This window comes from Corvus hawaiiensis, chromosome 3 (genome assembly GCF_020740725.1).
Source record: "Corvus hawaiiensis isolate bCorHaw1 chromosome 3, bCorHaw1.pri.cur, whole genome shotgun sequence".
Lineage (NCBI taxonomy): Eukaryota > Metazoa > Chordata > Aves > Passeriformes > Corvidae > Corvus > Corvus hawaiiensis.
Window position 1 is genome coordinate 24939233 of NC_063215.1, and position 72089 is coordinate 25011321.

The 72089-nt window shown below is 43.1% G+C and overlaps 1 protein-coding gene across 2 annotated transcripts; it reads right to left on the bottom strand.

Moving 5' to 3' along the window:
- Positions 1-6979: 6979 nt before the first annotated feature.
- On the bottom strand, positions 6980-47710 carry ELOVL5 (ELOVL fatty acid elongase 5). 2 transcript variants are annotated; one of them, XM_048297384.1, is made up of 8 exons: positions 47643-47710; positions 23681-23749; positions 21638-21825; positions 14722-14799; positions 13913-14084; positions 12257-12381; positions 10348-10482; positions 6980-8878 (listed from the first exon to the last, which is right to left on the bottom strand). In XM_048297384.1, the coding sequence occupies exons 2-8, from the start codon at positions 23736-23738 to the stop codon at positions 8747-8749; spliced, it is 888 nt and encodes a 295-aa protein (XP_048153341.1). In that variant the 5' UTR covers positions 23739-23749; positions 47643-47710; the 3' UTR covers positions 6980-8746. The 2 variants fall into 2 exon arrangements, with proteins under 2 accessions (XP_048153341.1, XP_048153342.1); XM_048297385.1 differs by lacking the exon at positions 47643-47710 and adding an exon at positions 25558-25614.
- Positions 47711-72089: the final 24379 nt, after the last annotated feature.

Here is a 72089-nt window from a genome sequence, read left to right on the forward strand (position 1 = left end):
CTTCAAAGAATGTACTACAGTGCAATTGCAAGGAAAAAGTCTCTGGCTGTGAAACCTGTATCACTGTAAATACTGATCTGCCATCCTTGCCCGTACTAAATGCTGGCATATTTGTCACTGGTGTCAACTGCATCTTTCTATGAAATCCTCTTGGTTCCGGGGTGCAGGAGCAGCAGCGTGTCCCCAGCTGTCCCCTCACAGGTGTCGCCAGGAGAGGGCATCGGCTCCCAGCGCATCGCCTCGGGTGCGCAGCCCCCGGGCATCCCCCGCACCCCGCTTCTGGCCCTGGGTGCTCCCCTGCTTACCGGGAGTAACTCCACTGCCCCCTCTCAGCCAGCCGGGCTGACACCAGCCTTGGGTTTAACCAGACCTGACTATTGGAGGACTTGGGTTAAAATCCCCGTGCTTGCTTACACCATTCTTAAACCTCCTTAAAACCATCTTCATAAGAGGTAAAACACCTCTGCAGATGCTGCTTAGATCTGCTTTCTCAAATTTTGAGGCCAGAGGACAAAACTGAGCATAGCTCTGTTTGGGCTTTTTGTTTGTTGGTTTAGTTTTAGTATTATTCTGGCAAGGTGAGGTGGATGGGGTTTGTTTGTGAGAGGCTGCGGGTGGGTATTTGTCCAGTTCATTCTGGGACTTCTACTTACATTCTGGGACTTTTTACTTCTACTTCAAAAAGCAAAATCTCACCTTGACTATAATTTTTTTCTAAGTGTTCTGGACAGTGGAGCCAGGTAGTTGGCCCCATAGTTCTGGAGGTTTCTGAAACCTTGTATGTTGCTCCTTTCGACCAAGAGAGAGTTAGTTAATTATTCCCATTTTCCTATGTTGCAAGGAAACTTTTGGCAAATACTGCATATTGCAAAAATGCCAAGAAACCAAGCAGAGCATCCACCACCAAATAGCCTGGTCTGGTTTCAGGAGTTCCCACTCATTCAAAAATCTGCTTTATAACAGTGGAACTGGGCAGCAATTCTTCACATCTACTTAGTATGGAAACCAGAGTCAGATGTAAAGACTACTTCTTAGCTTATTATTTAAACTTCTGAGGACAGAAGGGTCTTTTCCATGATGATTTGTAAAAATCTGTGCAATTTTAAATGGAAACACAGCTGATAATAGTTAGTTGATAATAGTTATGCTATCGATATGCATGGGACGTATTTCCTGGTCTTTTTGGCAAACTCATCACTATTCTACTGAGCAAAAGTGCATTTGCATCAAAGATGTCTCAAGTCCTTAACAGCACAGCACACCAAGAGCTGCTCTCACACTCCCTTCCAAACCCCAAGTGCTGTGGGAAACAAAGCAACTTGATAAATTAACAGAAGATCTTTCAGAGAGGCAATCCTTTCTAAATATACAGAAAGGTGTTAGACTTAGAAAGGCCCTGAAGCTTTGAGATGCCATTGATTTTAAAGGAAGAAAGGCACTTAGATATCTACAAGGCTACAGATTTCTTTTTTTTCTTTTCTTTTCTTTTCTTTTCTTTTTTCTTTTCTTTTCTTTTTTCTTTTCTTTTTTCTTTTCTTTTCTTTTTTCTTTTCTTTTTTCTTTTCTTTTCTTTTCTTTTTTTTTCTTTTTGATTTTTAAATTTTTATTTTTAATTTTATTTTCATAAAGCTCTTATTTCTGGTAGGTGAGCTGAAATTCTGATTTCCTACAACAGCTGGTAAAATTGAATTAGTAGCATTTAGTAAACATTTGGCTTCCAGTGGCAGACAGAACAGCTGATAAAGACATGCTTCCTGCTTGCTAAATGGGATGAGACACCGTATGTCTAATCAATCACACAACTACCACAATACCTCGTCAGTATGTGTGGAAAAATTTTCACTTCCTTTCAGTGTAAATACTTTTACCAAGTAGTTTACCACCACATAAAATTACCTCTGGTGCTGGCTAATCCTAGTGGAAACACTGTGAATATCCACTTAGACAAGTCTCAGGCAGTGAAAGTGCAGTTATGCCACAGGGGTTGCACATTCTGCATTACACCAGTGCAGGAGCAGCAAGTGCACAGGCGTAAACAACCCTATGGGACTGCATTTTTATGTCAACAGATTCAGTTCACTTGAAGTTTCACCTGCTCCCAAATGAAATGTGACAATGAGTACAATTTTACATTTCTTTTAGTCACATGGCTGGACCATCCCTGTTTGAGTGGAGTTCCAGGTGCCTCTGAAGGGCGTGAGGCAATTCCTTTCATGAGGAAATTCAGGACCTTTCTTCTGAACACAAGCTTCCTTCACATGTCGTGCCACTGCAGTACCTTCCATCAGCAAACAGGAGGTTCCTCCACTGCCTTTAAAAACTTTCCAAGAATTATGGGCCAGATTCCTGGAAAAGGTGTTTCTTTAACATGTATTAGATCTGGAAAAAACAATACAAACCAGAAAACGAAACAAACAAAAAAAAAAAAAAAAGCAAAGCAATTGCTTCACTCCAGGGAGCATGTTTTCCCAGACTACATGACTTCCAGCTGTACCACAATGGCCTTCAGGCTTTCTGGTGCCTGGTACCTCGTGGCCTTTGGCAGATCTTCCCTATGATCAAGGAAGCTGCCTTCTGCCTGACCTGCTGATTTGTAAGAGGACAAAGCACCCATGTGGCGTAGGGTGACCTTGGCCGCCTGCCAGACACCCACCCAGATGCTCTCTCCCCCTCCTCAACAGGATTAGGGGTGGAAATAAGATGAAAAGCTTGAGGTTTGAGATAAATACAGGAAGGCCACTCAGCAATAATCATCATGGCCAAAATGGATTCTGGGAAAAATACTTTATTTCCAATTAAAATAGAGTTGAATGGTGAGACACAAAGAAAAAACTAAAACACCTACTCCTTACCCCCTTCTTCCAAGGCTGTTTCACTCCTTCATTCCCACCCCCTCTACCTCCTCCATGCTCCAAGTGGCATGGGGGTGGTTGTAGTCAGTCCATAGTAACTCCTCTCTCCTTCCTACTCATGTTCCAGTGTGGGTTGTTCCCATGGGTTGAAGTCCCTCAGGATAAACTTGCAGCATGGGCTCTCCACAGGCTGCAGTTCCTTCAGGGCATGTCCACCTGCTCCACCACGTGGTCCCCCATGGGCTGCAGTGTGGATATCTGCTTTGCCACGGGCTTCTCCACAGGCTGCAGAGGAATCTGCTCCAGCATCACCTCCTCCCCCTCCTTCCTCTCCCACCCTGGTGTCTGCAGGGCTGTTTCTCACACTTTTGTCATCACTCCTGTCTCTGCTGGGCAGTGTTTTGACCTTTCTTAGGTATACTTTCACAGAGGCACCAACAGCTGCTTTTAGCCAGAATGCAGAGCAGCACGCTGGGGAGTCCCATGCCCTGCTCTTACCAGCTTTAAAGTGGCCAGTGCCCCATCTTCAAGCAATCCCCCAGCCCTTCACGCTACTTCTATGGGAAAAATGCTCCAGAGCCAGATTCCACTAACAAAGGCACTCTCCCTATTTCCAGCCTAGGAAGACTCTCGGGTAGCTTGTACCCATTTGATTTGCGTCACGCACTTAAAATAACTCACTGTCCTTCATGAAAATTTGAATCTACTGTTGTGATGTCTGTTTGGCTGTGGTCACATTCATTCTCAACACTAGTCTTGTTATACATCTGTTTTGCAGGACTTACTCCATTTCTCTGACCATCCCAGTAACTCTTCTGTACAGCAGATCTTTTAAAATCAGTTTTCTTGAGAGCTGCTGTATTCATCAAAAGGAAGTCCCATCAGAGCCTCATCCTCCCACACTAGCACATTCCTCCTACTAAAAAGGGACCAATTAGAAAAAAGCTTTTTCCCCCAATTTTTTCATAGTAGCAGCTCTAAGTTGTTGAAGAGATGATATGCAATGTATCTTTCCTTCTCTCCTCTTCAGTCATGTCCAACTAGAACTCCCATGGAAACAGCTGAAATTCTGTTGTTGGTGCTTAAGGGGGATTTACAGTAATCCCATTTCTTACTCAAGCCATCAAGGCAGTTGCTGTAGGGGATGTAATCTTCCCTGGCACTGACAGTACTTTCTAATGTTGTCATCTCCAAACATTGCTGCAAATTGCTCCTGTTTTTTACACCAGCGTCTCTCCTAAAACATTATTAATGGGCTCTGTTCCAGCTGAAAGCATTGACACAAACCATCTGCTCATCAGTGTGACCTTGCTTATCCATGGATCCTGTTGCTGGTCACCACACCCTCTAGTTTACATAATAATTTCCAAGATTAAAAACACTACCTGTTCCAGAGGGATGGAAGATGTATTTCCTTTGTCTACACAGTATTTTTTTATTAAAAACCAATATGGGTCGATCAGATTTAATTACTTCCAGAAAAGCTGCGTTACATTTTCTCCCATTTTCTTTTTACTTCCTTGTACACGTTCTTCCCATTTATTCTGAAACCTGTCATCATACTGAAATCAGACTATGAAATCCACCACCTACCAGAGACTTTTTAAATTCCTCCTACCGAAAATATAGTATCTGTTATATATCATTGAAATACAAGACACGTCTCTTTCCTCTTTCTCCACATCCCAGTTTGACTGATTTAAACATAATACACTTAAACCTAATACTTTTTTTTTTTTAAACTGGACCTTTGTTGCTCTTTTCCCTCCTTTCTGTTGAAGATTATTTTAATACCTTTGACTTAAAAACTAATGCCTCTGCTACTGTCATGTCATGGGAGGCCCTGGGGACTCCAGCTTTCCCTGCTCATACTGAATGTGCTCTACTGAAATTGAGAAACACATGGACCTTGTCTTCTATATCCATCTATTTAAAGTAAATGGATTAGAAGTTGAAAATCAAATCAAAGTTTGCTTTATAAATCAGTTTGTGAAACATTCTGATGATTACAACTAATCACTTTTGTTGCTGCAGTAATTCTTGGCAAGAGGATGACAGTGACAATGTAAGTTAATCCTCTATACCAGTACAACTCGGAGCAGCATTTCTCTAACAGATCTCTATCTGTATTTCATCATTTCTCTGCACTGCCTCAAAGGGATTCCCTGCAGAACCCACACAGTTCAAGTAATTTGGCCTCCAATTTTATTTTACTTCTCTTCAGCACCCATCTTACTTTTACATTTCTTTTTTTTGAATAATGCATATGTTTTAACAACATACATTCCAGTCTCATACAAGAAACACACATTTTATCAACTTAAACTCAAGACAGCTACCAAATATCAAAGGCAGAGGCAACCCCCAGAACTGCTCTATATGAGGTTTGGGGCTTTTGTTACCCCAGTTTTGGGGATGTAAGTCCTATCATAAGCTCCACCACTTACTTAGGATCTCTCTTGCATCAAGTAAAATACACAATGAACCACATAGATTTCCAGAATTCTTCTCTGCTTTTCTTCTCCCTGCCAGCTTAGGAACCCCAGCTCCTGAGTGATCCCAGTCCCAGGGGTGGCTTGCACACCCAGGACCCAGCACTCAGGGTCTTTGTACCAGGACCACCCTAAAAAAGCTGCTTTCTGGCATTTGAGTTTATATATCCAATTCACAGCTGAAGAACAGCTTAACATTTCTCTCCATCACTTGGGCTGTAGAGCCTGAGTGCAGGGAGGAATTTGGTCAGCTCATGAGCTGCACAAGATCTTAACCTAACAGTTTGTAGCTTGGTCATTCTCTCTGCAAAAAGGCACTGAACTCATTCTCCTCAGCCACCTTTACATGAAATCTCCCCATCCTCTTGGCAGCTGTTGATCTTTTTTCACCTCTCCTGCCTTTACAACAGAGTCCTTTCTGAGGACTCTCTCATAGTCCCAAACACCAATCACAGCTACCAGGAAAACGACATGTGATCAGGGAATTGAGGCAATCCAAAGGCTGTTACTGTCCAGGTCAAGTGACACACTGGAAGCCGAGCCAGGTGGGCAGACCCAAGGCTCATGTCTTGGTCCATCAGTTACAGCAAGATGATGTCTGATCTAACCCATGCAAGCTCTCAAGACACTTTTCAGTTGCTGCTGAGACTGTAAAAGAGAACCCAGGAGCCAGAGTTTTTGTCACGCAGGTGTGGACACTACTGATGTTCCCAAGATCACATCTGCTGCCACTTTCGGACAAAGTCACTGGGTTTTGTCACCAAGTGCCATTAACCTTGAAGGCGAGGTTTGCAGTGCAGCAGCCCCATCTCTGCTGGCTCACGCAGGGAAGCCAGGTTGGTGCTGTGGCTTCTGCCTTCTAGGTCCTTCCTGTAGATCGGGCTTAACATCCAAAGAACTGCACCTTACTGACCCTTGCTTAGAAACACACTCAATTTCATAGTTGAATAGGCATGTGAAGGAGAGGAAATTGTCTCAGCAACCACCTCAGGCATTCAGAGCACCCTCCCAGAGGAGACCAACATAGCATGAAACCTCTGAGCCTTTCACACGAAGTGTAAAGCCATTTCCCTGGTCTAGGTTTTTTGTGTTAAGAGCCTGCAAGTGAGAAGACAGACAGCTACACAAATAGCTCTGTTTTATCAAGTCCATCACCAGCCTATCTGGGGTGTTGCAATGTACTGATTGAACACTCAAATCAGAGGGTTCCGAAACAATCACCTAAGGGCAAGGGGAGCTATAAGGAAATTGCAAAAGCGCTCCCAGTTCTGGAGAGAGGTATTATCCCCATTTTATAGACAGGACAGCTAAGGCAGAAAGTCCCTCTCAGTCACGTCAAGCTTTGCTCCTGGCACTCATCATCTCGAGATATTGGGGCTGCTCTGCATTCAGTGAGCCAGTAATCCCAGCAGGAGTTAAATCCATCACACGGACCAGTACTTCTACAGCCAGGCAAGGGAACAGTGTTTAGGAACAGCCTAAGCTTTCTGTAAAGAACTTTTTGCCAAGTCTCTGGTACGCTACATGTCTCTGAACATCTGCAGCTGTTCTTCCATCATGGTGGCTCCTCCTTGGCCTGACACAGGATGGGGCAATGCATTAAATCTGTACAAACCCACAGAATTCAGACAGAGATCATCAAAAGTGTTTTAATGATTAAACCATGTCAAACATTAACAATGAAGTATATTCAGATGAGCGAAGGTTTATTTCTAGCACATTTAGACAGCCTATTTTGAACATTATAGCTGCTGTACTGAGCTATGTAAAGACTCTGCAAACCAGTACCTAGAAATGAAGACACACGCACAAGCTTTGATAATGTAAACAAAACAGACACTGCCTCCTTCAAAACAAGGAATGAAAACCCACAAGGCTAGTAAGAGAACTTATTAACTCCTCAAGAGATGTGCAAAAATTTTAAAAAAGATTTAAAAACAATTAAACGTGTTAAAACTGGCATTTATATAAATATCAAAAAAACAAATAGTTAAACTTGAGCAATGACCAGCAGAATGTCTTGCACAATTTAATTTTTCAGATCTTATTGGATTCCACCGTGGCAGATACCAGAATACCAGCAACAGATACTGGCTTTGCAACTGACTCCTCATATGTGCAAGACAGGATTTTACAAGAAGGAGTAACTTTAACCAGCACTCAAACCAAATCCTTAGATAACAAGCCAAAACATTACCAGTGATATACACAACTCACATTACAGAAACAGACATTTCCAGCACATTTCAGCAACATTTAAAAAACATTAGCTATGACTTAAACTGTATAACTTGCTTGTTTGGAAAAAAAAAAAACCATCTTTGTGTTAGGCACATTTTGAAAGTGAATGTATGCTACATGAAGAACAGTTCAGATACCAACTTAAATACAGACAATTCCATCAGAAAAGCATCTTTCTGCCTCCACCTTTAAATATGCTTTTGGATATGTCACACACTTAAACGGTAGCTCCTAAAATGTGGATATGGCTATGGTAATAACACTTGAAACTGCCAGTTTCATATTGGAAACCACTCTTCATTTAGCATTTAAGAATTCTCAGAAATAAGAAAGAAAAAACAGAAAAAAAGTAAAAAGAATAGATGGGTCCACCCTGTATATGCTCTAAACTTTAGAGACAATATTTAAATCTTACTTGACTGTGTAAGCGCCAATTACTTTTACGTTAGTGACGTACTTCAAATAAAAAAATAAGATCTATTAAAAAGGTAAAATAACTTTTCCATCTGTTTTGTGACTGTTGAGTCAACTAAAGCCAAATATACAAAACTAAATGCGCCATTTTCAATTTCACTGTATCAAGTAAGAGATACGTAGCATTGTGTATCACATACAGAACAGTAAAATGATCAATGGATTCTTCTAAATGACTTTTTAATAAAAAGTCAATCAACTGAAAAGCTGAAACATACCCTAATTTTTAAACCAGTAATAAGCTTTGGGCCCTGCTTTTTAATTTAAGGCATGTGTGTTTATCTACTGAAACCAGCATCATACAAATTACCTCTACAATCACATGCATGATCTATCGTTTAAAAAATGGAGGTTTAGATTACAGTGTTTTCAAATTGTGAATCATAATTCAGCACCTATCATATTGACTAGTAAGGCAACAGCAGTGTCGGATAATACGATAATACTCCCTTCCACAGTCTATAGCAGGGTCAGTGACAGCCCAGAATTATTTTTAAACTTTAACCTACTTTTTGTTCTGTATACAGTTTCTAGGGTGTTTGCACTGGTTAAGTCCTACATAAATCACACTATTCTAGGCAGGAATAGTTACAGTAGCCATTAGAATATTAGTGCACAACTCTCATTGTGCTTACAATCAGATGATTTTGTTGTTGGGGTTATCAAAATGGTTTTTCAGTTTGGTCTTCAATCCTTCCTTTGTTTCCTTTGTTTCACATTGTTCTCAAGGGAAGAAAAGCTGTTTGTGTACCCATTTGCAATGGCCGTGGAGCCATTCTGATACTCTTTCCTCCTCGAGGATGCCTTCTTGTTGTAAGTCTAGAATACACGGAAAGACACGTGGTTTTGTTCAATTAGATATAAATAACCACTTCCTCACAGTAACTCTAGAAACACAGAAGTAAACTTGCATTCATCATTTTTAAAGACCTTGTGCCAGTGGTTAGAGTCTAACAAGCTCTATCACTTTTTGTGTGTGAGACTGTACTACGCCTTTCATTCATCGCAGCGAGAGGAGTAGTTCACTTGAAAAGAAAAAGGCTTGGCAGTATGATGGTAGTGTTATGTTAATAGGAAATTAGCAACAAGGGAAGCGATTTTATGAGCAGACTATGGCATAAGAATATACCCAAAATGACATTGAGGAAGGAGGTTTGAGGCACCGCAAGTGACAGTACCTTGAACAAAGCCAGAACAAGAGGTAGGCAAACAATAACAGTGAGGGAAGTTCAGAGATAGAAATGTGAAGGGAATTTTCATTGGCTAACACGAGAATCAAAAACTAACAGGATCAGGGAGACTATCTAAAAAAATTAGAGACAGTGAAAAAATATACATTAATTTTTTTTTTCAAAGGGGCCCAGCTGCCTGACAAAAGCATGTTTCCCCAAATTTCTGCGTCAAAGGAATTTAAAATGGTTAAAAGTTCAAATATGAGCAAAACTGACAAAGAAAATCAAGTAATATCTGGAATATACTATCATGTTTAACTAGCATGTTCATATGCAGCAAGTGATAGAAATCATGGGACTGATTATAAGAAGTACCAGAAGAACAGCCAGGGAAGCCTGCTGTTTTTCCCCCATGAATCATTCTCACCAAAACCAAAACGCCCAAATCTCTCAAATGACATCTGAAACATACAACAGAGTTAGCTTGTTTGGGGACAGCAGGCTGTGTTGGTTTGATTTTCTGCAGACAGTAGAACATCTTTGTACAGAGCCCAGTTATGAACTGCTCGGAACAACACATACCAAGTCTGAATCTTCTCAAACATTAAAACAGCTTTGTAGAAACACAACTAAACACACTAATTTCCCATATGAAAATAAAAACAAATGCCTGTAAAAGTGAACCAAATCCAGATGTCTTCATGTTGTGAGGTTAGGAAGTTTCGCTGGACATAAAACAAACATTTGCCCTTGTAAAAGCAGAAATGAACAATTCCTTCAGGTGCTTCACAGGTTCACATGCTGCTGGTTTATTTCAGACTAGAAATCTGTTCCTTATATAAAGCTCTTCCTCTCCCTTACCTGCAGTTAAAATTGCAATAGTAAGCCTTTTTTTTTTTAATCACTCTGGCTTACTAAAATTACGAAGCATTCTGAATTATGGGGACAAAACATCAGAAGATTTGAAAGCAGAGGGTAGATAAAGTGCAGTACTTCAGGAACACATGCATGTTAGTGAAGGACAGCAAAAGGACATTTCAAGCATTTTCTGTAACAGTTTTCCAGTGAGATACAGCCAGCAGAATGCTAGAAAGAGTTGATGAATGTTACTTTTACCTGAATATAGAAATTTGTGAAGAGGATAATCAAAGAAATCATATAAGAAATCTGAAAATACAGCCACCCCTGAGGAAATGCACATGGCCAAACAACACCACAGCTGGTCTGGAAGATTGTCAAGACGAACTGAATCTGGGGAGAGAAAACAAAAAATAAGAGAAATGAAGCACATTAATGGAAGGAGGAAAAAATCCATTAGTGACCAAAATCTCAACAGTTATTTCCAAAACAAGTAAAAAAAAAATTTAATGTTGTGTGTTTGACAAGTATTTTTTCCATAAACTTGACTTAGCAGACATTCAGATTGTGGTATCCTGTTAAGCGTGTTTATTTGTATTTTTCCATTTTAGAACATTAGAGTAACCCATGCAGAATTGATATATAAATGTCCCAAGGAGGAAAGACCACCTTCTTCCTAGTGAGAGTTCATTGGGATTTGACTCCACCATCCTAATGGAGATCTGCATCTCGCTGCTTCAGCTGCAGAAGATCTGGGGTCACTTGGTCTACATGGGGACCCCTGCAATCCCTTCCCACAGACAAGAACTGTCTGACATATGGCTCCAGTGGAAGAATTTTTGCGGTGAAGGCTGTAGGGAAGCTGGGGAGTCAGGGAGGAGGATCAGGGTCCAATTATCTTTAATTATCTCTTTTGGGAAAACAGAGTTTGGGCTTATGTGCTGCAGAGGGCCTTAGGCAAAATTCATCCTCACATGAAGGCTACCAGATTAGGGAATGTTTATTTTAAAAGGGAAAGACTGTTTGTTCTGCTCAGCTATTTTGCTGCTTTAACAGCTATGCATGCAGAGCAGGCAAGGAAGCGAAAGCAGCTATGACAATAGCCAGGAGAGCAACCGAAGCACTGAGACGCTGCACACTGTAGCACTTGAACAACCAGGATGAAGAACAGAGCCTAAATCTGGAAGGAAAAACAGAAACAAACCTCAAACCAAAGCAACCCCCCCATGCCTTCCATGAAAATAATGAGCCCACAGCTACAATACTTAGCGCTCCTTCAGAAAGGAAAGTGCTAAAAAAACTATTCACAGCTCTGAGAGGGTACTGGTGGGGGGGGGGGGGGGGGGGAGGAGGGGAAGAACATAACAAAATAATTTATGTCTAGGTTTCGGTTTCCCCACCAACAAAATGAGGAAGACAGAACACTGATACACATTTCCTGGAGCTGTTCTAACATGCTGTACACATTGAAACCTGGTTCTTGTGCAGTATCACTACAGCATGTGCTGTATTACTTAATTTCACTGCTCTTACCACCTCCAGCACACGGTGGTCAGGCTTCATTACCACGCACACTAGAAACAATGCAAGCGGACACAAGGAGTCCAACACAGAATTACAAGAGAAAAAATCTGCCCATTTAAAGTGCAGAAAGAGAGCAGAAATATTGAATAGTTTTTAATAAACCATTTGCAACTGCATGCAAAAGTAGGACAGAAAAGGTATTGTCTCAAAGGAGTAGAATGGCCCTTGTTAGCTGTGGACAGCATTGCACTCCGTTTCTGGTCTGTCCCAGCCTGACCAGGCAAGCACAGGGAAGAGCAGGCTAGTTCAAGCAGGCTTGGAAGAAAAGCCTCCTCCCTGGCTACTGAGTCCCAGAAATCCCAGCACTGCAACTCCCAAATACATCTAGCCACACAATATGGTGACCTCAGCACTGATTCATAGACCCCACCAGTCCCCAGCTGCCCACTGTCCTGATAACAGAGCAAATGGACAGGCAGAGGCTGGATTTCTAAGGTGATGTAGGTACTACAGGATGTAGAAGGTACCACCTCTCATTCTCCCTTCTGCTATCCCCTGCCAAAATTTCCTAACTTGGTAAAGACAAGAGGACCTCCTCACAAATACAAAAGCCTGCTGAAGCACTGAAGAGCAAATCACTCACCAGCTGCCCCTGAGTGATGTACTTCTTCCACCACAGATAAGGACGCATTGCTGGAACAGCAGACAATCCGTAGTAGGAGTACATGAGGACATGGATAAAGCTGTTCAGTGTGGCACCAAAGTAAGCTAAAAAAAGGGCAAGGGAAAAAGAAAGTACGCTGCATTACAAGGAGAGAACATGCTGTTTCATGGAAGCTACAAAAATAACAAGTTCAAAATGTTTCTATTTAAAATATGATTTCTCTTAGAAGAAAAGCAAGAGGGTTTTTTTTTAACCCTGTTTTTCATTCTGCTCACCCAATGGAGTAGCTGAGCTGCTTTGCAGCCTCGTGCTTTACACCAGCCTTCTGGTTTTGCTTCCTCAGGTTACTCTTTATCACATCTGCATTGTAGTTTCTCAGAGGAACTGAGGAAGCTGATTGAAAGGAGGAATGCTCACATACCAATCAATCAATAGCTTTGCCCATCTACTTTTAGGTTGATTTCAGTTCCTTCCAGGTAGGTGCCAATTTTGCCATTTATAACCAAAAGCTTCAGATACCTTCAGAAACTGCATGTTAGCTACTTATTTGTCCTTGTTTACAGCAGCTTTAGTCCTTAAAAAAACTTTTATCTTAACACTGAACTGCATAGAACTGTGACGACACAACAGAACATAAAGCTTGGAAGAAGAAAAACACATGACTAGAAATAGCACCAAAGTGTTTTCAAGACCACAGGAACACAAGATAGATTCTAAGCATATACAGTTTTGACTGCTGTATGAACAGGGATTGACTTCCTTGGAGGAGAATGCATTTCCAGATGCAGACTTTTTAGAAGTTCAGTATTACTCACTGTTGTGCTGACAAGACAAAACAAATACGAGTTTCTATGTTGTTTGGCTCAGAGAGCAGACTCCTGAGGAACGCAGCCTCTTGGTCTGCACTGACAGTAGGTCACATCCATTGGGTTTGAAAAGGTTTCTCTTGAATAGCGTTCAACAAAGCCACTATCTATAAGCTGCACATCTAAACCACAACTAAGCCATGCTAATGCAGTTCGGAAGCTAGATGTCAGCTAAATGCAATGAAAGTAAAGAATCAAAGCCAGATTGCCAAAGGTTAGCAGGATTTAGACAAGAGAGAATGGAAATCTTCCACTTAAGATTCATTTGTTCATGTTCATTAGTGCTCAGGGGACAAGATTTTAATTGAAATCATTTGTTATGGCTAGTGGTATAATGAGATTAAATTAAGAAAGTCATATCTCAAGTGAACTTTACAGATACAAGGACAAGAATCCCTCTTAGCCGTCTTTCAGCTGAAACAAGCTTCTGGCTTGACTTGGAAGAGAGTATTGTTTCATCAGAGGGTCTGTAACTACAGCAGAAATAGAGAAAGCAAGGTTGATGGGTATCTGACCTGGGCTACTGCACATGATAAATGTCACACTGTCACACAAATTCTTCAAACTACATAGACACTTCTTTCCTAGAGGCTGTGCTGGCAGCTTAATTCCTGCGACTATCTACAACAGTTACAATTCAGCAAAGCAGCTTAACATGGTACAGAACAAATCCTGCAGCTGAAGGTACCGAAGATGTTTGGTTTGATCAAAAGACCACCAAAGTGAAGCCCCTGTTGCAGATGTTCCCCCACCATAATGAAGTACTTACAGTGACCACAAGGCACCCAGTTCATAACAAACCACCAGATGTTCAGCATTGTTGCATGGTGGTAGACATGCAGAACAGTGATCTGATGATTATTTTTCCTCAAAATGAAAAAGAAGGTATCCATGAACTCAATGAGTTTGGAGAAATAGTACCACCAGAGGACACGTATGATCTGGAAAGAAGGAAGCAAGTTTTAGAAGCATTGCACATTGAGGGGGCTTTCAACTCTTATGCTATCTAAGTAATTAAAATCCAGATTCTGTGCTGCACTACTTGGATTGAAGACATTACTGGGGTCTTCTGTAATACTTCTGCCTCAGGTTTCTCCATAGGAGATCGAGGTACAAACCTATAGCTACTGCTGAAAACAGGATGACAAAGACTGTTTTATGAGGCTACTGCTGTGCACCTGGGTTGTCCAGGGAGAAACAAGAAAATACTTAACCAGAGCTGGTGCTGCAGTGCTCTCTGTAAAGGAGAAATCAGAAGTGGGACCAGAAGAAATCATCACCACATCTCAGAAAGAGAAGGGTAGTCACAACACAGAGTGGTTGGATACAGTCTGAAGACCAGGTCCTCACTTTTTGATCTGAGAACACTCGAAAATTTGCACATAATTACTCACAAAAATACCAACTGTGAATATATCATAGATTAACTATTATGTTTGACAGTGCATTGTCCATTGTATCACAAAAGGAGGAAGAAAGCTTAGAGTTTAAGCAAAATGTGCTTAATCAATACTGTTCTGCTCTCCACTTAAGTGGACAATTTGAAACATTACCAGCTCTAAGTCTCGATTACAGTACCTTCATATCAGCCTCTCCTCCACTGTGTGTATCCTGACAGAAGAAATTGTATCCTCCTTCCAATACTCCCGTCACCAGCTGAGCAAATAAAAAAAATGAAGTGTTATTTGGGGAGAAGGCTGAACTCCATGGCACCTCCGCAGTGGCTCTGCCCAGACATCTGGTGTCAAGAGATTCCTGGGCACCTGAGAGTGGCATGAGGTTGAATTCAAGTTCCAAGCAGTGATCAAATCATAGTGAAGGGTGAATTAGTAAGTTCTCCCAACTGGGGTATACCAGAATAAAAATAGGAGGTATCATTTTATCCCCACTTATCCCACACAGTGTATTTTCAGAGTCATATTCCAGACAGATTCTCATGAAATCTCCTTCTTTGCTGATGATCTCATTGTTGAAGAAAGTAAATAACCAAAGTTCAGTAAATACATTTTTCTTCTGATTACTTTTGGAAATTGTTACATCTTTAAGAAATTTTATACTCAAGATGTGACTACAATTTTTTCAACCATGTGACAGAGCGTATTTTCAGCTTTGCCACTCTTAACAGCTCACAACAGATTGTTTCACTGCATTGCCATTCTTCAAGATCTCTTCAAGCAATTCACTCATCCCAAGCACGTTACATCCTTCCCAATGTAAGTGACTTCCTCTGCAGGATATGCTGTTGCCTGCCTGACTTCCTGGCAAAACAAATAATACCTCAAACATAATGAAATCACTATTAAGAGTAATGTCCAATGATTAGTCATGAAAGATGACAGGGTGCCCGCTGTGGTGGGGCTGGCTGAAATCTCTAGAGAAACAAGATCCATGCTGGATGTTCACACCTCACCCTTTCACAGGCTGGAGATGGTAGGACAGGTTGAGGGTGGAATGGGAGGAGGGAGCATGTGCAAGGACATGAACAAGATCCCCATTAATATCTCAACAGAAGGGATCACTGGACATTGTCTAAAAAGATGTTTTTCCTCTTGGGACTAGCATGAGGAGAGGAGTAAAAACTTTAGGTGACTCCCAAGTGAAAAAAAATAGAATTGTTAGGTATCTCAAAAAACATCTGAAAGGCAGAAGCAAGTTGTACAATTTTGGCCTTATCTACCTGCAGAATAAAAAACAGCTTTGCAAAGCCACATGGAAACTCCTTGTACTGTAAGTAATTTTAAACTATCATTTGATTAAAGGACTACAATAACTGGTATGACTAAATGCTGCTCAGAACTGTGAACAGGAAGCTAATTTTAAAAGGTTCAATAAAGATTATCACTTAAATTATCTACTGTTTCCCAATGTTATTTCTTTCATGCCTCATTTTCCCTCTAAATTAGCTTTTAAAATACTCAGTCAGCCTAGGTCATTATTTTTGACCTTCTAAGATAGAACTATTGCTGCAATTTAGGGGAAAAAATGTACATCTAGTTATATCATAATATATAAACCTGGAAGTATCTCATGTATTAGAGATAAATAAAACAATAGCACCCTGCCACAGCAAGGGCAGGGCAGCCATGCACATCAGCAGCAGACCCAGGCACTTTCCCTACCCAAGCAACAAAGGCAAGGCAGCCATGGAAGGACTCCTGTCCTGGCCGCAGGGCTGCGCAGAGGACACCAGTTTAAAAGTGGTACCTTGCTAAAGGACCAGCTATGCCCCAGAGCAAGCTTTGCACCAAGCCACTTTCAGGCCACTGAGGGAGACTGTGTGGCCTTGCAAGTGCCCACCAGTCCCTCAGACAGAAGACCACATCGTGCTGTGACCACGTTAAGAGCTTACAGATGTTTTCATACAGTTCTTACAGTTCTAGGACTAGAAGCATAATCACATTGTTTATACTGTAATTAATCCAAACAACATCCATCATTAATGCTGCACTCCATAAACTCCCCAGTAAAGGCTGGCATAGTGAATCCACAGAGCTTTCCCTGCAAGTGGTACAGGTTCACCACCTAAAGCGTAATGAAGCCAAAGGTGTCTCCATGGATCCCACCTCTCTAAAGGACAATGGCATCAGTGTAGCTATGAGCAGTGGCTTCAGCTCAACCTGAGTACTCCCTTGTTCACAAAAGAACATATTGTATGCTAGGAACTGTAATACTCTCACAGCCACAAATGATATAAGCAAAGCAACATTTGTAGGAAATGTTAGCGTATCTTATCATATAAATAGTTAGTATAGCTACAAAAATAATTTAATTGTCCACTTCCCAGAAGGAACTAATTGGTAAAAACCTGCTGTTGCTGCCCACAAACTGCTGTTGCTGCCCACAAACCTTACTCGGTGCAACATACAACATGTAAATAATCTTTTTCCCCATTTAGCCAGCTGCTCCTTTGCCTGGCATCACTATTTTTTGCACCTACAATGCTTTCATCACATGCTGGACGGCTTCAGAAAACAAAACCAATAGATCACTCAGTAACATGACCATGAATGGCTCCCAAATGGCTCCATTATGCATGGGTGTACAGCCCCAGGAAGCTGCTTCCCTGCCACCACAAAAGCGATAAGGAGGGCTCAGAAATTGCCAGCAGTGCATTTAAGTCCTTGCTGTTGCAGTCTGCTCCCTGGATGGCCAGCGTTTCCAAGCCCTCCTTACATCACTGTACAGTAGGTCTGAAACTTGCCCAGGAACAGAGTGGTGGCTCCTCAACCAACACAGCCTTGAGACAACACTTCGTTGCCCGCTGTCTCTAGGAAGTCCTTCATCTTCAGGCTGGCAGCAGTCCAGGTCTGCTGATGGCACTGCTGATGAACAACCACAGGCAAATCTTCTCTTGAGAAATTAACGTGTCTAGAAAAGGCCAATTATAACCATTTTCACTTGAGCAAACCACTTCATGTGGTTTCTAAACTGCACAAAAAGGCAGTTTCTTCATAAGCCAATTAAAATGGTACTCAAACTTAACGCTAAGTCCTTCAGCTCAGGGGGAAAACCTGCAGCTCAAGGTTGTATTTGTGCTGAAACAACTCACACTTTCTTCCCCTGCAATGAAGTTTTCTTTTTTCATATTACTTTCATTTTGTTATTCTCTTGCTGAATTCTTTAAAATGTTGTGGCACATGCTTTTTTATCAACTCTGCTACCAAAATAAGCCAGGACACTAACACCAGTCTGACTGGGCTGGAGGAGAGGTGTTACTGGAGAGGATTTTGTTTTTTCTCATGATAAAACTGAAGTCTGAGACTCACTGGAGAGGGGCAGATAAGGCACCTAGCACTGCATCACGCTGTCAAGGCATGATGGGTTTACAAGGTTCAAAACAGAGCTAGATTAGAGTGAAGAGAAACAGAAGTTGATGTCTGATCAAAGAAAGCAAATGCCTGCAGAGATACAGAACTTTATCTTTACATGAATGCAGGCACCCCAGGGCAGAGATAAGGGCTTCAGGGTGGTGGAGAAAGAAAGGGGAGAGGAAAGAGCAGCCTAGCTGCCATCCATGGCTCATGTGACACAGCACCTCTGCACAGAGTCCCCTACTTCCTAAAACTTTTCCTACAGCATATGCAACACCTCCCTCACCAGGAAAATCTATCACTTTTCTCAAGCAGATTCAGTAGGGAATTAATTTTTCAGATGAAGAAAAAAGACACTAAAGAAATCACTTAACAAAGTGAGCCTTCAACGCTGACCAGTTTTTCTAACGTAAGCCCAGGTGATACAGAGCACTTGGCTAGTTTTGCTAACAAACACCCCCAAAATATCATAGGCCTGTGCACTGTGTAACTGGGTACCTGGCGCTCTCCCTTCTTTGCTATATTACCCAGCTGAGACTCAAGCAGAGAGGCAAGGGCCCTGCTCATCACTTGTGATCCCAGTGCAGAGCAGCAACACAGGTGGAAGCAGTGCTTGCCTCTGCTGTTCCAGCTGCTCCTGCAGCTCCTTCAGACACGGCTGTACCAGTCAGCAGGTGATCAGCCCTGCTCTATAACCCCTATAACCCCTCTACCAGCCCCGCTACACACCTCCTCCACCATGCAGCAAGCCACCCCTTGCTGCCCCTGCCCAAGACACAGGACTGTTATTTCTCCCTGAAGTCCAAGCACTGTAGATTTTTACAGAATAAAAACACTGTTTGCCCCTGAAGAACATCCCATCCTCCTGAAGGTATGTGACAAATCAACCTGGAGAAATCTCTCCAGCTCCCCTAGATCTGCCTTGCCTTTTATATTGTCTGGGACAAGTGCAGTCTGCTTCTCTGTGAGTACCAAAACCCAGCCAAGTCATTAAATATCCAAATAAAAAAGGTATAGCAAGCACAGACAGAAACTATTAGGAATTCCATATAAGAAGTCTAAGATTTCTAGTGATTTTAGACCAAAGTACACAATACCTAGAGTTACACAAATCCTATGATGCCAATTTCCCCCATGTTATTGCTTACAACCATTCAGACATAAAGGTCAGAAAACCAAGTAGGTCATCCTTTTCATCCCAGTTGGGAGGATGCCTCACTTGAACTTGTTTTGGTCACATAATACGCAAACTGAGCTGTGATGCTATGAATCACGACCTGAATCACCAGAGCTATAACTCAGGAAAAACTTCAAAGCAGTGTTTCAGGTGTATTGTACACAAGCTATTAAAGCAACTTGTTTTCAGACACGCTACTAAACAAGTTCATAAATGGTGACATTTTATGATTTTCCTCGCAGTAGGACTGAAAAATTTTAATCCAACTGAAACTCAAAATGACAACAAGGAAAAGAACAGGGAGTTACACAAGTTTTTTGAATGCTGTTCTTAATCATTTTGTCTTAAAGCAAGTAAATGTACTATAAAGTGCTACTGATATATGGCTAATCCTTCAAAGGAAATTTCCAAGACTGATGAGAAATAAGCAAGGTTATCACATGCTGTGCACCAAGAGAGGTAACTGTACAGGTACTTCAGATAGAGAACATACCTGGAGGTGCAAGAGCCCATTTTTTCCCTATGCCCTTGGCTCTCTCCCTGCAAGCATCAAGCAGTGTGGTGTTATGTCAGCATGGCTCTCTGCTTTGCAGCATTTTTATGGGATAGGTCCCATGTTGCAGAGCATCACTTACCCTCACATCCAGCTTGCTAGTGCTGCCAACCACATTTCATTGCAACTATCATGCATTTAATAACCTTCGTAATGCTCTAGCTTTGCGTATGCCCATTTACAAGGGGAAGGTATATTTACAATATTAATGAACACTTCCACATGGATAATATTAGATTAGGAACAACACTCACTTTAACATAAAGCATTTCATTATATAGGAAGGAGTGGTCTTAATATTCACTGTATTTTAGTTGTGTCATTGCGCCACAATATAAAAGCTATGTATCTGGTTACAAGTATGAGGACTTCTTCAGCATATAATGAACAGTCCTCTCTTGGTCACCAGTTTATTGTTAGTGAGAAAAAGGCATTCGTAGGATCAACAGTTCAGGTATTTTCTCTTGTTTAAATTTACCAGCAGGTTTTGTAACACAGCAGAATGTTACAGTAATTTAGAAACTATGAGCATTATTCCAAGTATTCAAGGAAGAAAGATTGGCTATCCTGAGACTTTTATCCACACTTGGTACAACTGAAGGGAAGTCTGCACTTGTAAACTCTCAATAACATAACTGGAGGTTAAAACAATAGATCACTATATAATTGTAAATAATATCTGAAGAAAATAATGCAGAAGTACCCTGCATTTACACAAATTAAACTGATCAATACACATTTTTTCTGGCTTGTAACACCCTGACAAGGAGATTAGAAATGTAAGCACATCAAGAACACAAGTAGTTCCCAGCACCTACTGAATCCAAAACTGCTCCCAACTGAACAATTAAGTATCAAAGTCCTTAATAACCCAACTCAGTAATTTCTGAGTAGACAATTCACTACACAAGAGAAATAACATTGAATTTAAATCACTTCATCTCTAAACACTCACCTTGTAAAACACTATAGAATTAACTACAAACTTAAAGGAAAATGGCAGCTTGTATACACTTCTAAGCACATGCAAAAAAAAAAAAAAAAAAAGAGGTAGTAGTTTTAGTCCTAGGTTGTATTTGAAAAGACTTGTATTGAGGTTGTATTGAAAGAATTGAAAAGAAGATGTTGAAAATGAAATATCTCCTTACAGAAAGGAGAAATACTTTGGTTAAAAGCATGCCAGAATACTCTGTACATTAAAGCAAACCAGTAATTTTCTGACCACATTGTTATTTACATGACCGTAGTTCTTCATTTTCACTTGAACAAAAATACACAGTTCTGAGTAAAAGCAGCTGAAGAGCTCTCTGGAAAGTGGAAACTTTACACTGCCTAAATCTTTGGGTTTTTATGAAAGGAAATAAGTCCACAGAAAGTTCAATTCAGTTTGAAATATATTTGTATGCTTAGATTTTAAATTCAGAGAAAGACATGAATCACAGTGGCATTGTTTCAGCAACGTTTTTTTTCCCAGCAAAACTAAGAGGATGCAAAAGAACCTATTGCAAACTTACAAAAATAGATGCAAGGAGTGTGTGCATGACTAAAGACAAGTAAACAAAACATGTTTTGCCCTCCAGATAAAGCCACAGTTTTGCTACAAAGTACTTTGTACAGTGCACCAGCACAATCACATTGAGCAAGGAGAAGTTACTGAAGGAGTAGCCAAGTTCATGCTGAAAGATCAGGCCTTCACTTGCACTGACTGAGAAAAGCGCATTTGAAACATTGCTAACCGAGGCCAGCAAGGATGTTTAAAGAAAGATTTGTTTCACCTGATCCTTAGAGGTAACATTACAATCAGGGTTTTCTCCCCAGAGAAGTGACATTGAAAATGGTTGCAGATTGCTTCCCCAATTTAGGAGCACTGTGCTCAGAGATTATTTTCAACACGAGCCAATGTAATTAAAACAGACACTGCAAAATAAGCCTGACCAACCGTTTTTCTCTTACCTCATAAAACATATATAGAGAAAGCAGTGTAAGTCCAAGGTTGTAGATCACTAGAATACCCCTGCATGAGAACGGCTGCTTATTCCGCATGTACTTTGGTCCTAGCCATACGATTAGTAAGTACAAGACTGAGAAGATAAAGGTAGGTGTATAGTTCTCCAGAAGAAGCCATCCTTTTACTCTGGGGTCTGAAACAAACAAACAAAAACATACAAACACTAAGATTTTGTAAGGAGAAGAATTCAACACATCTAAAAATAGCTGCACCCAAAATGCTTTCAGTGCTGGAATACCAAAGAAAGACAAAGAAAGTGCAGCAAGCCCTTTTATTAAGGGCCACAATGCTAATTACAAACAACAATATTTTATTTATGTATTTGTTAAAGAAAGCAGAAATAATTATTTTCCTAAGGCAAAAATATTCTTAAGTTATTACCACTATTATTTTAAAATACTCATTACCATTCAGAACTGTCACCCACTTGAATACCACAGATAAGCTTAAATTACAAAGAAATGCTTCAACAAATCTATCCCCTTTATTTTCTCAAACCAACCCTTTCCGATGGTAGACACCTTATTTCCTAGAGTTAGCAAACCTAGGACTGAAGCAGATACCTCTGTAGTTATTGGTGGATGATCCTGGTAATTATTTTCCAGTCAATACTAATACAATTAGAATTTTGTATGTGCTATTAGAAAGAACTAAATTTTGGAGTCCTTGTATGAGCAACGGAACACAGAGCAGTCAGTTCAGCCCGAGCAACCAGGCCAGCTGGCAACACATCAACTTCTTGGGAAAAGCACATAAACCACCCTGAACCAGAGAATTTTAGGGGAACACTTGGAACAATTGTGTGATTCTTTTGAACCACAACTGTGTTGTCCATACCTGGCAACAGCACAGTATCTCACTCCTCTCACTAAAGTCAGCCCAAAGTACTGAAACCAAGTTAACCAAACTATAAATGAACAATTCAAGTACTGCTGTCATTCACAGTCTTGACTTAATTTTAGAGAAGTCGTACATGGATCCTGAATGTAAGAAATGAGGCCTTAAAATTGTAGGTTGGAAAGTAGGTAGCCAAGCCAGGGAATTGTTTGGATTTGCCACCTTTATGGTTCATTATTTTTCACACACAGCAAATAGAGACCGTATGCCAGCACATGCAATATGTTATATCAGAACATCCAGGCTAATTTACACAGGCTTAGTATGAAGAGAGGGGCAACAAGGGCACTGAGATACTAATAAAAGCAAATGAAAACACACTTAGAAGAATGAGAGGCTTGTTCCACCTCCTGTGGACTTTGTCCTGTGAAGAAGGGGCACTATCACTAGATCTTCACTGGGACAGAGAAAAGGCATTACTGCAGCAGTCAGAGGAAGAAAGCACATGCCACTGACCAGCAGTGCTCGGCACACTCTGTGCAGGATGCAGTCATTTAATTCCCCTGGTCAGAACCATGGGGAACTAGACCATCCTACTCAAGCCCTCAGCATGAGGCCACTGCTTCTCCTGGTCCCATGGCCTCTCCCTCCCTCACACTGACCAGGATTGCACTTCTCCACCTGCAGAGTTTTTCCCAGGGCAAAACCCACCAAAACTATTGCTTCTTTAAAAAAGAATGGTTTCAAAGAAGCAGTGTTTTCCAAAAACTACAGATATTTTTAGTGAAAAATTCCATAGGAGCTCTAGTTATGAAGGCAAGAGTATTTTCATTTAATTAAATGCAAATTAAAGTGGCTATTTTGGAATAAAAGCTATTACTAAATTAACAAAAAAAAAAGCAGCAAAGATCCGAGTGAGGTAAGTCACTCACTAAGACAAACACCATGAGCTTAACTGATAGTAAGAAGAATGACCTCTTCAGGTCAAATGATCAGAAGCATTGAGTAGACTCCTATTTATTACACTGTCATACATGCTTTGAAGAGCCTAAACAAAGTAGTCACCTGTCAATGTCAAGTTAGAGGAAAAATGTTTCCTATATTCTAGTAAGGTCAGTTTTATTTATGTGTTAACTTTTGAGAAATCTTACCTCTGGGTCCAAGCCAAACATCAAAGTAACTATTGATTGTTTTATCCACAAGTTCCATTCTACAACCTACTGAAATGGAAAGAAAAGGAGACAGTTAGTTCTTCTGCTCAGGAAAATAGTTTAATCATCTGAACACATTCTGTTAGGGTTAACAAAGAAAATACTAGTATGCAAAAATTCCAGAAAACATAATGGGCTTTCTCAGCATATAAAGCTGGGCTTTCTCAGTACATAAAGCTTATTCTATTCTCAGAGAGACATTGGTGTATGAGCTACACTTCCCACCGAAGTATTTAATCATAGTTAGAGATGCACAGAAGCTTAAAATAATGAGTTCAGATTAACCTGAAGTTCTTTCTAATTCTGTATTTTGTACATGCAAATAAAATACGGCATCTTGAAAGATCCCTCAATGAGTAGGAGGACTGGACTTTGAGAAAGCCAGCAACACTGAAATTTTCAGATAAATACTATGAAGCTATTTTAACAAAGAATCTCAAATAACTAGCAAGGCTAGCTAGGGAGGAAGAGGGAAGGAGGAAAGAAGTAAAAACTGGCTCTGCTATCACCTGCAGATAGGTGACTGATTACAGCTGTGATTAACAGCCCATAAAACCAAGAGATCAACAATCATTGAGTGACAGAGAGGGCTGCAGAGGCCAGGGAGAAAACACAGCATCTTATGGCATGACCATCTCCAGTTCCAGAAACTGCTTACTGCTAAGCCATTACCAGATAAAATTCATCCAACATCAGTAGACTGATTCAAATGTCACCTGTCAGCTCCTCACGTGGCCACTAGTTACTGGTAGCACCTGGTCTGCACACTGAGGTACTCACACTGAGGTACCTCACTACGGTTAAAGAAGGAAAGAAGCAGCAACACTGTCCACAAGCAGGGACAACTGTGCATGAAGCTGTTCTCAAGAGAAGAGGAAGTAATTTTCTTCTTGATTAAGAAAAAGCCCCCAACCCTTCCAATTTCCTCTTTTCTATACAGAATTGTACTGAACTTTCACTAATAAAATTGTATCCACTTTTAATAGAATGGTTTTCACTTCCTGGTGTTTCTCCTTTCCTAAAGTACTAATATTAACAACAATTTTTAGCTAGGGAGAAATAACATAAGCAACACAAACTGTCAGCATACCCACAGCACCAACCAAAACAATTACACAAGCTTATATGTAGTTGCTAAGAAAAAAAATTAGTATCTTTTTTTTTTTTTTTTTTAGTTCTACCTAAAGAAACCTCTCTCTTCCACCCATGAAAACCCCATCTTCTCCAGGGGATTTTTGATTTAAACAAGTTAAGTTAATCATATATCCTCTGGTTTTAGTTAGCTGAGACTGAAACCTCCATTTCTTCCAGGTCCAACAAGAAAAGCCAAGCAGGATGCAAATGATGCTTTCTCCCCAGTCTGAAGTGGGTCTGGGAGCCAGTGCTGGAAAGCCTGCAGGGGCTCCGACTTCCCATGGGACCAAGCAAATACAAGGGGCTTAGGTAATGCATTTCCATTCTGTGGTCTTCTAAATAAGCCCATATCCCTTGCACCACAGGGCCCCAGGCAGGAGGCTGACAAGCTCCCCAGGGACTTGTGCCTGCACCACCACCCACTGTTCCCTGCAGGCCTCTCAGGGACACACAGAAGAGACTTTCCCTTTCGTGTCATACCGCTTTGACCCACAGAAAGCCACAGAAACACCACTGGAATCTGGTCACCAGGCACAAAGAAAAGGGCTTGATCAAAATAACAAGAAGTGTTAAAAAGTATTTTGCAGCCCTGATTTATACTGGTTTTATTTTCTGACTTAAGAAGCCCAGCCCGAGTAAGGAAACACTTCAGAAGAAAGTACATTTTTGGGATAAAACCTCACCAGCTACGGTACTGCAAGCGCTTGTGTGAATGGCCACAGCACTGGCACACTGGTGTCCTAGGAATAAGGAAATATAACTTGTGTCACCAGAAGTGCGAACAACAGGAAGGCTGTGAGAAATGAGTATATAATTACAAGGAGAAAAAAAATATCTAGAGAAAGCACCCTTTTTTTTGTCACCCCATTTTTTTTTAAAATTTGTCAGCTATTACATATTGCCACAAAACCCAGTCCCTGGTGGAGGATTCATTTTGTTATTTGAGATCCCCACTTAATCAATTTGTTGCTCTTTTGATCCAGTACTGATTGGTCTAGTTATGCAGCACTGCATCAGCCAAAAACCTGCATCTGACTTCAACTACCCTTTTCACAGGCAAAGGCTTCAGATGGGAGAGGCCGGTACAAAACCAAAGGTTTGTTATACAAAAATTTACAAAAAAGCTCAATCCAGAACTGACTTGCTACATACATTGCTACATTTGCTAGACACTAAAAATGCATGTATGTAAATGAAACAACTAAGAAACCAGAAACAAACTCTGCCTAGCTATAGCAAAGACAGCAAGAAATGAAAGTCCATGTTGAACCCCTCAATAAAACTGGAAGAAAAACTCATTCCCCAAGAGGAGGAGGCTTTCTGCAGAGGTCTCAGCCTTTTTGGGCTGGTACCCCAAAGCAGCTTTTTGTGCCAGCATTATCAGACAGCAGACTGTAAAAGACACAGCAAAGGAAAAACTATTCCTGGTGTCGATTTCCACAATTTGCAGAAAAAGAAATTTTTTCAAAAGGAACTCATTTGTGTAACAGAAAAACAGAAGGAAACAATCTGCTTTTGTTCCAGAGGGGGTCATGTGAAAATGCATCAAGTCTCCTGCCAACAGCCACACAACATTAAACACTGCTTCAACAGCAGTAACTACAAGGGTTCTTTTTACATTAGAATAGTTTCCCAATTCAGAGAAACATCGACTCCCAGAAAAATTAAACGAGTGGCCATTTGAAACACTGAGATCGGCATATTTCCCAATACTGAAGGTAAGCAAATTCTGCAGCTGACCGCATACACGAGCAGATTAGCAGCAATGCTCCTTTACCTACAAGTCATCCCACAGCAAGGCACACTTGTTCACAGACTCATGGAATGGTTTGGTTTGGAGAAGACCTTTGAAGATTATCTAGTCCAACTCCCCCACCATCTTCCACCCAAGCTGCTCAGAGCCTTATCCAACCTTGAAAGTTTTTGTGGATGGGGCGTCTACCACCTCTATGACAAAGCTGTTCCAGTGTTCTAATGCCCTCACTGAAAAAACTTCTTCCTTACATGTAGTCTAAATCTGCCTTCTTCTAGTTCAAAACCATTACCCCCTGTCCTAACACTACAATCCCAATTAAAAAGTTTGTACCCATTTCTCTTGTAGGCCCCTTTTAGGTACTGGAAGGCCACAATAAGATCTCCCTGGAGCCTTCCCTTCTCCAGGCTGAGCAGCCCCAGCTCTCTTAGCCTGTCTCCATAGGGAGAGGTGCTCCAGCCCTCTGACCTACTCTGGATCCACTTTAATATGTCCATGTCTTTCCTGTGCTGAGGACCCCAGAGCTGGATGCAGCACTCCAGATGGGGTCTCACCAGAGAGGAGGGGCAGAATCCCCTCCCTCATCCTGGTGGCCATGCTGCTTTTGATGCAGCCCAGGATACAACTGGCTTTCTGGGTTGCAAGCACATATTGCCAGCTCTCCTCTACCAGCACCCCAAAGTCCTTCCCAGCAGGGCTGCTCTCAATCCCTTCATCCCCCCAGCCATACTGACACTGTGAACTTCCCCAGTCCAGGTATGGGACTGCATACTTGGCCTTGTTGAACCTCATGAGGGTCCCAAGGCCCACTTCTTGAGCCTGTCCAGGTCCCTTTGGATGGCACTCCAGGGATGTCAACCACACCACTCAGCTTGGTGTTGTTGGCAAACTTGCCGAGGGTGCACTCGATTCCCCTCTCCATGTCACTGATGGAGACATTAAACAGTACTGGTCCCAGTATGGACCTCCATGGGACACCACTTTGTCCATCAGGACTCTGAGTTGCTGACCACTACCCTCTGGATGTGATCATCCAACCAATTCCTTTTCCAGTGAACAATCCACCCATCAAATCCATACGTCTCCAATTTAGAGAGAAGAATGTTGTAGGGGACTGTGTCAAAGGCCTTGTAGGAAGTGACCAACAACATCTGTAGACTTATGCAGTACCTACAGCCAGAAAAAAAAAAAAAAGACCCAATTAGGCCAGACAATGCTTTTTAAAACATGTACCTCTATATACACCAGTTATTTTTTCCTAACCTGCCTTTCTACAATGGAAAAAAATTATCCTCTCTGACACCAAATTTTACCAGTGCAGTAAGGCCCTTGACCAGGGCAAGTTGGATCAGAGTCTGGAAGCACTCAGGCTTACAACCTTGAAGACATTTTATTCCTTCAAGTCCAAATATCTAATCCAGAAAAAAATCCTATCTGATGCTTTAAACAAACAAGATTACTGGACTTTAATTCTGCAACACAAACATAACAATGGGTAAACTTGCACCTTGCCCCAACAAGGTCAAGCAACGTCATTAAAATATTACTTTTTTCAATAATCCTTTGGATTTTGACAGACAGGTTTTTCTGGACATCCACAGGCCATTTGGCATCCTCGGTTCATTTCTGGCACTATGAGCTGAGACAAACACTACGTTTCAGAAGCCACCCAAATATTTGAGCAGAAGATGTGAAGCTCTGCCCTACCACTCAGTCCAGGCATGGATGGCCCCGGTGCTTCTTGGTGTGACAATCAAAAATACAGTTCAAAGCCTACACAGAAACATGCTTTTCTTGTAGTATATATTTTTAATATTTACTTATAGAAAGTGTTTCATACAGGCTACCAGCATTGACAACCTGCTCTTCTAATGCACATAACTACTTTCTGAGAAAAGGGCTACTACATACTGGAGGATTTCAACCAGCTCCTGCCCTTCAAGGGAAATTCTCTCCTACACTTTCCACAGAAAACACATTCTGGATGGTTTATGCTATGAAGTAATTTAAGAATTCTTGACCCCATTTTGATGGTGTTTCTTGAGTTTCTTCTTGGAGTAACTTTCCAGGTGTAAAGATGATGAACAAAAATATAAAGGTTTGCTTTCTGTCCCATGACACCCTTTTTAAGCAAATCAAACAGCAGCAAAAAAACATTTTAAGCTGAAAGCTCAAAGAACTGGGAGCCTGCTCCCTTTCAGAAGGATCCTCCAGCTCTCACCCTGCTGCTCAACAACTCCCTGAAACAGATCCCAGTTTTCACAGCTAAGTGCCTGAACTTGAGTTCCAAAAAAACCCCCAAAATAGGCATCTAAATAATTGTTCTGGCTTCTGAAAGAAATGTGCTGTCAGGCCTGGCTGCTCAGCCTTTTTGGAAAAGAGCCACTTTCTCTGTTCTTAAATTAGGACTTCAAAGCCTAATTTTAGCCACTTGCTTTTGGAAATCTTGATTTGTGCTTTCTTTTAAAGTAATGTTTCCCAGTCCCTGCCACTGCAGAGGTGACTCCTCTTTTTCCTCCTCCAAAAGTACAAACTATCCCTTCTCCAAAACCCCAATGATTACACTGCTGTTTGCTTTTGTAGATGTACTGGAATTGAAAACACTCAGCTGCTGGAGAACTGGAAGACAGCACTGATAACCAAAGCTGTCAACTGTTTTCTGTCAGTTTGCCAAAGCTGCCCAGTTTCTCCTTTCTATTCCAAAGCCGTAACGGCCCCTTGAATGTGTTCCCTTTGCCTTTCAACTTCCTGCCAACTCCAGATTACCCTTTTTTTCCCTTTCTGAATACCCTCTTAGATCCCAAGCATGCTTAATGTTAGCAATAAAAAGGACTTCAGAATAAACTGTAGTCCGTATTGATCTGAAAGTGTAGGTACATTTATTTTATGGGAAACCAGGTGAAGCACTGTAGTGGTTTGGTCCAAAATACTCATTACTGTTTATCTGCTGTGAGATAAGAATTAGGAGAAATGCAAAACAGGCACCAAACTTGAAAGAATATAAAGAAGTTTATTAACAGACCTAAAAGAAGAAAAAAAATTATACCACCTTCAGAACTCTCCTCCTCCCCCCACCTTCCTCCCTTCTCCCACTGACAATGTAAAAAGACAACCCTTCAGATGTTCAGTCTGTTTACCACTTCCATAATAACCTTGTTCAGTCCATTTAGAAAGAGAAGTCTCTTCTTGCTCATGCTATGAAAACATTATCACAACGAGACAGCCGCCCACTTCCAAATATTGTTCAGTCCATTTAGGAAGAGGAGTCTCTCTGCCTGCGCGTGAGTCCTTTCCCCCGACTTGCAGCTTTTCCCGCAACTGCTTTCGAGGGTCCACTCTTGAAGTTTTTTGGGGTACAATTTTAAGGTTGAGCCGTTCAGAAACAAAAACAGAGGCCCTTCTCCTTCCCTGGGAGCAAAGGGTCTTCATCATCTTCATCTTTAGGACTATCTCTGGGAGCATCTCTAGGGACTGAGGTTTTCTCCTTTCCCGTTTGGAGCAAAAGTCCTCATCTGGTTCATCTCTCCCTGTCCAAACTTCTCATGAAATTACAGCTGCGTCAGCATCTGCCTATCTCAACGCAGGTGCTTTTGCTTACGAGTTGAACACTCCACCCCCCATATCTTCATGAAATTACAACAGGATACTCTGATATATCATAGCTTCACAACAGAATTTCAGCTTTAAGCATCTCCTCTCTCTCTTCCCTCAGGTTTTCAGCTCTTCACAGCAGTAAAAGGGTTAAATCTCACCTCGGCCTTGCAGCTTTGCAGCTGGAATGTTGAATTTTTCTTATCGCAGTGGAGAGGGGGGAGAGCCGAGCAGCTCCGGCTGCCCACGGCAAGGCAGTGGGGGGGGTTCCATGGCTGGAACAGGTCCATGGCTTCAGGATGGCCGTGGCCCGGCCCGGCCTGGCCCGAGCAGGGCCTGGCCGGGCCCACTGGGCCCTGCTCGGGCCCTGCAGCCGCCTGTCCCAGCGCCGGAAACGAGAGAGAGCTTGGAGGGGGAGTTTGTCTATTCTTAAATGTGGATCACAGAGGTGATCACAACTTTAAGTGGCTTAGAGAATTGTCCATATTCAAACTGGCCAGCTGATAGGTTCTATCAGTTCCCAGAGGAAACTGTAAGCACCCCTTAGCAAGGACGTCCCTTCCGGGACTATGCTTGCTAACCTATGACAAGCACGAATGCTGCAGATTTTGCACTTGAATTTTGTTAAAATACAAGAAGCTATTTTTAAACTTTATTTTGCATCTCTATCTTTAGCAAAGTGATGCAGATTTTTGGCCCCCTTGCATCAGCAGCAAACCCTCCAGCTTGCTGCTGACACATCAGGACCCACAGTGCTGAGCTTTCACACTCACCAGCAGCACCAGCATAAGGAAGTTTAGAAATAAATAATTTGTATAAAATTCAGGGAAGCGTAACAAATGTGGGTCAAAGGAGAGAAGCTAGTTTCAAACAGTTTAACCTCAGTGGGATTTCAAACCACTTGGAAATGCATGGGGTAAAGGAAGATTTCAGCCAGGGGCATATATAGGGGGGTAATTTCATAACACTACTACTCCTGTCATTCCATTCCCTCAAGTCCTTCAGTAAGGGTTAACTTAGTACATAAACAGGGATGTGGTAATTAAAATATTTTACAGAACAGAAATAAATACAAGAAAGGATACTGCAAAACAGAATAACTAACTGCATTCAGTACACAATACCTCATTAAACCAGAATCTAATGATCTTCAGATAGGCAAGAGAAATAATACGTCCTTGCAATTTTATTCACACCTTCAGCAGATCTAAACTAGCTTAAATTAGGATCTGACTGTCCTAGGATTAGGACATTCACACAAAATTCATCCCCTTGCACTCAACAGCTCTTGATATGGCATGGGATGACTTCAGGCAGAGGGAAGACACCAAGGGTGATGGCCAAGCAGGAAGAGCAAGTTGGAAGCAAGCACACAAACACACCCATGGAAGTACTAAGAATCAGAGGAAAATGGTTCATGACTGCCTCTCCATGCCAGAAGGATGCATTCAGCATCCATCTACAAACAAAGCTGCAAAGCCCCCTTAGCAGCAGCCAATCTGGCATCAATCAGCACCACAGTTTTCACAAGAGCATGCACTTTCCTGGAATAAAGTGTTCAAGGGGGTATATCCTGAGCCTGAACACTGCCCATACACCAGCACTGCGATACTGAAACCTCCTCACCGCTGCTAGCTTACAGCCTGGTGCTGTGAGAGCAATACAGTCAAAACTGCAGGAGTATTTACAAAAATAAAATGTGGAGGAAGAAAAGGCGAAGCACACAGGTTTATTTCAACTGCTGTAATTGTAATATACAGCAATGACACTGCAGAGAGCTTCTGGCTAGGGTTTAAGAACTGCTTTTTTTTTTAACTGAAACAGAAGAGAGTATCTGTAGCAAACTAGGTTAGACGGAAACAGGGAGAATATGTACATGGCACCAGAGCAACAAGTTGATTTTTTGTAAGGAAAGTCAAAGCACAGCGTTTGCTAGATAGCATTGCTCTAAAGCCCCCCTCCCCAAGCACTATGGCAGTTTATTAACAGCTACTCTTTGAATCTGAAGTTCCATCTTTTTACAAAAGCTGTGCTTTTTTGCAAAACTTTGGGGGTCCTGGACAACAGCAAGTTGAACATGAGTCAGCAGTGCCCTGGCAGCCAGGAGGGCATCAGGCACAGCATCGCCAGCCGGGCAAGGGAGGGGATTGTCCCGCTCTGCTCTGCACTGGGGCAGCCTTACCTCGAGTCCTGGGGGGTGTTTTGGGCACCATAAAATAAAAAGGACATTAAACTATTAGAGAGTGTCCAAAGGAGGGCAACAAAGATGGTGAAGGGCCTTGAGGGGAAGCTGTATGAGGAGGGGCTGAGGTCACTTGGGCTGTTCAGCCTGGAGGAGACTGAGGGGAGACCTCATTGCGGTTACAGCTTCCCTGTGAGGGGAAGAGGAGGGGCAGACACTGATCTCCTCTCTGTGGTGACCAGTGACAGGACCCGAGGGAATGGCCTGAATCTGTGTCAGGGGAGGTTTAGGTTGGATATTAGAAAAAGGTTCTTCACCCAGAGGGTGGCTGGGCACTGGAACAGGCTCCCCAGGGCAGTGGTCACAGCACCAAGCCTGACAGAGTTCAGGAAGGGTTTGGACAATGCTCTCAGGCACGTGCTGTGACTCTTGGGGATGGTGCTGTGCAGTGCCAGGAACTGGACTTGATTATCCTTGTGGGTCCGTTTCACCTCAGCTTATTCTGTGACTTCAGCTCACAATGGAAAATTAGCCTCAGGAGGCCTGGGAAACTAAAGGGGGTTGAGAAGATGAAGGGAAAAAAGCTAAGTCCAGAGGGCCATAAAGACTTTACCTTTCATTTCTGGTCTCGTTTCTTTTATTCAAAAGTCACCTGCAAGAAAGTCTGAAATTTTTTTCTCTAATTTAATAGTGGGATTCCTGTAATCTCTGTGTACTTCACTCAGATCAACTTTATGCTTCCACAGGAGAAAAATAAAGTCACAGTCCCCAAAGCCTATTTTAATGAGCCTTCTTGGTCAAAACCCTGCATTTTCTAACAGAGCCAGTGAGACTACAGCCAGCAGGACCAAGGATGGAGAAGCCCAGCCTTGCAGGACCATTACTTTCAAGAGCACTGTGTACCTTCCAGACAGTAAGCTTCAATTTACCTTTTCTTTAAATGCCCATGTCTCATAATGGCACCATAAAATTTAAAAAGCAAGAAGTAGAAAAAAAAATGAGTGACAAGTGGGACTGTCCCTCCACATGAACCCTCATTTCCTCCAACACCCTGCAGCTGCAGCACCAAATCTGAGCACTGAGAACATTTGTCACCTACCTGCCCCCTCCTCCTGCCAAAATACTGCTGGCACCAAGCTCTGAACCTAGGGACATCTCAAGAATAAAACTCAAACTATGGAGATATATAATTCTTGGTTACTTTCTTTGCATTTAGTAGCTTGACACATGAAAGTTTGCCATCTAATCTATAAAAGTACTTAAAATTCTCCTGCACATGTGACACACTGTACAAAGCAAAAAATGGCTGTGTGCAGCTATCCTGTAAACAAGGTTTAGCTATATAAAGGTTATCTCAGGTTCACATGCTGAGTAGATACAGCAATCCAATAAAAAGTGGAGGAATTAGAAGACCATGAAAGCTGAGCGTGACAGTCACAAAGGTAATGCTATACCATGCAAATCTGACTTGTACAGGGATAAGAGTGCACATAAAACCTGAATTAAGATGCCCTGCTAAGATGTGAAACTACGACCCCTGTGTTCGGGTGGGTAACTGACATCTTTTGGAGGACCATTTGTGTTTAAGAAACCAGATCACAATGAAAAAGCACACAAACAAGTCACCCTTAGGCAAGTTACAGTATGTTAAGTATTTATTTGTGTGCTTACTCTATTTCCAGTGCTTGTGGGGTAGTACCTGGAGTGCTGTGGAAGAAGTGAAATTCTCTGATGAGCCCTAGCATATAAAATTACATGCAATACACTGTATTAGTTACATTCTTCAATACAAGTGAATTTCTATACTTTTACCTAAGGAAGAAAGGATGCATACTGGCACTGTAAATGCACCCCAGTGCTTGCCTTGCTGCCATTTCATTATACAGTCAGCCATGCTAGAAGTCAATCTCAAAACTTTCCTATGTTCATGCTGTACTCCTGCGAGACCCTGTGTGGCTGCAGCTGTACCAATACTTGGTACCTTCATTTTAAGATGCTAAACATCATGCCAGACTGTACCATCATACATAAGTAAACAGTCCTAACAGAGGTCAGGCAAGTATGAATGATGGCTAGCTTTAAACAGAAGAAGGTACCAAAAATTTTTCCTTTTCCCACCATTCTTAGAATTAAAAGAAGAAAAAACATTACTTTAGGTACAAGTGTTATGCCATGGCATTGTGCTGCTCAGGACAGAATCCTAACCACTACGTGCCCTGTTAAACCCCCTGCCTTCAAACAGTGCAAAAATAATTAGGCTCATTATTCTGAAAATCAACTACCTTTAAGATCTGCTTTTCTAAAGGATGAAGGTGCTAACACTATATAAAACAAGTTTTTGACCTTGTTCCTGCCTAGGATTCACAAGGAGTACTGAAAGTGAAGACGACATGTCCTGGCATAGGGACAGAAAACAAGGAGACAGGAGACTTCTTACAGATGCATTTGTCAGATCATTCTCCCACACCTTTCCCTTCTTGTGCAACACTTCACACATCTGCAAATTGTTATTACTGCCAAAACCAGGCAGCCAGCTGATGGCATTTCTGTTACAGAACTCAGGGCTGAAAAGCCTGATGAATCCTGAGGAGCTGAACATCCTTGCCTGCACCAGACCCACGTCAAACCAACTTTTCCTGAGAATCAGAAAGTTTTGTGGTACCAAATCATTGCTGTAACAAAGGCCCCTGAAAGATGATTGACTCCTGGAGTAGTTAGAAAACATTTGTACCTGCACATTTCCTTTGTTTGATTTTGGCAGCACTTTCCAAAATGTTACTTCATCAAAAGACCCTGCTCCAGGAGGTAAGTAGTGTGGTTTCTTGTATTTTATTATTTGTTTTAAGGGTAGAAAGACCAGACAACCAATTACAAGGAAATTCTGTAATGGTACAGCTGCGTGTGATCTTATCACTGACTCTTTCTATGAACTTTAAATAGACTACTGGAGGAAAAAAACTCCACGTATCTGGCAACTTCCAAGCTGTTTTCTGCAAACTTGTAACATAAAAGCTTCAGCTACCTGCAGAAGTCAGGCAGTGAATTCCAGGAAAGTAAGTCCCTTTCCTCCAAAGTTTTGCCACACTTTTCTTTCAATAAGAGGTATCAAATTCTTGGTGCAGTGAGAACCCTGCTGCCATTAAAATCTGTTCCAAGGAATAACACAGCTAAACTGAAGCCCCAGCTCCAGCACCAAGATGCAGAAGGTTTTGCTACATTTGCTTCATACTTTCACAAGCACTGGAGCAACGGCAGGGTTAGTACTGTAACTTAATGTAATATATCTGCTTTAAATACAGGGACAAAGCAATATCCACCCAAACAACAGGCAACAGGTTTCTTTACCAACCCTACAGCTACCCCACTCTCAGCAGGGCAGCAGTCCCCTGGAAAAGGGGGCACCAGACGTGCCTTCTCTGCCTCACTGCGTGTCCGAAGTCTCTTAAACAACATCTTCAGCAACTTACTCATTCCTAAAGATAAGCATCTCCATCCATCCAGTTGTGGTGCCAGCCCATGCCTACCAGCAACCCTCAGGCTCCAATTTCTCTATTCAGCCTGGTCCACTATACAACCATATAACTATTTATATAGCCATACCCAGGGCATGTGCAGCAAAGAGGAACAGACAGCAACAGTTTTGACACTGCTGCAAGACTGCTTTCTTTCCTTCCCTATTCTCCACCCCGCCTGGGTGGAAGGAACCTGGAAAAACTGAGGTAGCCCCAAAGAAGCCAATCAAGCAAGATCAGCTTTCAGCCGGGTCCATCGCGCTGCTGATTTACTGCAGCAGAAGCAGTAGCACAACGTGGACATGTGGGTGACGAACAGGTCTCATGTGGCTGAAGCTGAGCAAAGCCATCACACTGCACCCAGCAAGGAACCACAGCAAAAAGAAAGGTAAATGAAACAGATGGACAAAATGGAAGATGTAGTATGTCTAATGCAGAACTCTAAAATACTATTAAGAGGAGGCCAAAATAAAATGCATTGCACAATCATCATTTTACATATAAGAATGGTTCTAGTGAAAAGTACAAAAACTGCAGAAAAAAGAAAGCACGAAATAACAAAAGGTCAGACAGGATATGTCATGCAGAGCTAACCTACAAGATTTCTTAAATATAATTGTAGCAGCATGAACTGACAGATTATTGCACTGCAAAAAGCAAACAACAACAAAAAACCCAACCTTGACATGTTTAAACTATGAAAGAGGCAGATTTTAGGATGCATTACCCTGTTTCTGTCTTGAAAACTGCAGAACTAAGGATGGTCTCAAGGCAGGTCAGATAGGGGAAGGGGGAAAATGTTAACTATTGAGAGACCAAACACATGAAGAACCAACTACACGTTTCTTTCAAGAAAAGACAACTATTATTCAATCTAAACACAAGAAAAGTATTCCAAAAGAAACAGAGCTAATGGAAATAAATACACAGAAAAGGATTGAAATAGAAAGACAGACAGTGAATATGACCAAAACCTCTTGCTATACCCTGGCTGGCTGCAGCTGAGGGCCATGAGGACAGAGGGAAAAAATCTCCTTTAATTTTCAGTCTTGTATGTTATACTGTAAGAAAAAACAAACAGCAACCTTACTAGTGATTTGAGACACATCTTGAACACAGTAGTCCAAGACTAAATTTCAATGGGAAGTTTGATTTTCTGATAACACCAAATATTTTTTACTTGATGTCCAAAGCTTATTATTAAATTCATTATATGACAAAAACACATTGCTATGCACTTAGTGATTTACACATAGGAAACAATGCTGACTGCAGCAAAGTGAAAACCTAACTTACAGTGTATTTTATAAATGCTCATATTCTACCAGGAGTGAAAGGACAGAGTTAAGTGCTGTTTCATCAGCAACGCTTTTAAAGAAACTCTTTAAACTCTGGGCAAAAGACATCCTCTTCAGCCTCTATATTAAGACTCTGCACATTAATTATAAAAATGTCAACACATTCAAAGTTGCTCAGCAGGTAAACCCTGTACATTCTGAGTGTACCTATTTCATACATGTTTCGTACAGACTGTATAGGATACAGAATAATGCTTCAGGCAATTAAATTGCTTATTCATGTCAGCAGCTCTCTGAAAGTCTTCCCCTCTGGAATCTCACCACCAACACACATCTATTTTTACTGTATGCTAAAAGCAAAACATGCTTTTATGCAAAAAACTCTTTCATTAACCAATTTTTCAAGTATCAAAACACCATTCCTGTAGTTGCAGGTTATTTTTACACAATGTTTTTATCTCTGTGTAATACAAGCCCTCCACATAGATGTGTCATCTCTAAACCAAACAGCAGCAAAAGGACTCTTCAATTAAACAGACTTGTTATTCTTGACCAGGGAGTTAAATGCTCAAGTTCATATTCCCACACTGGAACTGGTATGTGGTGGAGGAATAAGGGTAGGGAAAAAACCAAAAAACCACCAAAAAATCAGACTTTGTTAATATTCTACTCTCACACTAATGACTGACAGCTTAGGTGGGAATTTGGTAAGGATCTTAGAAGAGCAATGATGCTGTAAGGGAGGACGTGTCTGAACCACCAATGGCAGACTGGAGCTTCTCCATCAGTTCGGTGCAAAATCCAGCCCTGCTCCTCTGTTCTGCAAAACAACCTTTCAGGGTGTTGGGTGAGTAAGGTTTTAAAAAACAAAGACTGAAAAATAGATACAGACAGAAATATGGAAGTGTGAAAAGGTGCAGCAACAAAAAATGAAGTAAGAAGAGGGGTGGAAAACTACGTAACTTCTCTGCTAGGCTTCTTCACACATGCAGTTGGCCACTCACAGTCACTGCAGGTTCAAAGATGGTCATCTCCTCCCAAGGCCATGCATCTCTCCTTTGAAGGCAACACAACACTAAAGGATGTATATAAAACACATCCAAGACGATGGTTTTTCATACACTGTAAAGCGCAGTTAAAAACTGGCAACACTACTGTGTTCTCACAGAGAAATATCTCTGTTTCTCATCCTTCAGGATGCAAAACTGTATTTTAACAGCTTCCTAAATGCGTATTTTAAGACACAAAGTCAATCCCACAAATGCTTAGAAAACTGCACTGTGCTATATGCAACTGATACCTGAGCTGATGCATCGTTTGAGCCTGACGTGTTTTGTGAAACCAAGAAGCATCCAGTCTGCACAACTGGAAATTCATCATAGCTCTGCAATTGTTCAACTAGAGTTTAGATCTGAGTCTCTGATCTAAACAAGCCCAGCACTGAATTTAGAAAGTATGAGCCAATTAAGACAGACTTTAAAAAATGAGAGAAAAACATTTGAAAACAACATTAGCAGTCCCTTCCTGCACTATAATGCAACCACTTAGCAGTGGTGATAGAACAAGAAATCAATACAAAGAAGTACCAAAGGATATTATTTTTATTCTGCAAGGCATGACCAGACTTGCAGCCTGCTTTTGTGTGCTTCAAAGGGAGAAGATGATGGTTTTGAAAGGGCTAAGAAAAGGGTAGAGAAGTTAGAGGTTCCGGGAACCTGTCACGTAAAAGTGGAGGATCGGGTGGGTACGGCCTATGGAGAATTACTTGGGAACCTAATGACAGCTGCAAAACCAGAGGACGACAGAGTGTCATGATTTGACTCCAGCCTGCAACTAACACCCCACAGCTGCTTGCTCACCCCTCTGCAGACCTGGTGGAACAGGGGAGAGAACTGGAAAAAGGTAAAGCCTGTGGGTTAAGATAAGAATAGTTTAATAAATGAACTAAAATTAACAATTACAATAACAACAATAATAATAATGAAAACACAAATAACAAAAAGAGAGAAGGAGGAATAAAATCCAAGAAACACAAGTGATGCACAGTAGAATTGCTCGCCACTCACTGACCAATGCCCGGCCCATCCCTGAACGGCAGTTGGAGCTTCCCAGCCAACTCCCCTCACTGACCATGATATTCTGCAGTAAGGAATATCCCTTTGGCCAGTTTGGATCAGCTGTCCTAACTGTGCTTCCTCCCAGCTTCTTATGCACCTGCTCACTGGCAGAGCATGGAACACTGAAAAGTCCTTGATTTAGAGTACACCCTGTTCAGCAACAATTAAAACATCAGTGTGTTATCAACACTATTCTCATACTAAACCCAAAATACATCACTGTACCAGCTAAGAAGAAAATTAACTCTATTCCAGATGAAACTAGGACACAGAGCTACTACTATTTAAACTCACATGACAAGTGGTCTGACACCATCAACTCTAAAAATGGCTTACAGCCATGCACAATTTTTACCTATAAGCAAGTAGAGGCAGCAGCAACAACTCATTCATTAGCAGAGCAATGATCAAACTGAAACACAGTGGCCTTCTGTGATTACCTGTATTACTATTATTTTATTCCTCATTTTTAACTGAACAAACAAATGCAGTACCCCTTACTGACTTGCTCAGTGCAATCTCTCTCAAACTCTATGTAAGGATCTGCCACCCTATGTATTGCTGGTGTTCCCTTGTACTTGTGCTCTCCTCTAGTCCTTACACTGTGTTTCAAGCTCTTGCAGGTGATGGAGACATTCACACAAAACTTCCCAGGCCATGGTTGAATCTAGTGGCTGGCAAACCCAGCCACTCCTTCTACAGCCAGAGCAAATGAGGCTGCAGAGGCAACCATGGTCTCAGCTGCACCTTCTGGGTGGCAAACAAGTCAGAATTCAAAAAAAAATATAAAAAAACCTGCCCAAATCTTTTGCAAGAGGCTTTTCTGTTTAGGCATGTGACAGAGGCAGAGAAAAAAATCCACAGGTAACCAGGCCTACTGGACTGGCAGCTTACTTTCTGTCACTGTATCACATACGTTAATAAAATAAGAACATTCTGCACCGTATTGTACAAATGCAGGTATTTTCCCCTTTAATGAGGCTTTATGCATGCACTAAGTCAAGCTCACAAGATTAATGCAAACCTTAACAACATGCCAAAAGGTCACTGTACACCAAGTGAATCGAGGGATAAATGTATGATGCAAGTGATAAATGCATGACCTTAATTTAGGACAACCAGCTGAATTTGTACCAGTTCACAGGGTCTGTGATCAGCTAAGAGCAACCTCTCCATGTCAGTACTGTAAAACAGAAATGAACCACCAAACCACAATCACTTGCCATAGGCATCTGCTGCCCTGCAATCCACAGAAGCACGTACATAAAATGCAAGCACAACTTTCACTGCGTCCTTCAAAGCCAAATCCAGATTCGTGTGCAAGGCCTGCGACTACCACACAAGCCCTTCCTCAAAAGCATGCAAGCAGCCATGTGAATGAACTGACCCCACAGATGGTTTCCGGCAAGCACGCGGGCCATGCACCCGAAGTAACATGACATTTGACCTTCAACATGCAGGAAGGTTTCTCAAGTTTCTTTTTCTAAAGGGCAGGGCGATGTTAAACATTGAAGAATGTCATCCTCCTAACTGGTTAAAGGTTTAATTATTGTTATTTAAGTCAAAGGTTCTCCCTACTGTTTGGCAAGGAGATGATTCTCAAAATGATGATTCAAAACACTAGTATTTTTAAAAGTAACCCAAGAGCAGGAATATTCCTTCAGGAAAAGACTAACTGAAGCTTTCTGATTCAATTATGTGCATAGAAACAGCACATCTAAAGGGAAGCCTACATAGATTAAGGCATAAAGGCCTATAGCTTCCCAAGTCTTCATTGTCTCAAGTGAACCCAAACCTGAGGACCCAGGATCAGCTCAAGGACTAGACCTCTATGTTCAGATCACTATGTTGACAATGATACAGTAGTGGCAAATAGAAGAGTAGATTTCTTTTGCTCATTTCTAAGAGCTTCAAGATCTCTACTTAAATATACGTGTCATGGTTTTAACTCAGCAGAGGAGCTGCTGCTCCTCCACAAAGTTGTGGTCTGCTCCAAACCTTAACTGTATGGCGTCTAAGGAAACAAGGCATTTTTGCTCAACTAGCACTTGCTAAGGGCTCTTTAGTCCACATGGGCACAGCAGAAATACTGCTTTAACCTGAAATGCTTCCCAGCAAACTTTTAACAGCAAGAAGTAAAGTGAGGCGGGAAAAAAAAGAAAAAAGGCATCAATTTGCCTGCTTATGAATTAACTACCTAAACATATAAGGTGTATTTGGTTTAATAAGGTAAACAACATTGTTCTGCAAATTAATACTTGTTAGTTTATATCTAACCCTGGTAACATCCTTAAGATGACACCAACAAAAACACCCATTGGCATACAGAAAAGCTGGAGTGTTATCTAAATCAAGACTACATCCTTTATGAAATCAAGTACATGTTTTACAGCAGAGAGCCTGAACATGCACATCGGAAGAAAGCAATTACCCTCCAGTCACTGCAAAGACAGCTGGCAAGAAGAGAAACAGTTTTCTCAAGGTCAAGAGGGAGAGGAGCACTTCCAAGTGATAACAAAAGAGGAACAGTTGGTTTGTTCAAATTGCTGACCCAGAGTCTCAAAGAGGACGGTTATGTAGGGATCAAAGCACAGGGCACAATTTGAAAATGCAGGAAAAAGGTTTATTCCACATTTGCTGTATTGCACAACCAAGTTTTATCTCCTGTAAATATTAGGGCAACTCAGCATATTTAGTCACTGCCCAAAGCATATCACTTGGCAGGCAAATGTTTGATACAAAGTTTTGACTTAGAGGTCAATTAAATACAGACAACTTTAGCTTAAATACAAGTTCATGAAATGTCTGTATATTTTTACATGCCCAGTATGCCACTGGTCAAAGTTATGATTAATGAAGCACAACCTCTACAGTTAATAAAGTTTTAATAAGGGCATGAAAAATACCCATCCAATGGGATGCCAAGGCCAACTCAACTCATGGCACTGAGCTCATCATAAGTAGCATGATTCATTTGTTCATGGAGAAGCGGCAATTGCACTTAGCAGCACGCATTTTTTGTAAAATCTCTGCACCTGGTAAGGAGGTTTATTCCTGTTTCACACAAGTCAACTACTTCACCAAGAAAATTAAATAATTCTCCACTGCATCCAATACAGCAGGAAAGCATTTACCAACCACATACTTCAGACAAGTTTGCTCTTGTGCTCTTATTTGCCCTGTAAGATAATGTGTTCTAAATGCCAAAACACAAACAGAGAAACCAAGGCAATAAATTTCAGGAGATTAATTTCATTACATAGATATAAGGAGACCCAATGCATACACAGTCAACAGCAACTCTACAAGTTATTTCCATAATAAGATTGAAGGTAGCATTTATGTGATTTGTCAATCAAAAAAATCAATTCATGTCACTGTTTGTTAAACAAACATCTAACTGCTGTTCTGTCAGATGATGGGGACAGGTTTCAGTGGCCTCAGAAACCCAGATAAAAATCACTTTTACCAATCAGCACTTAGGAACTGCAGGGATATTAGCCTAAGCAATGCCCTCTTAACCGTATTGCTGCAATACCAAATTTAAACAGCCTTAGGAAAGGTCATAGCAAAGCAATCTGACCTGGAAATAAGTTTTTAAACAGACCAACATCTATGTAATTAATTGACTATCCTTTTCATTTGTCCTTGTGTGTTCTTCCATTTAAGGGAAAAAGCATTTTCAATGCTAGTATGCACAAACTGCAGGAATATTCTGCATTTTTAACACATTTAAGAATCACAAAACAAATTAGCAACTACATTACAAGGATTATTGTCAGTTTTGTGAAGTGTCTGGATGCACATGGAGAAGTGTTCTCTGTCATGCAGAAAGCATCAACTTCTTCAATCTATTATGTAGCAAAACAGCTTTGAAAAGCTTATGCTGCGGCCTGGAAGAATGTAGTTTTGTACACTGTAAAAACAGGAAAACAAAAGCATTACTGCAAGAGCTGAGGCCAACAGCCCCCATAGTATTCCTATGTCTAAACAGTTTTATAGATCTCACCCCCACACAATTAATTCAGGACATGGTAACAACAGAAGGTAACAAAAGAAGACTGACATTAAGACGTCAAAATGAATGAGTTGTTCAGTTATGCAGGGGAGGTTATAGTAAACAGCATAATTACCTATACATGCCTTCACACCCTAAAGGAAGAGCTGCCAAATCTAAGTGGAGCTTTTGTAGATGTGAAGAGACATTTTGCTTGTGATCCATCTTAAGACAGCATGCCACTCCTGGGAGTAAAACAACATGCCAAGAAAGAATAGGTAGAGGTATTTGTGGCTCTGCTCTTCAGTGATGAAATAGCACCCCTGTCTCTTTTTGTTCGAAGTCAGAGAACAAAACCTCCATGTCTGGAATAAAAAAAACCAAACGCACCTCCAAGAGCACATTTGCTCCAAAGGGCTTTCTCAGTCCAAAAGAGCCTTCCTGGCATGAGTTGTCACAGGGAACAACTCTGCACAGTAGAGGTGCTCTGGCTTCCTGCTGCTGTGGTGGGAACCCAGACCCAGAGAACTAAGTCACCTACCATGTGGGTAGCAGGGTGACACCTGACATGGCCCTGAGCCCACCTTTCCATCCAGTAACTGCTCCACACCACCACACCCTCCCGCCCTGCCTGTTGGGCAGGCAGCAGTGACAATGAGCACTCACTGGTAACCTCCTTTTAGCACTAGCTCCAAGAGGGCCAGAGGGGACAATAGTACACAGAGGCACGACACTGTTTTAACAGTGCAGACATCTGCTCTCTCCCAAAAATTTTACTCAGGTGGGATACAGACAGCATTAACTGGGAGATTCGCTTTGTCTGCCACCGAGTGAGCGTTGCTCAGACGACCAGAAGAAGGCAAAAGACAAGTATTTTAACCTTGTGCTTCATCTGGGTGTCTTTTTTTTCTGAGCTCAGCAGAAACAGAAGCTTTTGATGTTGCAAAGTTTACTGCCCCAAAAATGAGGAAGGTAAAGGAATGAGGTCAGCTCAGTACTTGAGAGCATTTAACCCATTACTAGCTGAATGTCACTTACAAGGAACATGCTTCCCAAGGGGCAGCTCTGGACCACGCTCAGCATTGGGCTCTCCATCTGTGGCTGCTGGACTTGAGCACCAGGTCAGCCTGAAATCCTAAAATATTGTCAGTTCCACCATCATTCCCAAAAATCTGAATCTTCAAACATATTTCCAAAAGCCTGCTCCCAGCAAGTTGCAAAAGAAAGCACAATTGAAGAAACTGTCCACAGGCGTGATTGATCTACAGTACTATTTCAAATTTACTTTTTTTTTTTGTTCTGTTAACTTATCTTCTCTAAGTTAATTCCTCTTATAAACAACACAAAATGAAAGTCAGCAGGGAAAGATGAGATTAGGCCAGAGAATTCAAAATATTTTATTTCAATTCTGGCTGTACTAAGAAGACAAAGAATGCAACAAGAAGAATTCATGCTGAGAAATTTAAGAACAACATCAACTTACTAAAAATACTGCAATAAGTAAAGCCAGGGACTGGTCAGACAGCACATAAACTAAATACCATTAATGATGCTATATTTAAGTACCAAATATGCAAGAGTTTTAATCAAAGATAGTCCATCTGATCAGCTGCTGCTAGGTAAAAGGCAATAACTCACAAAGTGCAGCTGTTTTTTAAAAAGCAGCATGAAGCACTAGCCAGATCCTTTGCCAGCTTGCAAGACAAAGCCACACTGCATATTCATTTCACTGCTGCTCTCCCTGGTTGCATTTGAATGCTAAAATACAGGAGACTTAGGTTAGAACACATGATAAACTTAGCTACTTATGAATAAAAAATACAAAGAAGAGCTTCCAGCACACATTATACATGTAATATATGCCTTGTACAAAATGCAGTAGTACCAAGCATAATTCTGGCATGTCTTTTAGTGCTCTTGACTAATGTCAGCCGGCAACAGCATCCGTGAGGGCAAATCCACTCTTAACTTCAGAAAACCGCACTGTGGTCCTTTTCATTTGCTCCTAAATTCACACAATGCTGGGAAGAGATCTCCACCCCAGCTATCTCCAAATACCGCAAGTTTCAGGTGAAATCCTCCCTCTGTGTGCAAGTACAGCTACCCCAAGGCAGAGTACCTGTGTTGGCTACTTGGTGCTTTGAAAGCAGACTATGTCGAGTGCACCACAATACATGAATACTTTACATAAAAAACTCCAGCTTTTACTGCTAAACAGCATCAGACGATCACGTGTGCCACAGGCTGACTCTCCCCGACAGAGCTTCAGCTGCTGTTAGCAGCGGTGAGTCTGCACCAGTACTTATCTCTAGCTATGGAGTATTTGAACAGCAGAGGAAAATCTCCGGCTGTGACTGCACCGAAGGAGCAGGAAGCGCTTAAGAGTGAAATACATCGCAAAACTTCTCAGCGTTATTCGGAAGTTCTTATTTAAACCAAAAAAATCCCCTCCCTCTACGCTAGCAGCTTAACACTGATGCAGCAGCACCATTAGCCCGCATCTACAAAAACTTCGCAGCCGCAAACCCTCCACCCACCGCGGCCGCCGGCGATAATTTCAGCCGGCGGTTTACGGCAGGCCCGCAGCTGCCAGGTCCTGGAGGGAGCTGCTCTGGCAGAGATAACCTCACCCTGGAAGCAACCTGGCCCAAAACTCCGGCGAAAGGCTGTGCCGCCACGGGAAACGCCTGCACGCTCGTCCGCCTCTAGTTTCAGCTGCAGAGCGTGTTTCCATTCGCACAGTGCGGTTTTGGAGACTTCCTGATGGGAAGCATCCCAACTGCAGCCATGCCCCTGCCTTGTTTTCCCCCGCCATCGCTAGGAGCCGGCCGAGCTCTTTGCTGGAGTTTTCTGTCACAGCCACGAGAACTCTGCCATGGCACTGAATCCCACAGCATCAGAGATCATCCGAAGCACTGAGAATACAAATGAGCCGTACGGGGCACTGCCGTTCAGCCGCGGCTGGGACACGGAGCGCGCAGTGCACCCAGCTGCCGGAGGGAGGAACGCCTCTTGTCGTCTGCCAGGAGCCCTCCTTGCTGAGCGAGCCAAGGTGCTACTATTCCTGCCCAGGTCTGCAAAACTGGCCTTTTGTCTGCAGACTCACAGTTCAGATTGATACCGGACAGCTCTCTGGAGTAGGATCTTCAGATGTTGCATCCCTGGGAATCAGGGCAAAGAAATGCGGGCAGAAAGGCAGCAAACGCAGGCAGGGAAGGAGAAAACACTATTGCCCAAGACAATACCTCACATAACCCCGGGCACTGCCGACTTCTAATGCTGCTGGTGCCCGAGGGTTTCCAGTAGATGAAGAGATAAAAGCAAAGCCATAAAGTTTTTAAGAAAGTCCCTGCACAGGCATCTGACACACTGACACATTTCTGTCGTTTGCCCTTCCTTTTCTGCTCATTTCCTAATGCACGTACTCTTTAAACATCTAGGTTTCAAAACGGGCCGGCCCCTTTCAGAAGCATTGCACATCTCCAGGGCGCTGGTTTAACGCGGCGTCTGCCCTGTCCCACACAGACCCGGGAACTACCGTGCCAGCAGCTCCAGTTCTAAACCAGTATGGCGGTCAGGGGCGCTGGGCAAGAGTTCAGAGAAGAAGAAGTAGTAACAGCATTCCCTTCCGAGCCCGACGAGCCCTTCCGCTGCCACCCCGCCTCTCTCCGCCGGGCTGCTCCCCCGGCCGGCAGCAGCCGCCTCAGCGAGGCCGGGCTGGCGGGACGCACGCCCCAGACACCCGCCACGGCGGAAAAAAACGGATCAGAGTTTCTGGAACCGCGGCAGCGCTCAGCCCTCCGGGAGCTCCCCGGGCAGGCAGCTGCGGCCAAGGATGGGGGCTGAGGTGCGGGGTCTCCTCCCTTCCTGCTCCTGTTATTTCATCCCACTCCGTGCCCCGCACGGCGGAAGGCGCTGCCGCCGCCGCCCGGGATGCAGTATCCATGGCAATGCGGGATTGCATCATGCTCTTGACTAAACTGCACCGGGGAAAAGACGCTCCCGGCGAGAGCCCCGTCCCTTCCGCCGCCCCGTCCCCTCCCTCCACGGCCGGCCTGCCCGCCAGTGCCGGCCCCGTCCCCGGCCGCAGCCCTGCCGCTCCTCGCCGAGAGCCGAGCTCCCCTTTCGCTCCGCGCACCGCCGGCGCTGCCGCCGCACTTGTTGCGCGCCCCGCGGAGCGGCGCCCCCCGCCCGCCGTGGCCCCCACCCCCCCCCGTTCTCCGCATCCTCCTCCGGGCCCGGGTGGCCGCGCCGCATCCCGTCTCCGGGCGGGGAGCCCCGGCGCTGCGCTCCCTCCCGGCCGGGAACGCGGCCCTACCTGGCGGCGGCGGCGGCACTGGGGGCGGCGGGCGGCACCGGCCGGTCTGTCCCGCTGCGAGCCGCGGGGCGGGGCCGAGAGGCGGGCACGGAGCGGCGGGCCCCGCCCCCCCGCCGGCCGTGGGCTGACGGTGACGTCAGAGTGGTGCGGGGGGCTCACGGGCGGCGGCGGAGGGGCGCTATGACGTCACGGGCGCAGAGAGCCAATCCGGCGGCGGGGGCGGCTCGGGAGCGGCTCGTGCGGGGCTCCCGCCGGGCCGGGGGTCGGAGCCGCCGCGTCCAACAGGTCCGGCCGCGCCCGCTCCGGGAAACAGAGAGCGGCTCCTCGGGCCCTGAGCGCTCTCAGCCCGGGCCGTGGGAGCGGGGGGCCCCTGTGAAAAACAATATGGGACCATGTAATTAAAGACTGTCATAATGAGATGAGCCGCAGGCCTGCATTAAAGGTCCCGGGCAGATGTAGTTGATGCTTCCTGTGTTTTGAAGTAACGGGCTTTGCAACGTGACAGCATTTTTGAATGTCAGCTCTGGCTGCAATTAAGTAGGTGGTATTTTAACTTGGTCGTATAATAAAACCGCTGGTTTTGTGTAATTTACATGCATATGCTGAGCCGGTCCCCACAGTGTCAGATGTCTGAGGAAGGAATCTCAAAGCATCTCCTTTGGCTCCTTTCCAGTTGCAGGGATGCTCAACAGAGGAAGGAAAGTTCTGTCCGTGCTCTCCGGACACTTCATTACCTCCACAAGGTCCTAACGGGGCAATAGTGAGGATGCCTTGGCGTTATTATAGCCAACAGGAAGAAACCAGTTTGTTTCTTTCCCTCTCTCACATATTCCCTCGTGATGGAAGATGACCTTTTAATTTTTTCCCCCTCCTAAAAGTTTGTTCCGTCTCTTTGTTAATTAAATGAAAATGTTACATAAGTAAAGAGCAGCTTTGCTTTGCAAAGGAGAGGAGTCAAGAAGCAATTTGCATGGGGTTTATTCAAGATCAAGTATCTCCACTCTATGGGAAGCAGTTAGCAATTTTAGAAAGCTGCAGTAAAAAGGGTTTCCTGGAGCTTTCCCCGAGCTGTAGGAGACAGCTGATTGGTTGAAGCCATCAAAACTGGCTATGCCAACCCTGCATCCAGTAGCTTCTCCTGGGCAGTGATACCATGTCCATGGTCATTCAGCTGAAGCAATGTATTGCAGCCTCACCTCACCTGATTGAAACTCCATGTGCAAACAGTCCCCAGAGGTCATGCTGGGCTGTAAATAGTCAAAAACAGGTCCCGGGAGGGTCAGCTGTGTCCTGGGGTGCATCAGGCACAGCGTCACCAGCTGGTCAAAGGAGGGGAAATTCCCGCTCTGCTCTGCTCTGGGGCAGCCTCACCTCGAGTCCCGTGTGCTGTTTTGGTCACCGCAATATAAAAAGGACATTAAGCTATTTGAGAGCATCAAAAGGAGGGCCACAAGGATATGAAGGACCTTGAGGGGAAGCTGTATGAGGAGCAGCTGAGATCACTTGGTCTGTTCAGTCTGGAGAAGAGGAGACTGAGGGGAGACCCCATTGCACTTTTCAACATTGTCAAGAGGGATAGTGGAGGGACAGGGGACAGGCACTGATCTCTTGACTCTTGTGACCAGAGGCAGGACTCAAGGAAACAACATGGAGCTGAGTCAGGGGAGGTTTAGGTTGGATATCAGGAAAGAGGTTCTTCACCCAGAGGGTGGCTGGCACTGGAACAGGGTCCCCAGGGAAATGGTCACAGCACCAAGCCTGACAGAATTCAACAAGTGTTTGGACAATGATCTCGGGCACATGGTGTGACTCTTGGGCTGTCCTGTGCAGGGCCAGGAGTTGGACTCAATGATCCTGGGGAGTCCCTCCAACTCAGCATATTCTATGATTCTATGAGTACAATAATGGAGAGTGTTTCCCAGTGGGATCCGAAATTATTTTCCTTACGCTCTTACTGGGACAAAAGAAAATCTATCACTAAAGTAAACATTGAGACTATGCCACTGTTCTTTAATCCTATTTCTTTTATTAGAGTAAGATGTTAAGAATGCTATTTGGTTGGTGTTGGAGAGGTTTTTTCCTCTTTTTGTTTTAAAGCTTAAATCTCTATTTCCGTGAAGGACCAACCCCCTGTATGATTTGTGTGTGTGTGATTTGAGGCTTTATAGCAGTTTTCAGTAAAGTATGAATATTCACAGCTGTCCTTACCTATGTGTTTTAACACTGTGGAAAAAAATCCCCAAACCCTACAAAAACCCCAGCACAACTGTCAGGTGAGTGTGCCTTTCTGACGGCCCTTTGTCCAGGTTTATGTTTTTGATGTTTCTGAGGCATCCCTTCCTATTTGTGAAAAGTCAAGCCATCTTAATTGAATAAGGCACAGGTCCCATTTTTTCTCACTTGAGCCAAAATGTCCTGAGCTCACTGAAACATGACCAGTATTAGGTCTTTTCACGTCTTTCACACTTTATTTAAAGCACTTTTCAGTGTGCTTTAAAAAAATTCCTTCCCGACAGGCGTACACATTTGTTTCCATGGTTTATTGATGAGAGATGATTGCACCGAGTGTTATTTTCACAGCCAAAACAGCTTTCTAAATCTGGAAGGTGCTTAAATAATTAAGATTCAATCTGGCTGTTTAAAAATAAAAAATAAGAACTTGAGATGCAAAAAGGGATGGAGCAGGGCATAAGGAGTGTAGCTGGGGAGTGAGCAGCACCCTGTGCAGGAAAGGGATGTGCTGCTGCCTGGTCCCCATGCTGTGTCCCACAGGTAGGGAAGTGTGCCCCAAGCCCGCCAGAGGCTGGCACATACCTGCTGTGCCTCCCTTCACTGTGGAGCTTGCCTTTCTCGCATGCTGGTGGGGTTTTAATGAGGCTCTGTATGCCCAGGGTGCCAAGTAACTGGCACTGGAGAGGGAAGACACAACAGCTGATGGAGGAAACAGTGAGGCTGGGGGGTGGGATTTTGGTTTTGCCAGCCTGGCTCCAGTGTGAGACTCTCAGACTGCCAGCTGGTCTGCTGGTTCTTCCCTCTCCTGGTCTCTCCAAAGTGCTCGTGCTGTTATCAGTCAGAGAACAAGAGCAAGGTCACAGCATGGGAAATGTCATTTCAGAATTACCCATTTGGGAGAACTAAGCAAATGATGACAAGTGTTTTGGCACTAAATGTTTGGCATTTCATATGGGTAGGAGCTGGCCAGTGTCATTCTGGGCTGCAGATGTACTGAATCCCAGCATCATCTTCTTGGAGCATCTGCAGGTTTGTCAGGAGTGAAGACATTACCATTGACCTCCCCACTGAGCACTGATGAAATTGCTGCTGGTATATTTGCTCAGGAGAGGCTTCAGAGACCTTGTTATCATAGTGGAATCAATGAGGCTGGAGTTCAGAGAAGGGCAAATTAAACATTATTCAGGATTTAGACAGAAGGATTGCTAGGGCTGATGTAAAATAAGTTATACCTTGCATATAATTTTTACCTGCATCTCATGACTAAGGGTAATCCTACCTTTTGAGAGAGAAGAGGCAGAATCTGAGCACTGTGCAAAACCAAGTCCTAGGTGACCCAGCCTAGGCAGCAGCAGCAGAGGTTACAAGAGGCCTCAGCAGACAGGGCTATCCTAACTAAATCAATGGTACACAAAGGGAAGAGGTTAAATAGATACTAGTGTTTGAGAGTATGGGTAGGAAGAGAACAGCTGGAACATTTGAAAGTAGAGTGAAAAGTCAGTGAGCGCTGCAGCACCAAGAGGACAAAAGAGCTTGGAGTAGAAGGCCCACCAGCATGGTGTTTGAAATTAGCCTGGATAAAGGGGTAGTGTGTGTTCCAGGGAAACGAACCCAAATGGTCTTCTTTTGGGGGGTGAGTTACCAAATCTGTCTTCTTTTTTAAAAAAAATTGTTAGAAATCCTAGCTATGCCTATTTAGTAGCAGTTCATCATACACGCTGTAATGAATAGGTCCTTGTTTTGATTAGGAACAAATTATTCCAGTTTTTCCAGAAGTAAATTAACAAATTGATTAGAATAAATAACCATCATTTGCCACTTGGTCATCTTAACGGGATTTTTCAGTTCTCCCTGAGTTTGCCTTGGCATCCATCCAAACTGACTGTGGCAGCTCCATGTTCTTTATCAGCACAATAAATGGGATGCAATTACTGTTCCTAATCAAACACTGGACTAAAGAATCAGGCTTGAAATTGCAGCATCTATTTCTTCTGAATATGGTGTTTTCTTCTATTGTGCAGACCACAAATGCTTGATGCTGTCTGTACAACTTTGTCTAACTTTTAAGTACTTAATCTTTGTAGAAAAAGCTTCCAAGCAAGGCTTTCTTCACAATTTTATATTTTCAGGTCTCATAAGCAAGTGACTGGATGAAGCTGCTATTTTGAGATTCCAACACGGAACTGGTGTGAACGCACTCACTCTCTGTTCTGAGGCATGATCATGTTACAATCTGGTCTCAACTTTTGAGGGTGCTTTTTGCAATATTCTCACAGGCGAGAGTGGAAGCAAATTCTTGGCCCTATGTTTTTAATCCATTTTCATGCATTTTACATTAACAGGAGTTATTATTCTGCATTTCCTCTTCCTCTTACCTCTCCCTGCAGAGTGCAGTGCTGTAGGCAAATAATTAAATAGGATTGAAGACCTGCACCAACTCACCAAATTTTCTGTGTATTTTAAGAGCCAGATTTACCCCAAATAGTGCCCCACAAGACCAAAATATTTTGTTTCTTGTCAAATAGGTCAAATAATTATGCAATTTTCACTGTCACTGGTGTTAGTGTGTTCTTTCTCACCATGTTACTCATAATCTCAGAGAGAGAAAATGTGGTTAAAGTCCACCCTTGTCAATGCTGCTAAAGCTTTAATTACCTCGAGTTCAGAAAATAATGAGTCCCAAGAATCTTGCCACTATATACCAGCTAGTTTGCTCCTATGGCAGTGCTGGGGCTGCTAATAGGAGACACGGAAAGAATAACGAGGTGTTTCTGAAGATCAAGTAGTTCCAAAATGGGCATGAAGAAAGTGGTCACTTAACCCAGAGTTATGCAGAGATTAGCTGAGCTAACCTGTGTGGGTAGTGCCAGCTGTCCTCCTCAGTCTGCCTTATCTTTCTCAGTGTCCACAGGAGAAGTGGCAATCAGTACTGGCGTGTTTATAGCCCTGTACTCAAACCACACCTCTCCCTCTGGGGCAGACCCAGGCTCTGGCAGGGCATGACCCACCTTAGCCCATCCAGGAGTTTGCTGGTGGCTGCAGTGTGGCAGGGAAGGGGCAGCATGGAGGATCAGTCTGGTGTGCCTCTGTCCCACTGCTCTGCTCCGACCCCAGAGAGACCTGCGAGCCTGGCCCTTCTCTCTCCTTCCCTGCCTACTTTTGGGTATTCCCCCCACAATCTGGACACATCTTCAGTTAAGAGTAGAAGCTCTTCAAGGGGAAAGTATATTGTCACTTCATATATCAAGCAGCTTCTGCTGGAGGAGAGTGATTCCATAAGAGCTAATGCTAATCACAGTAGGGTGAACAAAGTATAAACTGCATTATTTTGCATTAGTAATTGGATGCCTTGCTCCTTGCCTCTTCTTCCTATGGTGCCTTTTTGTTGACTTACTATATGGATTACAACATCTAATCCTTCAAAACAATGTGTGCTCTTCCAAAGAATCATAAATCCACCCGTGTCCACTGCAGCCTGTCAACAATTTTCTTGTTAATCTCAGAACTAGGGGGACAGGGATTTGGAGCTGTCATGTTACTCAGTGTAAGGGAGCTGGTAAGAGTGCAACACTGTATTTCCATGAAGAGTGTTAGGTGTTCTGATTCAGAGAAACAGTTAAGGGCAGCATTTGTAATCCCTCTTCATGTGCCGTGCTGCCTATCCCTTTCTCTTTAACCACAACCAGGGTAAACTGTTTGAGGTAATCCTGTTGTTGAGAGAAAACACTGTCTTACTGCTTGGAGCAAACAGTAAATCATGTTTTAAAAAAAGAGATGAGGGAAAGTATTTTTGTAAATGCGCTGGTTTGTCTGAAAACATGTACATGAATCTGAATGGTTGTCATTCTGTGTTGGAATTTTTAAAGTATTAAATCCATTCAAACTGCTTTGTTGGCGGACCGCATGGTGCCAACTCCTGATAGTCAGGATAGTTATTAAGTCATCACTGTAGTCATGTTTTTGAGGAGGCTGTTTCCCTGCAGAACACTCTGATCCTAACATAAGTCCTTTCCTCTTTCAGCCTTAAGTGTCTATAGAAAATCTATTCTGCATTTTGAGGGAACCATTATACCTGGACATTTGGTCTGAGTCAAAACTATGGTATACAATTTTAATAGTCTGTTTTATTGCAGGATCGAGGTCTGTGCAGAGCAGCCTGCCTTTCTGGCTGCAGGATACTAAAGCCTCAGTACACAACACTGAGCCCTCCCCTGCCCATCTTCCCAGGAGAACCTGCAGATCCAATGTGCTGTCTCTGTTGCTTGCTCAGCCCATGTGCTACGGCAAGAGTAACATTTTTGCCTCATATAAAGTGTTCAGATATCCTTTCCCACTTTTAAGGATTATTCCAGCTCTCGCCTGGGAAGGCAGAACCTGCCTTTGTCCTGTGGTCTTTGCAGTCTTCTTGGGACCTCCACTCACGTGGCCTGGGAAAAAGGAAGGCTGGGAATGTATTTTACAGGCAATTGGAAAAAAAAAAAAAAACAAAGGTAAAAATAAAACATACAAAATAACCGGTGTTTTAGGGTTTTTTCCCATTCTCACTGGCCATCTTCAGAGAGCCCTCTGGAGATGTGCAGCTGGAGAGTGAGCCACTCAAAGCAGTGGCTGCTATTGGTGTTTCTAGCCCTGCTGCTGACCTGAGGAGAACTGTGAGGGGGCCCTGGGTGGGCTCCTCAGCTGTAAGATATCAGCAGCACCCTGCCAGCTACTGGGAATAATATTTGGTGAGTGATACAGCAACCAATCCAGGTCAGGTTTTGTGTAGGAGGTATTTTAACATAAACCTACTTCTTGTCAGATGAAAAGTATTTTGGCTTTCCCTGGGAAGGATGGTTGGTTTGGCCTTTATTCTCCTAGGAATGCAGTTTTTTCCCAGCTGTGAACAATACAAGATATAGGTAGATAATGAGATAAATAATGTTGGATATTCCTCTCTTCTTGTTTTGAGCACTCACACTGTAAACTTAGGGCAGGGACTCTTTCCCAGTATGTGCATGCATAATACACTTCAAATATTTAGATGGGAGAAGGGTGTAGAAATGTCACATCGCCTGGAGTAATTCTGATAATGACCCAAGGAGCTCTAAGGAAAGACTGGGTACACTCCTGGCCGCTATCCAGAGCGGCCTCATGGGCTCATAATGAGGTTTTAAGTAAGCAAAAGTCTTAAAGATAACTGAATCCATTCCCTCACCCTTAGGCAGAGTGAGATTCTCCTCAGCATATCCAAAGATACTGAACTATTCCTGCTGTGCAAGGTCAGCAGCCAAAAAAGAACACCCCCAGCCCCACAGATCACCATGTCCCAAGTGTGTAGGTTGAGACTGTGACTGCCAACCAAAGCCATGTTAAAGTCCACAGGAGGTCGTGATGGGGTCATGGGAAAGAAGAGTTCTTGCTTTGAGCAGAGACTGCGGTCTCTGGGGGCTGGTCTTCAAAGAAACAAGCCTGATTTACACTTTTGAAAATAAATTATATTTAAAACAATGCTCTGGTCAGTCTCATTAATTTCTTCTTGAGTGCCTTGCCTTCCTCACAACTCTTTTTAAACAAAGTGTCTACTTACTTTGGCATAAAAATAGTATTTAAAATACTTGGGTTTGCTTCCAAAACAGATTTTTTTTTATGCTGCTGAGGTATTTCTCCAGACTTGTCTTTTACGTATAAATACGTTTGAGCTTGCAGCCCTCTCTTTTATTTTTATGTTATTTTCATTAGGCCTTACACCTATTCTGATGGCATCTAACATTTCTCCTCTGCCTCTGGTACATAATTTGGTCTATTGTCTTCTTTCCAACTTCCTGCTTTCATAATTTATTGCATTACTAGCATTTTCAAGCTGCAGTCTGCTAAAACCTGTGTATTTGTCTGCTGTAATTTTTGTTTCTAACCCTTTGACACAAATTTTCATTTCAGTATTTGAGCAGCAATATCTGACTAACAATTATTAGGATTTCTTGTGTTTATTGGTCTGTTTGAAAAGGAGTATGGCATGATTACACTATTGTCAGAATCTAGGTGCTGACCTTTCACATCCATATCCATCCTAGTTAGCTTCTTGGTGCTGGTGGCATGATGTGGGTCATGCTGACTGTTTCTCTGAGCAGAAGGTTAATGCATCCACACCTCTAAGCAGCCACTTTTATGAAAGTACTGGAATGATGAGATCCAATCTTTGTTTTTTGTCTGTCCTTATTTCTCCCACATAACTCCATTTTAAATGAGGCAAGTTCTGGTTTTGAGTCCTGCTACAATTTTGTCTCTTACATTTAAGGTTTATCTTTTCAGTGATTTCTGTGGAAAAATATTCTGTTTCTGAACTTGATCTCATTTTCTGCTTTGGCTGTATCACTGTCTAACAGCTATACTGTTATGATTTGATAACTTTAAATACCATATTTGTATCTAATCAAATTTAGAGGCATTCTATATTCTTGTAATTGCATTTTTCTCATTTAAAAGGAAGCTCTTTTGTATGGTTGGACTAAAGGCTATTTTAATTTTATTGTTGGAGTAATTTTATTCACTTGATTTTTCTAAAACTGAAAGTTGCTGTAGCTCATTCACTGCTGCCTCCAGCCTCTGTGTGGGAACGGCTGCTGTGGGGTGTCCCTGGACCTTCATCTCCAGGATGGCTTCTCTGTATCATGACAAAACAGCTGGAACTCAGAAATGCCAAGTTACTGTTCTTTAATGAATTACCACATCAACCCACAGAATTAAGTTGTTTGTGCTCTTACTTTCTGTTGGAAATGAGAAAAGAAGTGCATCAGTCTAAACCGTCATGGATCAAAGGTACCTATGCTTTTGCTGGGGACTGAGAGCTTTCAGCTCCTGCTGCTGCACAGGCACTTGGTCAGCTGCAGCTGTCTGAGCCCTTACATACATTTTAACAAGAACTAAAGTAGTTCTGTGTATACTGAGGGCACTTACTGCTGCTACCAGCTCTCCTCAGCACCAGCAGCTCAGAATTCTAGGCATATTTATGAGAGTGCCTCTGTTCTCATAATTATAGTATCACTAGCAACATACTATAATTAGACAAGTTAAAAATTGTCTGATCTGAAATGCGCTAAACTCCAGATGCAGTTATCACTGAGAAAAACTGCTTTGAAGCTTTAGCTCCAGATGGGTGATATCCTGACACCCTCCTCACCTTTCACTTGAATGGAGCTTTTTGCATGGACTTAATACACATGGATGGTCTTTGTTAACAGCTCTTCTTGTCTTTTTATTATATACCAGGAGAAGCATTAGAGGCTCAATGGAGTGTATTTCTTTTACATAATTCCTTTATGCCACCTGCCAGCCAGGGGGTTGTTATTTTATTACAGTAGTTTCTCATTAACTGTGCACATTTCCTGTGTGGGGGCCGCATAGAGCATCCTCTGAAACTTGGGAAGAGTAATCAGTTCACTCCTTTATTCTGTGTGAGGTGTCTGTGCTCCTTGTTTCTTGCCTCCTGCAGATAGTGGGTGTGAGCTCTGCACAGCCTGGACAAGATGTTCTATCTTTGAACTGCTGCCAAATTCAGTGAACTGTCAGCTTTGATGTATCCTGGTTTCTTCAACCTACTTTTAAGAGGGAAAAAAAGCATCACTGAGGCTATTTGCTTTTTTGCTATAACCACTCCTCATATCATTTTGACAAGGTAGTTGCCTTGTTATATCCCTTGTATGGATCATTGATCGTGTCACTTTTTATAATCATTGCATTTTTGTTCCAACCCTGCAGTGAGAGCACTGTCAGCAGAGAAAAGGTAGCTCAGAGCTCAGACTTCTGCCCTTCTCATGAATGCAGTAGCAGGAGATTCATCATCAGAGGCTCTCATCAGAAATCCCCATTCTTCACATAGTTTTGGAGTCTTGGCAGACTTTCTGCTTCCACCCACACAGAAAAGACTTGTCTAATAAGGCTAGCAGCATGAAGCCCATTAAGATCAGAATGGCAGAATAACTGAGTCCAGCTCCTCTTTTTGATAGTGGAGAGTTGTCTTTTTTAAAGGAAGGCAGAAAACTGTGTTTCAGCTCATAAAGCTGGCTGACTTCTGACACTGAAGCAGCAATCTGTGTTGGCCCCATGAGTGCCTGGATGCCAAGGTGGGCTGAAGCAGCATGTCTCTTCCTCAGCTGTGTTAGCACTGTGCCTGATGCGGAGAGGTCCTGCCCCATCCACAAGGAGCTCCCATGGGATGTGACCTGTGGGCAAGACTACTAACCACCCCTCCTGCTTCCAACACATAGCTTTGTTACACTTGGACTCTGTGTTTTATTTCAAGGTGCTTGCTGTTCCCCTGCCCTTTTCTTCAACCCTAGCCTCTGCCAGACTGACTTAAAAGCTGCAGTGATCTGATTTTTTCTGGAACATCGCTCTGACAAGGAGGCTTAGCGTTCCCAGTGCTGAGGCTTTAAAGGATGACTATCCCCAGGGGTGGCAGGATGGGCCACACAGGCACTGAAGGGCTTTGAACTCCACTCAGTGTGTATTAGCACCACAGACTAGTGCCTCTGTTTAATACATTTATCAGTGTTTCTTACTGCATCATTGTACTCTACAGTATGAAGAATTGATTTGACATGAATCAGCAGGGGAAGCTTACACATCCCAAATGAATGATGTGCAATGTTGGCTTTATAAAATACTCATCCCTAGTTGATGCTTGCAGCACAACATCACATACCTAATTGCTCACATGCAGAACTGTGCCAGCAACCTGCCTGGGTAGGGTGCAGTAAACATGTTCATCTGTTGTCTACATCCTGTTTTAGCTTAAACAGGAGGTAAAGGCTTCTAAGAAAATGAAGCTTGGCTATTTAAACTCAGGTTTTGCCTAATGGACTGTATGGATATAATTTTCATTCCCAGTAAACCCCAGAATGCATCAAGCAGACCCCATGTCAGTAAGATGGGTTGCTTCCCTTGAAAGCTAACAACTTTCATGGGCATGCTGGTAACTGAAAGACTAAGAAGGGGCTGGAATAATTGACTGTAGGGTTATTGCTGTGGACTAAGTAAAACCCTGGAACAGATTGCCCAGAGAGCGGGTAGATGCTCCATCCCTGGAAACACTCAAGGTCAGGTTGGACAGGGCTCTGAGCAACCTGATTTAGTTGAAGACTTTGCTGCTCACTGCAGGAGGGTTGGACTAGAAGACTTTTAGAGGTCAAATGCAAGTGCAAGGGAGAGAATGGGATTGAGGCCTGGGAGCTGGGGGAAGAATGGATAACCCCTTCCAGCTTGAGTAAGCACTTGTGCTGGATTAAGGGTCAATGAACTACAGTGTCATTTGTCTCTGCAGACACAGGTATGGGTGCTACATGCTTTCCGCAATTTGTTCCTGCTGATGGTCTCCTTTTCTAGAAAAGTACCTTGAAATAGACCTCTCATTTCCACCTCTCATTTCAAACAGACTTTTGAAAATACTGTCTTCTTTTTCTGCTTTAATTGCCTGCAATATCTCGAAACTAGACACTTAATACATTTTCTGATTTTATTATTTTGTACTCTTTTCTTCCTGTATCAAAGATTTATTTCCCTACATTAGCTCTTCTTTCGAGCTGAGTGTTCAAGGGGGAAGAAAACTGTGCTGTCAGATCTCATACAAGTCGAACTGAAAGAAAGTAGCTCTACAACAGCAGGTATTGACTAGACCTCTCTCGGTTCAATTGTTTTTTTTTTTTCTATTTGTCCGTGAAGCCTTAGACCAAATTAGTGCCATGACTGGCCCCTGCAAATTGCAGCATGCCCACAGGTGGTGGGACACGATGGCTCTGCTTCCCAGAGTCTCAGGAATGTTCCTGAGGCTTGTTAGGATGCACAGTGTAAGGGACCCCAGAGTCACACAGCTGTGAAAAACCACCACCTACATGAAAGCTGTCCAGTCCTGTGTACTTGGGAAATTCACAAGTAGTTGCTGAAAGGTCACAGAACCATCTTTATGGGTACCGTGATATAAAGAAAATATTTCAGTCAAAAGAGTAAAATCTTTCTTAAAGATTAAACTTCTTTAGAAACATATATTTATAAGAGAGGGAAACTAACATAGTTTAGGTGTGTCGGGTTTCTTTTTTTAAAAAGAGCAGGGAAAGATCTGGTTCACATTTTTACCAAACCAGGACCCAACTTCTTAAACTCAAATTGCCATTGATTTTAACAGCAGAAGAAATGAGCCTCACATTGATTTAGACAACAACTAAAAATTGGGTTTTGTGTGGCAAACTGTTTTTGGATCATAACTAATTACATCACTTTGGTTAAAAGCTTTTTAAAAACCCTACTGTTGTCATATTTCCTTTTAAATGCTGTTTCATCTGAAAAAATCCCCATCTCTTATGATGGGGAAAAGAGCAAATTCTGCACTCCGTTCAGTTTTATCTACCAGACAGCATTCTGCATTCCGTGCACACCGTAAGCAGAGGAGTGACCTCGCGGCCGCTCGGAACGAAGGCAGGGAGCGGGGCCGCCCCGGCTCTGGCCCAGCGCGGGCCGGCGCAGCCGAGGGCAGCACCCACGGGCGGCCGCGCTGGCTCCGGGGCCGGCTGCGGCCCAGCCCCTGCCGGGAAGCCGGGGTTTTGTTTTCCGCAGTCAGTCCTGCCTCTCGTCCTCTTGCCTCAGGATGTGCTGCTGTGGGCCACTCCCTGAGGTACTTCAAGGCATGTGTTTTTGCTGGCGAGGCCAAGAGGCTTTGGCTAAAGGCATGAAGAGGTTTGGCTCGGCTTGATTCATGCTCCCTCCGCTTCTGGGAGTGCCTGGGGAGGTGCCTGAAAGGCAGCTTGAGGTGCTGATAACATCCCAGCAGATCCCTAGGGACTAATTATTTATGGCATGCCCTCTTCACATTGCTTTAGCCTTAGCTGAGGTGCAAATGTGCCCTGCCTTGCCCCGGGGCAAGTGGCCCAGGCCACAGCAAGCATCTCTCTGGGGTGCCTGAGACAGGAAGGGCTCCCAGAACCGACAGGAGGAGTGAAGTCCTGAGGATGGTTTTGAAAAGGAAAATAAGGACTGTAGAGGAGGTGTCTTCTGAGACTTCTGCAAATCTTCTGGACCTTAAGGGAGAAAATCAGCTGGCATTATTTAGAGCCCTCTCCCTGAGCACAGTATTTGTACAGTAGGTACCATTAGCAGAAGCTTTGGTTGGTGAGAGACCTACAAGTCTCTCTTTATGTTCAGACAGTTCAGATTTTTGTTAAAATTTTAATATAATTATTTAAATCCTACAAATAGTGATGGATGTGACTGTCAGGATGCCACACCCGGCACAGCATCTCAGCCTGCACCACTATGGAGACTTGTGCTTACCTGTCAGGAAGGGTAGTGGGCTGGGGCTGAATGGACATGAGTGTGGAAGGTATCTTTTCAGCTTTATACCGGCTAGCGCTTGTATTTCAATGCCTTAGAAAGCCTCGAGCAGCCTTGAGAGGTAGCACGGGCGATCTAGCACTTTAGTAGCTCTAAAATCGGTACCTGTATCAGCTGCAGAGCAAATACCATCAGCAGAAGCAAAGAGGGAGAAATATAGCTCCCTGCTCGCTCAATTCCCTGCAGTTAGAAGGCTTCAAATGAGACAGACGACCAGAGATGTTTACAGGAAGGTAGCTGAGCTGAGAGAGAGCCTTTGCCTCCCCTCGACCATCTTTTTATTCGGAGAAGGGGCAAGGGGATGACTGGGGGCGGACCCGGGGTGAGCGGCCAATCAGACACTGCTGAAGAGTCTGAGTTACATTTGGCTTTGCCCGCGCTTGGAACAAAGGAACTCGGAGCACATGTCTTTGGGAGGGGGGATGGGAAGCTCAAAACAGGCAGCAACACATGAGCTGAGCAGAAGTTTGGGACCCAAATTGCTTCCAACTTCATCCAGTACCTTATCTGTTGTTCTTACCATTTGCAGGTCAGTTTTGTGTTAGTAACATGAACCTCCGCTTGGCATTTTCTCCCCCAATGACTGTCCACCGGCTGATGTCTCTTCCAGTCTGTCAGTCTGTGCTCTTCTAACTGTGACTATTGAATGCACCTGTACAGCCCAGCACAGGGATGTTTGGGCCCTGTTCACTGGAGGAACACAGAAGTCTCTTTCTTCACACTCTATTTGCATGGTCACGTTATCATCCTAAATCCTGTGGTTAGGACCAAAGTTCCTCCATCAGACCATGTTTCATCCCTCAGATAAATCCAGATCAGAAAGCATTCACCCATTGCATATGTTATTTTTTTCAATACCAGCATTACTGGCATCTGTCTTCAGGTACTTTCAGAACATCCTCTTTTTCTTCTAATAATATGTACTTCCTTCCTGTACCTCCCTCCTTTTTACATTATATAGTATCATCAAAATCACAAATATTTATGGTGTTGGTTGTTCAGTTTAGTTAGCTGAGAAAAAGAATCAAAAAAGAAGGTCAGAAAGTAAAACTGAAAGCTGGTGGAACACTGGTAAGAAAACAAAAGGAAGTTATCTATCGTAAGGGCAGAATTGAGGAGCAGAAAGAAGTCAGGTGAGGTCTGAAGACATGGTAATGAGGAAGTGCTGCCTGGAAAAAAGATGACATTTTGAAGAGCCTAAATAAACTGTTGAACTATAAAGAATATATCAATTCCTATAAAAATCTATTGAAACATTCTCTTTTTTGAAATACCTGTGACAAACCCCAGAACCATATCTTATTTTAAAACAGCAACAGAAGCTGTAAGCTTCACTTCCTTGGAAACATCTGCTAGCACCACCAGCAGTCCAGCCAGCTGAAGGTAAACCATCTCCCTGGCTTTGCCACGTACCCAAATCCTCCTCCTGCCAAAGAAAGGCAGAAAACCAGAAGGAAAAGATGCCAGGGCCTGTCACCACTTCTGCTCAGCCCTTCAGCTGGTCATTGTGCAAAGGGCAAATGGTAGGAGAGCTGCTCAGCATAGTGGGAAACACAGAACCCTGTGCTCCAAGCCCAGCAGCAGCTCATCAGATAGCCCTCATCATTACTGATCTCTGGTGCCTTTTTTGTACAGTGCTAATCATCATCTTGGCTGTTTTCCAGCCCACATGATTGCCTTCTGCCTGCTGAAATTATCTTCAGATAAATCCAGATCTTTGAACTGGATTTGGTATCTTTCTGCATGTCCTAGGAGTGCTAGGGAGATGTGTCTGCACCATGTCGTTACTGCAGCTCCTGACTGAGGGCATGTAGGTGATGCCCTCCTCCCTCTATCTCTGCCACTTTTTCATATTTTAGAGCAACATGCTTAATAATTTTGCTGGGTTTCAGATCACACAACTGGAAATTGCCTTCAAGGTCTAAAATATGGCCCTAGCCTTATTAAGAACTATTTGCTTCCAGACAGAAGAGACCCTGCATATAAGTGTCACCTAGTACTTAAGAAAGTGTGTGTCCAGGCAATTGAACAGAAGTGCCTTGACATCTTCCCAGGTGACAGCTGGTCTCCATTGCCTGTTGCTGTCAGCCCACAGGATAATCACGTAAAACCTGTTGGCTGCAAGGGGGGAAATAACGAGTCTTCTCACAACTGCCCCAGGCTGAGAAAGGCAGAGCAGAACTCATCAATGTTGCAAACAAGGCTCGGCAGCTGCCTGTGGCAGCAAAACAGAATCCTGGCACCTGATGGCTCTGGGCCCACTTTGCTTTTTCACCTCTTCCCAGAACCATAAGCAGAGTGTCTATACACCTGAATTTTGCTTATTCTGCTGAGAAATTTGGAGCCTCTGTCATATGCCCCATTACCAAACTTCAACTGACAAATGTGACTCATTAATCACAGTAATTTACCCTCAGCATACCACTGCAAGAAAATGGATCAAATTATTCTCCCAGCTCTGTTTGGGCAGTTGCACAACTTCCAGGAGCTTAAATGAGGGGTGGATCTGGCCCCTAATCTCCCAGGAGAGTCACAGTTGCTGCTCAGAGTACCTCCTCCCAAATCCTCTGAGCTCTTGGGCAGTTTTCCTGTTGCAAACTGCCTTGAAAGTATAAAAAATAGAGTAATCTGTTGAGGCAAGCTTGGCTGAATGTTTCATTGTTCCTTTGTTTCTAAACACATGCAAGCTGATTTACTTCCGCAGCTATCCAGTTAGAGAGGAACAACTGCTTTAAAAAAGCAACACTTGGGAAACACAAGGGAAAAAAAATTGGAGTTTGAACATAAATGGCCATAAGCCCAAAGAGAGCCATGTCTGACAATGAAGAAAAACTGAACACATTTATTCTTGCTATATATAAAGCAAACTATGTTTTTAAATCCATAAGAACAGATGCCCTTGGTTTTCAATGCATGTTCAAAACCAGTGGCATTGGTAGCAGGAGGAAACAGTTGTAATGCTTTGCTGGGGGAAAATGGCTTCGGCACTTCCCATCTTTGTCAGTGAACTATTCCCCAGCCACGGCAAACAGGCATGGCTGTGGCATACTTGCACTCCTCCTGAAAGCCATGTCTCCCCCTTTTCCCTCCCAGCTGTAGAGTTCAGTGCTTGCTCCAAGGTCACTGAATAAGCCTGTTAGACAAAGCTCAAGGTATTGAAGTATTCCTAAGCTGCTCTTGTGATTTTTTTACAATACCACCAAAGATGTGCTAGTGCAATATTTATTTCCAGGCAGCAACTGAAGAAGCCAAACATATGATGATAAGTACAAATGTATTTTTGTCATCCACAGAGGGCTTTACTGAAAGCACAAGAATGTGCTCTAATGTCTGCACAATTCCATGCTTGATTTCTTACTCTTTCTTCCAGGATCCACAAGAAATTTAGCTTGCAGTGAGAGGTGATTTTTGTTTTGCTATGAAAACAGGACAAACGGATAGCTTTCACATAAAATCTTAAATTGTGTGCTAATTTTAACTACCAGAAGATGAAAATAATTTAAGAGAAACCACTTAAAGCACTTTGTGACACTTTTGTGTCCTCTGGTAGTGGGAAGAAGCTTTAAAATGCTGCACTGTAGGCTATTTTACCTTGCCAGAAATATGTGTGTAAGTACATGTGTCAGCAGAGCAATAACCACTTTCTTTTCTTGCAGTAATTTGAAATTCTATGCCATTCCTTACACCTCCTGCAATAAGGACAAGGCCTAAATGCAGCAAAGTCACATACTGTATCTTCTAGATTCTGTGAAAGGATGAAGCTTTTATCAAAATCACCTTTTTTGTGATTTTTGTATTGCTTTCCCTGTTCTTGTAATTGCACAATTCAAATGCAACATTCAAGAGGGGTAAATGCTCCTCAGAAACAGCTTTCTTTCTCCACCCACTGGATACTAATAACTGCTGTAGTGGACAGGACTGGACAGCAGGCATGCTGTACTCTTGATCTGTCTTCCTCTTTCAAAAATGTTGAACAAATTTTTTCCCAACATACGTTCAATGTATTTGCAAAGGACTAAGGATATTGCCTTCATACATTTAAACAAACCCTGAGTGCAGATGTAGGTTATACATCACCAGTGATTGATAAGCAGACAAGAAAAACAAAAGATAATCTGTTTACCCATTCCAGTTGCAAAACCCTCCTGCTAGATGACTCTCTGCTGTCACTTATGGATGACACTCTGCTGTCTGTGTAATGTCAAGGTAAACCTCAGTGCTGTAACTTTGCATCTACAGCAACACAGTTGAGGGAACCCACATCTGGCGGCCTACCTCGTGTTGATTTAAAATGCTCTGGACATCTTCTGTCAGGCAGTGGTTTGCATGGCTCTGCACAGTCTTTGTAAGTAACACATCTCTGCTCTGAGGTGTGATATCTTTTAAACAAATGTCATATGAGCTTGAAGTTGAATGAAGTATGAGGTCAGTAGCATTGGAAATATGTCTTGCACTGGAAGTTTGTGAAGGATGAGGGGATGTGAATTTATGCTTAGAAGATCAGGAGGCTTTCTCCAAATGCTGTGAATGGTCTATGAAAAGGGCACCAAGCTAGAAGACAAAAGCAAGCATCAGCAGAGGTAAGGATATGAGGACATCATTCATCACAAATTGGAGATATGAGGAGATGTGCATGCTCTGTTCTGAGTCAGCGAAAACCAAATTGTTGATGTGACTACCTGTCATCTGACACAGGTAACGACCCCATAAAACATTCATGGATATAATCAGGCTTTATGGTACAAATTTGAGGAAGCATAACTCCTATTGAAACCCCTTTGGTGCTGTGTTTTTCCATGGATCCTGGGTATGTCCCGAAACATAAGAGCGGAGCAGGGAGTAGCAGGGAATCAGGCAGGAGGGATATCCTTCCTGGAAGTATCTGCCTTCTAAACATCAGGACATGCTCCTTACATCCTGCCTGAAGTTTCTGATGCAGTATTTAGAGCCCAAAAAACTTCAACTTGGAAAAAGATCCTTATCTGCTTTTAGTCTTAGAGTCTTTTAGTCTGAGATACTCAGAGCAGACCTATGATGCTCCATCACACACAGCAGTGTTCTGGCTGCTTAATCTCAGAAAGCATCAGCACCCTCTGCACCAACCACGATACATTTTCTGATCTTTTCCTCTCTGTGTTTGTGTGTGTCTCTGCCACAACTCGATCATTGTCCATTGGACTACCTTAGAAACCTGCCTGAAGCTGAATGGTCATTCATTTTGTACTAGTGGATAGACCAACTTGGGTTATGTAGTTGTGGCTGTCTTGTACAGATCATTGGATTGGAAAGAAGTAATAGCTGAGGTCTTCTTCAGGCAAGTGGAAGAAGCCTTGCTTGGTCAAAGTGATTTGGAATAGACAACGTGGATTTATGAAAGGGAAATTGTGCTTATCCAAACTTACAGCTTCCTACGATGAGAAGAGTGGCTTGATGGATGAGTGGATGTTCTCTCTCTTGGCATTAGCCAGGGTTTCAAAACTGTCACCTGTAACATCCTCATAGAAAAGCAGAGCAGTGGGCACAATATGTGGACAATGAGGTGGACTGACAACTGTGTGAATTGACAGGCTTAAAGGGTTGTGATCAGTGGCACAAAGTCCATCTGGAGGCCTGTTACTAGGGGTGTACCCAAAGGTTGATACAGAGACCGCTATTACTTAACATCTTCATTAATAACGTGTGTGATGAGGGATGGGACAAGCTCAGCAAGTTTGTTGATGGTTGAAAACTGTGAGGAGTGGCTGATACCATTCAAAGGGACTTGGACAGCCTGGGGAAAGGGGCAGAGAGGAATCTCATTAAGCTCAGTAAAGAAAAATACAAAGTCCTCCACCTGGGGAGAAACAACTCCATGCTTCCATACAGACCAGGGGCCAACCAACTGGAAAAGAACATGGCAGAAAAAGGCCCTGAGTGTACTGGTGAACAAGCTGACCATGAGCCAGCAATTCTGCCTCATGGCAAAAAAGGCTAGTAGTATCCTGGGCTGCATTAGGCCAAGTGTTGCCAGCATGTTGAGGGAAGTGACATTTCCCCTCTGCTCAGCCCTGGTGAGACCACAGCTGGCATGCTATGCCAGCGCAGGGCTCTCCTGGACAAGAAAGGTATGACCTCAAAGAACTGGGTCCCATGAAGTGTCTGAGAGTTGATTAAGGGACAGGAGCAAGTGCCACATGAGGAAAGGCAGAGAGAGCTGGCACTGTTTGGACTGGAGAAGACAAAGCTCAGGGGCAATCTTTTTATTGGATATAAATACCTGATGGGATGATATGAAGAAGGCAGAGCTTCGTCTCAGAGATGCCTACTGACAGGATAAGAGGCAATGGGCACATACTCAAGCACAGGAAATTCTATCTGAAGTAAGAAAACACTTTTTTACTGTAAGGATGGCCGAACACAGGCACAGGTTGCCCAGAGAGGCTGTGGAGGCTCCATCTCTGGAGATATTAAAAAACCATGAGGATATGGTCCTGGATGGCCTGTTCTAGCTGACCCCGCCTTAAGAAGGGTGGCAGGGGATAGACTAAACGATCTCCAGAGGTCCCTTCCAACCTCAACTGTTATGTACTTCTGTTCCCTGATTTCCAAACTGGTATGCACTTGAACTGCACTTTCCTTTATCAGGAAAGTAAATCAGTTCCTGCATGCATTACAGGTAACAGGCAGTGATATTAGACCCTCTCCATGCACGAGAACGTCTGTTTCCTATTTCAGACACAAAGCGAGGATGTAGCTTTTAGATGTTTTAGAAGAAGTTGGACACAAAGACAGTGTGTAAAAAGAACATTTACTATATGAGACTCAAATGCTGCTTGATTTACACATGGTTGAATTATAAATTTCTGAGGCTTTGCCATTGCCTGGGGCTGCAGTGCTTGACCACCCCCCTCATCTGTGACGGTTCCTTTGGTCCTGTATAGTACGTGATGTGCCGTCAAGTACTGCTGGATGTACCCACAAAGGCATAACATTCCTCTGGTTCTGTAGAGAGTCAGGTGACAAAACCAAAAAAATATTTGGGTACATGAAAGTGAAGATGTCATTATGTCTAATTTATAGATGTAACCTGTTTTTGCCAGTGGAAGTTGGTGGGAGGCACACAAGCTATAGCTGTACTAGTAAATGAAATAGTCAAGGGGGCTGACTCACCTGCCCGCTTAACTTGTATCCGTGTGCTGGCCTTGGCTACGTTAATTTTCTTCACAGTGGCTGGTGTGGGGCTGTGTTCTGGATTTGTGCTGAGCACTTGGTTGATAATATAGAGATGTTTTTGTTATTGCAGAGCAGGGCTTACACAGAGCCGAGGCCTTTTCTGCTTTTCACATTGCCATGCTGGTGAGGAGGCTGGGGGTGGATGGGAAGCTGGAAGGAGACACAGCTGGGACAGGTGACCTAAACTGACCAAAGGGATATTCCAGACCATGTGACATCATGGTCATATGTTTTCTTGGACTGTATCTGAGCCCCAAATATTTTCTCCCTAATGGGTAGGGCTAGGTATCCATTCCATGATTCCAAGTAACAAGTAATTCCATCAAAGTGTCTAGTTAATATTAACAGGCTGTTAGAACACTGTTGACCAAGATGTGGCCTGCACCCATTAATCAGGTTATAACACATCCTTGGGAAAGTAGTTGGGGCATGAGAAAGAGCAACCAGAGGAAAGAGCAACATTACTTAAGTAGTTAGGGAGACAATGTGAATCACTGAGTTCACCTAGAACAGGAGCATGGAGCAGAACAGTTGACAATGCTGCTGCATAGCAAAGTCAGTAGGAAACACTGGGGCTTTCTTTACGTCCTGCATAGCCAAGACTGTTAGAGAGGTAGCCCTGTGAGAGGCCTGACTCATCTCAGGAGAGGCACCTGCCTGTTCTGTGTGACTGCTGGGAGGGCTGGGCAGGCTTCACCCTGCTGTCAAGGAACACAGTAACATGGCTGCAGCTGGTCTAGTTGTCTCCTGTGCAATGCTGCTGTGTTTGGAGGCTCACCCAGAAAGCTGAAGACTTTAATTCCCTTGCATGTTCAGCCACTAACAGCCATCCCACAGGAGGAGCCCCTAGGCATGGACAAGGCTCCCAGTGGTGTAGGGCATGTGCATGCTGGCAACTGGGAGTTTACCTGCTAGGGAACCACTTTTAAGTAGCCCATTCTCTACTCTACTCTACTAGTGACTGCTTGAATTCCGATCCAGCTCTCAATGCCTGCCTGATGGGCTGAAGTCTGTCCTTTCTACTATGCCTGCTTCCCAATTAACATTGAATTTTGTAAGAACATAACTCAGTCAGACCAGAAAGCCGGTGTTGTTTCCCTGGCAGATGTGGATGCTCAGGGAGAGAACACAAGGAATAGATGGTACAAAATGATCCTTCCCTGACTTATTTACCCCATTCCACCATCCAGTCGTTTGTGGATTTCTTTGGACAGAGATGGCACCGAGGCAATGGTAATCAGAACACTGACTATTAAGCCAGATAATAACAATAATAATAATGACAATGACGATGATGCCACTCTCTAAGTACTAGCCACATCTTTTCCATTAATTTGGCTGATCACTTGGAAAACCCTTTTATATTTTTGCCTCATCTTGCAATGATTGGTTCCACAATTTACTTAGATGATTCAATCATGTTTATCTCTCAGAAACCTATTTTCCAGGAGAACAATTTCTAACTTACTTTGTCTGCCTCATTAGCAAAGACCTTCTACTTTTCTGAGAATTCCCCTTTGGCCTTGCCCATCTGTTGCTCTGTTTTATGTGTTTTGAGATTAGGTAGGAAGAACACTCATACGGCACAATGTGTATTATACAGAGGTTTACAAGCATGAACTGGTTTGTTCTCTGTGGTAGCAAAGTCTGATAAAAAGGATGGAGAATTTCCATCCTTTCCTCTCTCCACCAGAGACTCTTTAAAAACTATGTTAAGGAATTGATTTAGGCACTCTGTCTGGAGATTGTGTGTATGTAAACCCTCAGAGGCAGCAGCACATCTCTATTGGGTCTGACTGAGATAGAGTTCACTTGTCCTTAGCAGCCCTCACCACGCTGTGCTTTGCATAGGTAGCTGGAAAGCTGTTGATAACACACCAGTGTTTTGGCTACTGCTGAGCAGCACTGTCCCAGTAACATTCCTCCCCCCATCAAGGGGCTGGGAGTGGGCAAGATCCTGGGAGGGGATGCAATGAGGCCAGCTGGCCCAAATTAACCAAAGGGATATTCCATACCATGTGATGGCAGTTCAGATATAAAAGCTAAGGGAGGGTGGGAGGAGGAACGGTGGGGAACTGGGAGGAGGAACACATATAAGCTATGTGTTATTCTACAGTGTTGGCCTTCTGGAGCTGCGTGTGCTGAAGCCCAGGAAGCGCCTGAATATTGCTTGCTGATTGGAAGTAGAGACTGACTTTTCCCTTTGCTTTTGCACGTGCAAACTTTCACTTTTCTTTTTTTTCTTTTTTTTTTTTTTTCTTTAGTAAACTGCCTTATCTCAACAGACAAGTTGTTTTCCATCTTATTTTCTCTCCCCTGTCTGGCTGGGGAGGGGAGTCGTAGAGTGGGTTGGTGACCACTGAGCACCCAGCCAAGGTCGACCCACTACAGTCCTTTTTTGGTGACCAAATGTGGGGCAAGATAAAGGCATTAATAAAGTTATTTATTGCATGCTATAGTAAATAGTAGTTATCAAGTAGCAAGCTCCTGTGCAGGACATTGAGTTTGTCAGCTGTACTGCTTATCTCTTTATTTTGCTTTTGGTAACATGCTAACACAAACAACGGCTCTGTGCTTTGCCCTTACACTGATGGCCTTGTTGTGGGGGTGAGCTATCTTCTGTGGATGAGGGAATACACCTCCTTCCCCCTCCCTGAGATTGATATGAATGCTTTTATAATGCAGCCTCTCATGGTCTTTGCTCATCCTTATGCAAACTGCTTAATACTGTTAATAACACTAGCTAATACTGTTAATAATACCAACTAATACCATTGCTGTGCTATAGAGTTTGTGGAATCTGGCATCATCCTGGTGTAAGAGAAAACAATCTTTAGATGAGTCGCTATTGAAATCTGCCCTGAGGCATCCAGTTCCTGGGTGGCAGGATTCATGGAAGGATTTGGGCAGGTTTTAAGGGCGGTTATCACCTCCCACTACCTAGGACTTTACACCTGAACAGGTAATAAACTTTGACAAACTGACCTGTCAACTGATAGAAGGGTGCCTTGCCCACCCCAGTGAAAACCAGCAGCTTCTTGCTCTGTACTGGAGCCTGGCGTGTGCCTATTGAACTACTGCACTGTACTCTCAGAGGACTTTAGTTGAGGCAGGAATCCAAACTGCATTTGAGGACACTATGGCTGAGACAGGGACTCAAACTACGGCAACTGCAGTAATTGCTCCAGTAGCGAAAACAAAAAATGGACAAGGTGAGTTACAGGCCCATACCACCATTTAGTAAGGGAGGAAGAAGAAGCAGAAGAAGCAGCACTAGGAGAAGAAGGGGAAGTAACAATAGGAAAGAAGGGGTTAGATCAAGTGCCAGGTTCCTTCAACAAAGAAATCAAATGGAGTGAGGCAAATCAAACAGGAAACCAGAGTTACTGGTTACAGATCTCATCAGAACTTCAAGACTTGAGAAAAGATTACAGCCACCAGCCAGGTGAGCAGATTTCTGCCTGGCTGCTTCAATGCTGGGGTTGTGGTGCCGATAGTCAGCAGCTAGAAGGTCATGAAGCCCAACAGCTGGGATCCCTTGCTAAGATCCCAGGAAACTGAAAGAGGAATTGGAAAAGAAGGAGCAATTTGCAGCCTCTGGAGATGGCTTCTCTCAAGCATGAGGGCAAGATATCCATTTAA

Excerpts from the sequence above, each read along its gene's own strand:
- ELOVL5 (XM_048297384.1), bottom strand. The coding sequence starts at position 23,738 with ATGGAACTTGTGGATAAAACAATCAATAGTTACTTTGATGTTTGGCTT. Across the intron at positions 21,826-23,680 it reads TGTTTGGCTTGGACCCAGAG|ACCCCAGAGTAAAAGGATGG; the intron begins GTAAGATTTCTC and ends TGTTTGTTTCAG. Across the intron at positions 8,879-10,347 it reads TCACAAATTTCTATATTCAG|ACTTACAACAAGAAGGCATC; the intron begins GTAAAAGTAACA and ends CGTGTATTCTAG.